This window comes from Ochotona princeps, chromosome 17 (assembly GCF_030435755.1).
Source record: "Ochotona princeps isolate mOchPri1 chromosome 17, mOchPri1.hap1, whole genome shotgun sequence".
NCBI classification, from domain to species: Eukaryota; Metazoa; Chordata; class Mammalia; order Lagomorpha; family Ochotonidae; genus Ochotona; species Ochotona princeps.
This window is the reverse complement of record NC_080848.1, coordinates 54,011,146-54,077,911: the sequence shown is the minus strand read 5'-3', so window position 1 is coordinate 54,077,911 and position 66,766 is coordinate 54,011,146. Positions and strand designations below refer to the sequence as shown.

At 55.2% G+C, this 66,766-nt stretch overlaps 7 protein-coding genes across 14 annotated transcripts in view; 5 read left to right on the top strand and 2 right to left on the bottom strand.

Annotated features, from left to right (window-relative positions):
• The first annotated feature begins 10,478 nt into the window (after positions 1-10,478).
• ALOX12 (arachidonate 12-lipoxygenase, 12S type) lies at positions 10,479-22,392 on the top strand. 2 transcript variants are annotated; one of them, XM_004594832.2, is made up of 14 exons: positions 10,479-10,671; positions 11,173-11,374; positions 12,751-12,832; positions 12,927-13,049; positions 13,147-13,250; positions 13,473-13,633; positions 14,367-14,510; positions 15,577-15,786; positions 18,024-18,110; positions 18,306-18,475; positions 18,813-18,934; positions 21,185-21,285; positions 21,383-21,553; positions 21,663-22,392. In XM_004594832.2, exons 1-14 carry the CDS (start codon positions 10,537-10,539, stop codon positions 21,840-21,842), a joined length of 1,992 nt encoding a protein of 663 aa, XP_004594889.2. In that variant the 5' UTR covers positions 10,479-10,536; the 3' UTR covers positions 21,843-22,392. The 2 variants fall into 2 exon arrangements, with proteins under 2 accessions (XP_004594889.2, XP_058531586.1); XM_058675603.1 differs by having other exon boundaries at positions 10,541-10,671; positions 11,132-11,374.
• Positions 22,393-24,938: 2,546 nt separating this feature from the next.
• Positions 24,939-26,764, top strand: RNASEK (ribonuclease K). Of its 4 annotated transcripts, none has more exons than XM_058675443.1 (4): positions 24,939-25,105; positions 25,768-25,844; positions 25,989-26,121; positions 26,720-26,764. In XM_058675443.1, exons 1-4 carry the CDS (start codon positions 25,028-25,030, stop codon positions 26,747-26,749), a joined length of 318 nt encoding a protein of 105 aa, XP_058531426.1. In that variant the 5' UTR covers positions 24,939-25,027; the 3' UTR covers positions 26,750-26,764. The 4 variants fall into 4 exon arrangements, with proteins under 4 accessions (XP_058531426.1, XP_058531427.1, XP_058531425.1 ...); XM_058675444.1 differs by lacking the exon at positions 26,720-26,764 and adding an exon at positions 26,451-26,495; XM_058675442.1 differs by lacking the exon at positions 26,720-26,764 and adding an exon at positions 26,236-26,280.
• Positions 26,765-26,895: 131 nt separating this feature from the next.
• Positions 26,896-29,096, top strand: C17H17orf49 (chromosome 17 C17orf49 homolog). 3 transcript variants are annotated; one of them, XM_058675440.1, is made up of 6 exons: positions 26,896-27,052; positions 27,225-27,319; positions 27,739-27,840; positions 28,292-28,482; positions 28,686-28,790; positions 29,012-29,096. In XM_058675440.1, the coding sequence occupies exons 1-6, from the start codon at positions 27,032-27,034 to the stop codon at positions 29,014-29,016; spliced, it is 519 nt and encodes a 172-aa protein (XP_058531423.1). In that variant the 5' UTR covers positions 26,896-27,031; the 3' UTR covers positions 29,017-29,096. The 3 variants fall into 3 exon arrangements, with proteins under 3 accessions (XP_058531423.1, XP_058531421.1, XP_058531424.1); XM_058675438.1 differs by having other exon boundaries at positions 29,008-29,096; XM_058675441.1 differs by lacking the exon at positions 27,739-27,840 and having other exon boundaries at positions 29,008-29,096.
• Positions 29,097-34,376: 5,280 nt separating this feature from the next.
• On the top strand, positions 34,377-38,448 carry BCL6B (BCL6B transcription repressor). 2 transcript variants are annotated; one of them, XM_004594831.2, is made up of 9 exons: positions 34,377-34,510; positions 34,955-35,145; positions 35,317-35,538; positions 35,664-36,017; positions 36,276-36,400; positions 37,433-37,597; positions 37,684-37,814; positions 37,898-38,035; positions 38,311-38,448. In XM_004594831.2, the coding sequence occupies exons 2-9, from the start codon at positions 34,967-34,969 to the stop codon at positions 38,425-38,427; spliced, it is 1,431 nt and encodes a 476-aa protein (XP_004594888.2). In that variant the 5' UTR covers positions 34,377-34,510; positions 34,955-34,966; the 3' UTR covers positions 38,428-38,448. The 2 variants fall into 2 exon arrangements, with proteins under 2 accessions (XP_004594888.2, XP_058531548.1); XM_058675565.1 differs by lacking the exon at positions 34,377-34,510 and having other exon boundaries at positions 34,872-35,145.
• Positions 38,449-41,531: 3,083 nt separating this feature from the next.
• SLC16A13 (solute carrier family 16 member 13) lies at positions 41,532-45,504 on the top strand. The gene is made up of 4 exons (XM_004594916.2): positions 41,532-42,716; positions 42,848-42,991; positions 43,785-44,522; positions 45,175-45,504. The coding sequence occupies exons 1-4, from the start codon at positions 42,518-42,520 to the stop codon at positions 45,381-45,383; spliced, it is 1,290 nt and encodes a 429-aa protein (XP_004594973.2). The 5' UTR covers positions 41,532-42,517; the 3' UTR covers positions 45,384-45,504.
• An 820-nt stretch (positions 45,505-46,324) lies between these two features.
• SLC16A11 (solute carrier family 16 member 11) lies at positions 46,325-48,743 on the bottom strand. Its single transcript, XM_004594915.4, is given in 6 exon segments — positions 46,325-46,600; positions 46,689-46,860; positions 46,862-47,457; positions 47,539-47,682; positions 47,935-48,177; positions 48,395-48,743. Coding segments are annotated over 5 exon segments (1,344 nt in total). The 5' UTR covers positions 48,137-48,177; positions 48,395-48,743; the 3' UTR covers positions 46,325-46,370.
• Positions 48,744-60,223: 11,480 nt separating this feature from the next.
• The window catches only part of ASGR2 (asialoglycoprotein receptor 2), a 7,710-nt gene continuing 1,167 nt past the window's right edge, over positions 60,224-66,766 (bottom strand). The window contains exons 2-8 of the mRNA XM_012929707.2: positions 64,559-64,675; positions 64,276-64,371; positions 63,773-63,844; positions 63,019-63,105; positions 62,791-62,936; positions 60,777-60,883; positions 60,224-60,541 (exon numbers count right to left, since the gene is read on the bottom strand). Of these exons, the coding sequence (XP_012785161.2) occupies positions 60,385-60,541; positions 60,777-60,883; positions 62,791-62,936; positions 63,019-63,105; positions 63,773-63,844; positions 64,276-64,371; positions 64,559-64,675 (782 nt within the window). The 3' untranslated portion in view covers positions 60,224-60,384. The remainder of the gene's footprint in view (positions 60,542-60,776; positions 60,884-62,790; positions 62,937-63,018; positions 63,106-63,772; positions 63,845-64,275; positions 64,372-64,558; positions 64,676-66,766) is intronic.

Genomic DNA, 66,766 nt, shown 5'->3' with positions numbered 1-66,766 from the left:
GGCACATTGCACCAGACCCAAAAGATGTTTAAGCTAATAATCATGAGGTAGCAACCAGGCAAATTCAAAATGGCAGACCCTATACATAACAGCTATCCTAAACTCTTTTTTTGTAAGATTTATTTATTTTTATTGGAAAGGTGAATATGTAGAGAGGAGGAGAGACAGAGAGGAAGATCTTCCATCCGATGGTTCATTTACTAAGGGGCTGCAACAGTTGGAGCTGAGCCAATCTGAAGCCAGGAGCCAGGAGCTTATTCCAGGTCTCCCACACAGGTGCAGGGTCCCAAAACTCTGGGCCGTCCTTGACTGCTTTCCCAGAAGCTGGATGGGAAGTGGGGCTGCCGGGATTAGAACTGGCGCCCATATGGGATCCCGGGAAGTTCAAGGTGAGGATTTTAGCCGCTATGCTATTGCGCCGTGCCCTATCCTAAACTCTTTGAAATACGCTGGCCTAAAAAAAAAAGTAGGGTGAGTACAAGAAACTGGCCTAAACTATAGGATTTTATTAACAAGACACAAATTTCAATGTGTGATCACAGATAGGATATGAGTCTAAAAAGAGGATCTTATAAAGGACGCCATGGGACAATTGAAGAGATTTGTATATGGGAATATCTTGGATTATAGTTGTCTATAAAGGCTAAACTTATTTTTTAAAGTTATTTACTCAAAAGGCAGAGAAAGAGAGGCAGGGAGGAGGGGGACTCTTATTCACTGGCTCGTGCCCCAAATGCCTGGAGCGGCTGGGAATGGGCCAGTAGAAGCCAGGAACTGAATCCAGGTTTCCCTTATGGGTGGCAGAAGCCCAGTGAGTTGAGCCATCGCCACTGCCTCCCAGTTCTGCACTGGCAGGAAGGGTAGTCAGGAGCCAAAGGCCGGAATTAAATCCAGCAGCAGGGCCAGCACACAGGCTCAACTAGCTAATCTCCCTGTGCCCTGCCCCTTCTCGTCCAGCTCCCTGCTTGTGGCCTGGGAAAGCAGTCAAGGATGGCCCAAAGCCTTGGTATCTTGCACCAGTATGGCAGACCCAGAAGAAGCTCCTGGTTCCTGGCTTTGGATCAGCTCAGCACTGATCATTGCAGTCACTTGGGGATTGAACCAGCGGACAGAAGATCTTTCTGTCTCTCTTTCTCTTTGTAAATCTGCCTCTCCAATAAAACTGAATAAATCTTAAAACAAATTTAAGCAATTGCAATGTAGGTGGATGTCTTGACTACAAGTCTAAATGCCCACCCTCTTGGCAGAGATCTCTGTTTTTGTTTTTGTTTTTTGTTTGTTTGTTTTTTTGGAAAGTCAGATATACAGAGAGGAGGAGAGACAGAGAGGAAGATCTTCCGTCCAATGATTCACTCTCCAAGTGGCCGCAACAGCTATGATTGAGCCAATCAAAAGCTAGGACCCTGGAACCTCTTCCGGGTCTCCCATGAGGGCGCAGGATCCCAAGGCTTTGGCTCATCCTGGACTGCTTTCCCAGGACACAAGCAGGGAGCTGGTTGGGAAGTGGGGGACTGCCGGGATTAGAACCGGTGACCGTGTGCAATCCCAGCGCATGCAAGGTGAGGACCTCAGCCGCTAGGCTACCGCGCCGGGCCCTAGAGACGTCTTTTGTTTTTCTCTCAATTTCTTCACCACTGATAGTGAGGCGGTACCAGCTTTTGCTAACTAGGAGTGTGGAGGTCTTTCACTTTCGTCCTCCAGGAGCATGTGTAAAGAGACCACATGTGCTGCTGGCGAGATGCTAGGCTGAGGAGCCGCACATGCAGGAGTCATCCAGTTCTGCCAGTGCCTTCCCAACACACACCAGCTTGTGCCTGCCAGTCCTTTCCCAGAACCCACTGCGTGCAGCAAGCCAACACAGAAAGGGCGGTGTTGTCCTGAGGTCAGTGTATTTGGGGGAGATGTGTCACACGGCCACTAGGGGACAGGGCAGCCAGATACAGGGAGGGAGTTCACCCCACTGTAGGCGCCTGTCCTCCCAGGGGGTTAAACTGAACAGGATCTGTGCCTGCAGCAACAAGAGGCAAAACTGAGTAGCCTTTTGTGGCCTTGACACTGGCAGGTACTTTTATTTCCCAAATATTCAGTATAAAAAAAAATCTCTTATTTCTATTTGAACACCCACCCCCAAATCATGTCCCCTTTTATTTGGAAATCATAGCTGATTTTTAAGTTGTTTCTTTTTTTAAAGATGTATTTATTTTTCTTGGAATGGCAGATCATATTTACAGAGAAAAGAGACAGAAAGATCTTCCATCTGCTGGTTTACTTCCCAAAAGGCCACAACAGCTAGAGCTGAACGATCCAAAGCCAGGAGCCAGGGACTTCCTCCAGGTCTCCTACACAGGCACAGGGTCCCAAGGTTTTGGGCCGTCCTCGACTGCTTTCCCAGGCCACAGACAGGAAGCTGGATGGGAAGTGGAGCAGCTGGACATGAAACGGCACCGATATGGAATTCTGACACTTGGAAGTAGAGGATTAGCCAGTTGAACCATTGCACCAGCCCCTTAAGTGGTTTCTTGTGACATGTCATGCAAACACAAGGGTGAATAAAATCATTTGCTCAGTTTAAACATAATATTAAGACAAGCAGTCCTCCACCCAGATATAAAATGAGGCCCAGTCCTTTAAAAATGTTTCTTTCGCTAATCGTAATATCCCTGGGGGTTATTTCCTGGTTGACTGGTTAATTATTGCCAATTTGCCTCTGATTAGCTTTCTCTGGTTTCCTGCATCCCTAAAATGTTCAATATTTAGTCTTAGAAAGCTGCAGGCACCTCCCTAGGGAGCAGGGCTGATGCTCACCCTGCGGGGGGGACTCAGGAGGAGAGGAGAGACTGGGAGCACCGAGGAGGTGCCCGTCCAGCTGCGGCCTCCCTGCGCGTACACAAGAGCCTTTTATTTTTTTTTAAACATTTATTTTGTTTTTATCACAAAGTCAGGTATACAGAGAGGAGGAGAGACAGAGAGGAAGATCTTCCGACCATTGAGTCACTCCCCAAGTGACTGCAACGGCCAAGCTGAGCCGATCTGAAGCCAGGAGCCAGCTGTTTCTCCTAGGTCTTCCATTTGAGCACAGAGTTCCAAGGCTTTAGACCATCCTCGACTGCTTTCCCAGGCCACAAGCAGGGAGCTGGATGGGAAGAGGAGCCAGGGCATGGATCTGTGCCCACATGGCATCCTGGCACTGGCAAGATGAGGATTTAACCACGGAGCCATCGAGCTGCTCCTGCCCCATTTTTTTTAAAGATTGATTTATTATTATTGGAAAGGCAGATCTACAGAGAGAACAGAAAGAAAGGTCTTCTATTCATAGGCCCACTCCCCAGATGGCCACACAGCCAGGGCTGGGCTAGTCCAAAGCCAGGAGCCAGAAACTTCTTTCTGACTCTCCCACATGAGTGCAGGGTCACAAGGCTCTGGGCCATCCTCTGTAATTTTCCACTGCCACAAGCAGGGAGCTGGATGGGCAGTGGAGCAGCAGGGACACAAACCAATGCCCATATAAGATCCCAGCACTTAAAGGGGGAGGATTAGCCAACTGAGCCATTGCACTGGGGCCTGTTTCTAGCTAACCTTCACAACAGGTGAGGTAGCAGGGCATGGGCAGATGGGTAGGAACTTTCTCAACACATGCTTAAGATACAGAGGGGAAATCTACTCCAGGGCTGTGCATCTTGTGGTACTGGGAACAAGGATGGAGACCTGGGATGTCCCTTCCTGGAGTCCTGGAATCCTGCTGATGGAATTTCAGAGTGCTGCCTTCTGCACTGGGTACCCAACTGTCCTCCTTGGGTCCCAAAGGGTTCCCTTCCTGTTACCCTTGTGTGTTCCTGTCCCTCTGTGCCTCATTACTTCGTCTGTGTCAGTTCGCTCTCTCATTCAAGAGGTACAGCCTCCTGCATCATCTTAAACAAGAATGCATGATGGGCCCAGCAGGATGGATCAATGGCTAAATCATCACTTTGCAAGTGCCATGACCCCACACTGGTGCCGGTTCATGTCCCAACTGCCTCACTTCCCATCCAACTCCCTGACTGTGGCCTGAGAAAGCAGCAGAGGATGGACCAAACCAAGAACATGTTCCTGGCTCCTGGTTTCGGATCAGCTCTGCTCTGACCGTTATGGCCATGTGGGGAATGAAACAGCAGATGGAAGATTTCTCCCTGCCTCACCTTTCTCCACAAATCTGATGTGCCTTTCCAATGACAATAAATAAATCTTAAAAAAGAAGAGGGCTTGGGCCCAGCGCCAATGCCTTGCGGCTAAAGTCCTCGCCTTGCACGCGCTGGGATCCCCATGGGCACCAGTTCATGTCCCAGCAGCCCTGCTTCCATCTACAACTTGGGAGAACCATTAAAGAATACTAAATGAAGAAACAGACCATGTTCATGATCCAAGATTCAATAGTATATCAGTTCTCCAGAAATCCACTGGTAAGTTAACAGAATGCCAACCCAATGAAGTGGACGAACAAAGTCTGAGAACTAAATGGGGAAACAAAGGATCTAGAATAACAAAAGCAAACTGAACACTAAGACCAAAACTGAAGGACTCATACCACTTCATTTTCCAGATGTAAACAGAACTAACAATGAGCTAGCTCTTTCTATTATAAAGCGTTAACATATACCAATACATGACAGTTAATAATCTATATTACTAGCACCTAGATCAAAGGAGTAGAGTCAGCCAATCGAATTCCAGCAAAGAATCAAGGTCAGGATTCTCTTGGCAACAAAAAGGGGATAGAATAAGTGTATATCCACACAGAAAAGCACAGCCCCCAAGGCTCAGTCTTGAGAAATAACTAAGTAAGTGATCATCTCAAAATATTAGCTGAGCTTAGGAAACTTTTATACGAAAACAGAAAAATCATGACAACGTTGACTTAGGCAAGGTTTTCTTCGCTAGAACACAAAAATACAAACCACGTGGGGTGAGTGTTTGAGATAGTGGTTAAGACAGTGTTGGGGGCGATCCCCCCTCTTCCTTTGGAGTGCCCAGGTATGGTGACGGCTGCGAGCAGCTTTCTACAGATGCACACACTGGGAGGCAGCGAGTCATGACTCCAGGGCCATTAACACACATAGAATGATCAGGACTGACTTTCTGGTTCCAAACTTTGACCTGGCCCATCTCTGTCTGTTGCAGGTTTCTGGGCAGTGAACCAATAGATAGATCATTCTATATCATTCTGTCCTCTTTGTGTGTCTCTGTCTCTCTTCCCTGAGCCTGGAGTGTCCCTTCTCAGGTAACTTTCTGGGGGCAATAAAAGGCCCTCCGTGCCCCCATTCCACCCTACCCAGCTCCCACAGCCTACCCCAGCACTCCCTAGGGATACAGGGTTGGCACAGCATGCACAGGAGGTTCCTGGCAAAAGGGCCCAAGATTCTTACTTGTGTGGAAGAAGAGGCTGAGGTCTGATTGTTTTCTTTGTGGCTCAGAATGAATGGAATCCTCCTCTTCAAGGGCCTAGGAAGGTCCAGCAGAGGTCCCGAGCAGGAAGCATTGGCCAGGATTGCAAAAGTGAACCCTGAGGGAACAGAGTAGTCTGGTCTAAGGACCATGCTCAGCACCAAGGCCTGAGCCTGGACACGGCCCCATTTCAGTACCCAGCACCCCAGCACAATTACAAACCCTTCCTAAATCCATTAGCAGAGAGTTCAGAGGCCCAAGGCTCTGGCAGTGTTGTGGTTTCTGTGGGCATTCTTGTATCTGCACAATGATGTCTCTGATGATGTGGGACAAGGTTTTCCTGGTTACAACATATGACAATGAGAGAAGCAAGTGACAGCATGCAGAAAGGAAAGTGCTGGATTCCTATAAATAAAGACAGGTAGGTACCCGAATCACTAATTGGAAAATAGATGATACAATGTCTGCCCTCATCTCATATCCTCTGATTATATGGTTTAAACGTGCTTGGTTCACAACACTATGAATGTATGTCCAATGTGCAGGTGCTTCAAGGAACAAATACCAAATTTACACAGCCCTGGCCCACGCATGGGCTCCAAACACAATTCAGGGTGGTGTTGTGGCACCTCTACCTGCTGCCCCAGCATCCAAAATGGGTGGCAGTTTGAGCCCTGGTTGCTCCACTTCTGATCCAGCTCCCTGCTAATGTGCCTGGGAAAGCAACTGAGGATGGCCCAAAGTGCCTGGGCCCCTGTGCTCATGTGGGAGACCTGGAAGAAGCTGCTGGTCCCTAATTTTGAACCAGTCCAACTCCAACCACTACAATTGTCTCTTCTTCTCTTTGTAACTCTACTTTTTGACTAAATAAATGAATTTTTTTAATATTGCACCCAAATAGGCCTACCTTTTAACTCTACTGTACACAAGCTTTTGGAAGTATCCTTGTCCAACAGACAACAGCATCAAAACTGGCTGCAGCCTGAGCCACAGTGCTTCAGAATGGCGGGAAAAGAAAAAAAAAAAGATTCTTGTATCTAGACAAACCCTTTAACAAGGCTCTTTGGCTACGAGATGTCAAGTCCACCCTCCTCATCTACACGCCCAAGGGCATAACCCACTGGGAGAAGCTTTGATCAGAAATTATATGTTCTGCAAGACAGGTAATGGGAATGTGGGAGTTGGCGACCAGCACAGACAGTAGGGAAGGGGAGGAGGGAGTTTAGCTCTGATGTGCGCATGTGCCACTGGGGCTCCTGTACTGCGAAGGGCCCAGACAACATCAGCCTGGCATATCTAAAAACAAAATGGGGTCCGGCGGCATGGCCTAGCGGCTAAAGTCCTCGCCTTGAACGTGCCCAGGATCCCATATGGGCGCCAGTTCTAATCCTGGCAGTTCCACTTCCCATCCAGCTCCCTGCTTGTGGCCTGGGAAAGCAGGTGAGGACGGCCCAAAGCCTTGGGACCCTGCACCCGCGTGGGAGACCGAGAAGAGGTTCCTGGCTCCTGGCTTTGGATTGGCTCAGCACCGGCAGTTGCGGTCACTTGGGGAGTGAATCATCGGACCGAAGATCTTCCTCTCTCTCCTCCTCTCTGTATATCTGACTTTGTAATAAAAGTAAATAAATCTTTTTAAAAAAATAAAAACAAAATGGTGGTGGTAAGGACAAACCAAAATTCAAAGCCAAGAGTCTTAATTCTGTTGAAACGTACGGGGGAAGACTTGTCCCTGCCTTTTTGTAGAGCATTTGCTTTAGAAACCAAGGAAAAAAGGGAACCCTACTCCACTGCTGGTGGGGCTGCAGGCTGGTACAGCCTCTATGGAAATCAGTATGGAGAATATTCAAACAACTTAAAATCAACATACTGTATGATCCAGCAATAGCACTCCTAGGAATATATCCAGAACAATTGTTTTATGAGAAACCAACATGCACTCCTATGCTCATAGCAGCACAATCAGTAATTGCAAAAACATGGAAGCAACCAAAATGCCCATCAACAGAGGATTGGATAAGAAAGCTATGGTTCATCTACTCCATGGAATACTACTCAGCTATTAAAAAAAACAAGATGCAGTTCTTTGTGGCCAAATGGGCCAAACTGGAAACCATAATGCTAATGGAAATGAGCCAATCCCAAAAGGTTAAATACCACATGTTTGCCTTAATTTAAGATGATATGATGTTATGTATAACATGTTATGTTATGAATGTTATATGTTGTGTATAAACTAAAATTGAAATGTAAGTGAGGTGTTCACAGAAGGTGGCTAGGAACTCGCATTTACTTTTAACATATTGGTTACTCATTACTATGTCAATTAATTCCATAATGATGTAAATTTTTGCTGATGGTATGTTGGAGCTTTCAATTGACTGGGATGATACTCTGCTGGGTCTGTCTTCAGACCAGAAAGGGTATACCTAAGAAGCCGTTGAACTTGCCTGGACAATAAGAAGCTGGACTCTATGTTTGGTATACGCTTGCAATGGGGGAATCTCAACTGAACTTGAGCTGTGGTTATGCAACAAGGTGGAGGAATCCACCATGGTGGGAGGGTTTGGGGAGGGGTGGGGAGAACCCAAGTACCTATGAAACTGTGTCACATAATACAATGTAATTAATGAATTAAAAATAATAATAATAAAAAAAGAAACCAAGGAAGCTCCTGCCTTCTCCTTAAAATGTGCACACATCTTTTTCAAAGCTACACACACACACGCACGTCCTGCCAACCTTACTACCCAAGCATGTCTTCCGCAGGGACCTGCGAGCTGGTACTTTAAACGATCCATCTGTAAACCTGATCTCCTTTTATGGAGACTTGTTCTTTGGTTAAGACAACTTCCTAACACAGGTGGTCACCCCAATTACCTGGTCAATTTAGGTATACTACAATCCTTCCCACATCAGTCATTTTTATGTGGAAAACATGACAGTTTTATCTGTTGGTTATCTGTCTTTGCAACTTCTTAGCAATTGCCTGAGATGTACATCATGCCCTGGTCAATAATATGATTTTTCCAGTTTTGTGGAGGGGTTTTCTGGGTTAGGAGAATATATATTTTAAATATATATTTTAAATTATATTCCCCAATGGTCATGTGCTTTAAAAAGGCAAAAGAAAACATGAAGTGAGCAGGCTGGCCAGTCCTAACGGGAGATATGTGGGGTTGAGGGACCTTTTTTGCCAGTGGTCATTCGGATTTTTATAATATAATTGGTGAGCCATAAAAATTATCAGCTTAGAAAAGTGTTTGCTGGTGGCCTGCAGGCTAAACCTCCGCCTGCAGTATTAGCACCCCATATGGGCACAGATTCAGGTCCCAGCTGCTCCACTTCCCATCCAACTCCCTGCTTGTGGCCTGGGAAAGCAGTCGAGGATGGCTCAAAACCTTGGGACCCTGCACCCGCGTGGGAGACCAGAAGTTCCTGGCTCCTGGCTTTGGATCGGTTTGGCCTCATCTTTCGTAGCCATTTGGGGAGTGAATCAGTGGATGGGAGAGCTCTCTTCTCTTTGTAACTGCCTGTCAAATAAAAATGAATACATCTTTTTGAAAGGAAAGAAAAGGGCCTGCAATGGATGTACTGAATTTCAAGTCCCGCCTACAAGTCGTCTTGGCAGGGCCAGACCATGTGATGCTGTGAACTTGTGTGTTCCTCACCCCTGCAAATAATGCAAAGTACTGTGATGAGACATGGTAGGGGGTTTAACAGAAGCTGGCGATAATCAAGCATCAATGATAAAGACTAGCATCTGGTGCCTAGAGGCACTGTCCTAAGCGCTGAACCATGTTCACTCATTTAGCGCAGGCAGCAACTTGGTGACTGTCTCGGGCATTCATTCCCACACAGGGCATGTAACCTCACAGAACACCAGCCTGGGCAGACAGGCAGCCTGCTGTAAGGACTGATTTGGGAAACAAGTATGAAAAACAGAAAGAGAGGGTGGGAAAGGTCAGATGCTGCTGTTACACAGGATGGGAGTGTGTGCATTTTATTTTGCTACTCCAGACGAGGGTGGCTGGGGAGAGCTGGAAGAACCAGGACCCAGCAGGGCAGACAAGGAGGATGAAGGCAGCAGTGGGTCCAGAAGCCAAGAGATCAGACTTTGCACAAGGAGTGCTCTCTGATATTTGGCTCAAGAAAGCACTGACAGTTTATGCCAGGTTCCAGGCACTCTCCACTGACAGCCACACACTCAGAGCGGCACGGATCAAATCTAGACAGCAAGCTGAGTAGGAGGCTCCGCCTGACTGATTCCGGGAATGGGTGGCCAAGCCTGACTAAATGTTACAAAATGAGCCTGGAACTTACAGCAGGAGGACAAGCTCTCTTGCCCGGAGAGGACAAGGGTCCTGGGTGCCTAAGTGATGCCCCATTGTACCCTGCCAGGTACACTGATGCTCATGGGATCCTGACATGCTCTGCATCCATCGTGGAGATTAAGCGAATGAAATGTGCCCTGTCATGCCGCGGGCTTCAGTGTTGCTGGGATCCTAATAATGAGGTGTTGGAAATAGAAGAGGTTGGAAGCCAGCCTTGAGCTGTCACTTTCCTGAGTTTTGGGAGCCTGGAATCCCACCCTGAAGAATCCATCTTTGATGGGCAGACCGGGTTCCACAGCTGGAGAGTTCAGCTGCAGGAGGACTTCCTGCAACAGTCCAGTCCATAGCCACAAAACCTTCCCCCAGTTCCCAGCTCAGAGTCCAAATTTCCACCTCTGGGAGAGGAACTGTCTCAGCTTCTACAAACCAAACCTATAGAGATCTCGACGGGAGGCGGTGTTCTCTTGCGTGCTTGCTCCAAACAAGCAGGGTCTACCCCAGGTTTCTCGGAGGGCGAGAGACGCCCCACCCAGGCCAGGGCCCCTGCACCCCCCGCAACCACACTCAGGAGGCCCAACCCTTCCCACAGCCAGCTTCAAGGCTGGCTCGCAGGTTCGGGCTAGTCCGGGGCGGGGACTTGGGAGCGCCTAAAAGTTGTGATGAGGGCGGGGACGCAGGCCCATCTCATTTAAAGGCCTGGAACCGGCCCTGAGGCGCCGGCAACCCTGGGCGGTCCCAGAAATTGCGCTGAGCTGGGGCTCCCTCTCCCTTCGCTGCTGAGGTCGCCATGGGCCGCTACCATATCCGCGTGGCCACCGGGGACTGGATCTTCTCCGGGTCGTACAACCGCGTGCAGCTGTGGCTGGTCGGGGCTCTGGGGGAGGCGGAGCTGGAGCTGCAGCTGCGGCCGGCGCGGGGCGAGGTCAGTGGGCTGCCGCGGGGACCCCGGGCCGGGCTGGGCTGGGCTGGAGGCGGGCCCGCGGCTGCAAGAGGCAGGAGAGACAGGCGGAGACTTCCAGGGCGTTATGACTCCGGGAAGAAAGTGGGAGGTATGGGAAGGGTCGAGAGCTCGGAGCCCAGGCTGAGGCTCACCCCTCCCCATTTCCACTCACGGTCCTGGCAACACCTATTATCTCCACCTACAAACCACCGACCGTGGATCCCTCAAGTAGGAGTGTGGGGCGCGCTCGGGGAACCGCATCCACGAGCCACGATGCTCAGTCCCCGCCGGTCCTTGACCTCTCCCACACCGCCGCGCCTGGTGCTCACAAGGCAATCCTTGCGCGCAGCGCTCGGGACGTTGTCTCGGCAGCGCGGGTCTGCGGGGCGCACAAACGATTTCCTATCCCGGGATCCTCGGCCCTATCCTCCTCTACTCCCAGCCCACCCTCCAGGGCCTGTCTCCTGAGTAATGGACCTACAGGTGGAAGAGTTCGAGCACGACATCCCCGAGGACCTGGGGCCGCTGCAGTTCGTGAAGTTGCGCAAACATCACTCGCTGGTGGACGACGCGTGGTTCTGCGACTGCATCACCGTGCGGGGACCTGGAGCCTGCAAGACGGCTGCCTTCCCCTGCTACCGCTGGGTGTTCGGCGACGGTGTGCTGAGCCTGCCCGAGGGCAGCGGTGAGCCGGGCGCCGCCGGAAGGGGCGGGCGGAGCGGGGGGCGTCGGGCTACCTAGGGAGTGCGGGTGCAGCGGTTGGACTGGGGCTGAGCACTGCCTCGGAGGAACGGTGGGCGCGCAGAGAAAGGGTCGAAATCCCAGGATGCGGGACTGGCAGGAAGTAGCCAGGAATGGCTCGCGTTTTGCACGGGATTAGTAAAGCTAAAGGAGTAGAACTGCGAATGGAAAACAGAAAAGCAGGGAGGTCTCTGCGTGACTCGGTCAGTGGCCGGAAAGGGTGCGGGGAGGGAGACAAAGAGGCCTCTTTCATTGAGGGGCTTGCTTGGATAACCCTGCAGGCCAAGGACACGCTGGCAGGAGAGCAATGAGAAAGCAGCTCATGTTGAAGGCTTTTGTTGTATAGTAAAAAACAAGATAAATTCTGAGACCTAGAAAGGCAAGGCTGGCAAGGCTGGGAACAGGATCTGTACGAAACTGACTCAAGCACAGACGGGGACAGAAAAAATAAATACATAGGAGGGTGGTGATTCCACGGAAGGTGAAGTCAGGTGAGGAAGCCATGCAGACACTCTCTGGAGGGCAGAGCAGGAGGTGTGAAATTAGCCAGAGCAGGATACAGAAGACAGGTGTCCGCACACAGGTGATGTGCATTTTACTGGAAAGTCAGATCAGATTTACAGAGAGAAGGAGAGAAAGATCTTCTGTCTGCTAATTCACTCCTGCAGCCGCAGCTGAGCCTATCTGAAGCCAGGAGCCAAGAGCTACTTCTGGGTCTCCCACGCGGGTGCGGGGTCCCAAGGCTTTGGGCTGTCCTTGATTGCTTTCCCAGGCCACAAGCAGGGGCTTGGATGGGAGGTGGCATAGCCAGGACGTGAACCAGCAGCTATGTGGGATTCCAGTACTTGCAAGGTGAGGATTTAGCCATTGAGCCATTGCACTAGACCCTAATCAGGGCAACTTTTTTTTTTTCCCAGTCTCAAATATGGGTGAAATGGGCAGAAAAAGGGAAGATGAGTTTGAGTATGAGAAAAGGAGGGCAAGCATGAGACTTCTGTCTGCAGGCCAGGGCTGAGGGCTGGCGTCGGTGAGGACAGGCATAGGAGGTTGGCCCAGGGCTGAGGGCTGGCGTCGGTGAGGACAGGCAGAGGAGGTTGGCCCAGGGCTGAGGGCTGGCGTCGGTGAAGACAGGCAGAGGAGGTTGGCAAAGATGGGATAAAGCCCTGACATTCAGTCGAGGGGCAGAGTCAGAGACAAGTATCAGTGTAAGGCTGAAAATGTGGATACAACTACAGAGAGAGAGAGAAAGAGAGAGAAAGAAGCTAGGGAACACACAGGACCAGACAGAGCTGGTGGCCAATGGCCTTCATGCCTCCCCAGCCCGCCTGCCGGTAAACAATGCCTTGGACGTCTTCCAGAAACATCGAGAGAAGGAACTGGAGGAGAGACAGCGGACCTACCGGTAACCATCCCCAGGCCTCACAGCCATGCCACCCTTACCTTCCCCTGAGCCCTTCTGCCCTCCATGCCCTCCCTGCTCTGTCCTCTATCTCCAGCTGGGCCACCTGGAGGCAAGGACTGCTCCTGACCATAGCTGCCGACACAAAGGAGGATCTGCCCCCCAACATGAGATTCCATGAGGATAAGAGGTTGGACTTCGAGTGGACGCTAAAGGCAGGGTGAGACACAAAGGCTGGGGCTGGGGGCCTGGCCCAGAGTCGGGGTGTAGGGACTCAGGGGTGGGCTTAGGGGTCCACACCCCGGTATCTTTCCTAGGGGGCTGGAGATGATCTTCAAACGTATCTACACCCTTCTGAGCTCCTGGGATCGCCTGGAAGTCTTCGATCAGATCTTCTGGGGTCAAAAGAGTGCCCTGGCTGGTCAGTGGCTCCCCCAGCTTCCCAGAAGATCAATGCACCACACACACCACAGCCCCTGGACTTCCTTGAAAGACAAGGCCTCCTCCTCCCTGGTCATCTCTGAGAAAGCTCAAGCTTAAAAAGGGCAGGGCACAGGCTCCCAGAATGTCGATTCCCTTCAGGGAGGGGCTGGAGGAGAGTGGAGAACAGAACCTAGGAGACACCTCCCTCCTTTACCCACAGAGAAGGTTCACCGGCGCTGGCAGGACGATGAGCTCTTCGGCTACCAGTTCCTCAACGGCTCCAACCCCATGCTGCTGCGGCGCTCCACCTGCCTGCCCTCCAGGCTCGTGCTACCCTCGGCCATGGAGGAGCTCCAAGCCCAGCTGGAGCAGGAGCTCCAGGTACCTCCCTCCACCCTGCACTGCCCTCGCCTTAGTAGTGAGCTAAGGGCTGGGGAAGCAGAGAAAGGACAGCAGGCGGTGGCAATATGCTTCCCCTTGACGCAGAGTCTGGTGGTAGAAAATGCTAGAAATGATGGAGGAAAAAAAAGAAAAAAAGTGTGTGTGTGTGTGTGTGTGTGTGAAATTCCAAGGAGGTTCCGGCATGCCAGGACACAGCTGGGGGCCAGTGACCCCAACGTTCCCTGGCTTATGTCAGTGTTCTGGACCCTGGAGAAAAGTGAGCTGGATTTGGAAGAGATAAAGTATATACGAGAATGAGCCTAAGATGGTGTGTGTGTGTGCGTGTACACACATGCATGCATAGTTAGGGGCAGCTCTGTGGGGCATTTGGCAGAGGAAATGAGTCAGAACAAGGAGCGAAGGAAGGTATGCTAAGCTGATGGGAACCAAGAGCAGGAAACTCATCAATAAGGGGCGAAGTGGGAAGGAATCTGGCAACCCTGACATGGGGCCCGTTGATAACATTTGTGATCTGGACACAGCTGTTAACCTGCACACACCCACGCACATGGCATCTGTCCCCATATGGGCTATTTAAATTGAGGGGAAATGGGGCAGGTGTGCTGGTTCTTTCAGCAGGACTCTGGTGCTGATGGAGGGTGACGGCTGGAGGTCAGGCCGTTGTCTTCCAACATGTGCGTTCTGTGAGCTAACGCAGCCCTGCTTCCCCCAGAACGGTTCCCTGTTCGAGGCCGACTTCATCCTGCTGCATGGAATCCCAGCCAACGTGATCCGAGGAGAACAGCAGTACGTGGCTGCCCCCCTTGTCATGCTCAAGCTGCACCCCGATGGGAAGCTGCTCCCCATGCTCATCCAGGTGAGGCGTCCCTCTCTCAGCTGCTATCAGTTCACCTCGGCCCCCACCTGCCACCTGCCACCTTCACCCGGTGACACCTGTCCTGAGCTGGCTGCCCGGTCTCCCTTGTCTCACTCCAAAATGTCCTCCTGGAGTTCACAGCCCCTACCATGGTCGGACTTCCGTGTCCATCAGAATCTCAGAAGGGCATGATGAAACACTATGTGGCTGATCCCAATGCCAGCCCCCCATCAGCCTGTCAGGGGGTGGCAGCGGGGAAGCTGCATTTCCCACAAGTTCCAAAGTAAGGCGGACGCGCAGTTCCAGCCCTCCCCCGGGAACAACCGCTCAGCCTCCAAGTGGCCTCTGCCTCCTGAATGCCCTGCCTCCCACCCCGGCATCTCTTGAGTATGTTTTCTCACTACTCCCAGTAGGCAGCTGCCAAGGACCAGCCGTGCCCTTACGCAGCCAGAGTCCGCTTCCTACCCACCCCCGAATCACTCATGCCCAGCAAATTTCTCCCAAGCCACTGATAGGACCTCCGACAGGACCCCATGCTTCCAGTCTCCTGCCCGCATCCACGACAGTGGAACAGCTAGCAGGGCAGAGTGTGGGTTCTTGTTCCTCCTCCTATTTTATAATGTCCCGGAAGATGAGGTGAGGCCAGCATCATGGCATTGTGGGTAAAGCCACCACCTCTGATGCCAACACCCCAAATGGATGTTAGTTCAAATCCCAGGTGCTCTACTTCCAATCTAACTCCCTGCTAGTGACCTGGGAGAAGCAACAGAAGATGGCCTAAGTTTGGGGCTCTTGCCACCCATATGGGAGACGTTGATGAAGCTTCTGGCTTCAATCTAGCCCTGCCCAGGCAGTCAGAGCCACCTGGTGAGTGAACTAACAAATGAAAGATCTCTGTTTCTACCTCGCTCTCTAATTCTTTCAAATAAATAAATCTTTAAATTATATATGCATCCAATCCCCTGGGAGGTGACCACGTCAATCACGTCTGTTGCCCCACGAGTGGTGACCCTGTCATCACCACGTGGCCAGGTTCACAAATACACCTCCCTTCTCTTTCCCCCAGATCCAGCCCCCCAGCGCCAGCTCTCCTACCCCAACACTGTTCCTGCCTTCAGATCCTCCACTAGCCTGGCTTTTAGCCAAGTCCTGGGTCCGAAGTGCCGATTTCCAACTGCATGAGCTCCAGTACCACTTGCTACACACTCACCTGGTGGCTGAGGTCATCGCTGTCGCCACCATGAGGTGCCTCGCAGGACTGCACCCTGTCTTCAAGGTACAAGCTCTGTCCTCTCAGCCCACTTCTCTCAGACTCAAGGACAGTTCAGCATGGCTCACCTTGAGTGTGTCGACACTTCTATCCCATGAGCCCCCTTTTCCAGCTCGGCCCCTGCCCTGCTTCTACCTGCCTTGGCCCCAGGGCAAACAGTGGAGTTGTTTGGAGGGCAGGCTTACAGCGCCCTCACAGCCACCTGTACCGGCTGCTCTGGGCCCTGGGCCCTGGCCTCAGTACTCTCAGAGAGCCTTGGTTTTGGGGGGACAGTTGAGTGACAGAGCACACCAGGGTGACACAATGCACTCCTGCAGCTGTTACAAATGGCTCTTTGTCCTCACGCATCTTCTCTCTTTGTGTGGATGTTACGCTTTCTATGACACGGAGCATCTTTTGTGAGCTTTCTGGAAAGTGTCAGGCTGATGTGAGCTGCTGTGGCATCTCAACACCATCAGCATCACCATGTCACCTGAGCTGTTTCTGTATCCAACTCAATAAACCAGAGGAATTACACAGGGCCTGGAAGACTGGTCTAGAACAAAGCAAAGCAGGAATGGCAACCTGAGTGTGGGTGGGGACAGATGGAACACAGCCCCGTGTCACTGCTGCCACAGATAGCTCAGTACAGCGCCCCTCATCCTGACAGAAAGTATGCCCCCCACCTCCTAAAGAAACCCAACAGTGACACAACCTGAAGATGAAAATACAGATTTTGTTTATTTTGAAAGGCAGCGCTACAGAGGGAGATGAAGAGCTCTTCCATCTGCTGATTCTCTCCCCAAATGGCAGTGAGGACCAGGGCTGGGTGAGGCTAAAGCCAGGAGCCTGAAATTCCTCCCAAGCCACCCAGGGGTCCAAGTTCTGAGGCCATCTTCTGCTGCCTTCCCAGGCACCTTGGTTTCTTTCATGCTGTTTAAGATTGGGTGATTGGGGCCCAGCACAATGGCTCAGTGGCTAAATCCTTGCCTTGCATGCGCCAATATCCCATATGGGTGCTGATTTGTGTCCTGGCTACTCCACATCCCAACCAGCTCCCTGCTTGTGACCTGGAAAAGCAGTAAAGGATGGCCCAAAGCCTCAAGCCCTTACACCCATGTGGGAGACCCTGAAAGAAGCTCCTGGCTTTGGATCGGTTCAGCTCTGGCCATTTAGGCTACCTGGAGAATAGGCCAACAGATGGAAGATCTTTGTCCCTCCTCCCTATAAATCTGCCTTTCCAATAAAAAGAAATAAATCTTTTTAAAAATTAGTTGATTAATTTGAAAGCAGAGTGACACAGAAAGAGGGAAACACAGAAAAATTTTCCATCTGTTTGTTTGCTCCCCAAAAGGTTATAGCAGCCAGGCAGGGCTGAGCCAGGCTAAAGCCAAGAGCCTGGAACTCCATCCAGGGGCTCAACTACTTGGGCCAGCTACTTTCTGCTACCAGCAGGAAGGTGGACCAGAAGTGGAGAAACTTGGACTTGAACTGGCACTCCAATATGGGATGCAGGTGTCCCAGGCACAGCCTAACCCACTGCACCCTAACAGACCAAGGAGACATAGCTTGGATAATGAATGAAAGATTAAGTTTTTGTTTTTCTTTTAAGATTCATTTTTTGTTGTTGTTTTGTTTATTATTGGAAAGGCAGATCAGATTTACAGAGAGAAGGAAAAACAGATCTTCCATCCAGTGGTCCACTGCCCAAATGGCTGCAATGGCCAGAGCTGACCTGATCCAAAGCCAGGAGCCTCCTCCAGGTCTCCCACAGAGGTGCAGGGTCCCAAGGCTTTGGCCAATCCTCTACTGTTTTCCCAGGCCACAAGCAGGGAGCTGGAAAGGAAGTGGGACAGCTGGGGCATGATCTGGCACCCGTATGATAACCCAGTGCTTGCAAAGGGAGGATTTAGCTGCTGACCCATGTGCCGAGCCCGGAAAGGATAATTTAATCCGTATTCAAGGACCAATGGCTGACGCCAGCCACTTCCTGAAGAAGGAGCCCTGTTACCGCCCCCTGTTGGCAGAGGAGGAGACTGCTGCTGAGAGGGTAGTTAAGCTGGTCGGGTATCAATTAGATTGAGCTGTGCAGTATAGACCAAAATCCTGGCCACTGTGATGCCAGGGCGCCACTCACAGGAAGCTGGGGAGCATTTGGCTGAATGCTGAGAGAAGCTGGGTGCCCTGCCCAATGAGGAAGTGTCCATGCATCTCCATCCTCTTGTCCCAGTATCCACCACCCACCTCCGTCCTTTTGTCCCCAGCTCCTGATGCCCCACATCCGCTACACCATGGAGATCAACACCCGGGCCCGGGACCAGCTCATCTCCGATGCAGGAATATTTGATCAGGTGAGGGGGAGGTGTGGGGGGAGCCACCCAGGTCTCCTGCTTGCTGCGATCTTCCACCACCTGCGGGGCCCCAAAGCGGCCTGTGCCGATGTCCCGACCCTCATGCTCATGAGCCCTGTCCCTTTTACAGCCTCGAGGTCCTCTCCTGGATGTCCTGCTTCTGTCTTTCAAGTTCTGTCATCTCTCTTGTCCCAGGCAGTGAGCACAGGTGGAGGGGGTCACATCGAGCTGCTGCGGCGGGCGGTGACTCAGCTGACCTACCGCTCCCTCTGCCCTCCTCACGACCTGGCTGAGCGGGGCCTGCTGGGAATCCCAAATGCCCTCTATGCCCACGATGCTTCCCGGCTCTGGGAGATCATTGCCCGGTGGGTGAGAAGGGGTGGAGAATGGGGGCGCCTATACTTCCAGTCAGCGTGAGGCAAAGAGAAAGGAAGGGGTCTAGCCCAGGGGACAAAGACAAGCAGTGATTGAAATATGTCAGAGAGCAAGGATGCGGGGCCTGTGGGTGGAAGAGCGAGGGGTCTGGAAGTGCCAGGGAATTCCAACATTTGATGACCCACCTTTCCTCTGATTATCCCTGGACGCTGCGGGCTTTAAGGGCAGGCCATGGCCCCGACGGGCACATCTGGAGAGGCAGCTGGACAGAGGCCAACAGCTGTGGCCTTCGATGCTCAGGGCTCGGCTCCCCTCTTCTCTGGCCAGGTACGTTCAGGGGATCATGGGCCTCTTCTACCAAAGTGATGAGGTCGTGAAGAGAGACACTGAGCTGCAGGTCTGGTGCCGGGAGATCACAGACGTGGGGCTGTGCCAAGCCCAGGACCGGGGTAGGTGCCAAACCGGAGACGGGCACTCTAGCGGGAGGGATGAAGGTGTGTGTGGGGGTAGGAGAAGAACTCCACCAGGGCCCTGCCCTGCCCCTTGATGGCAGGGACCCCACTCTGTCCTCACACCTCACTACTCACATGAGAGCATCCGCATCCCACATACACCTGCTAAGCCTCATGCCCATGCCCCTGGGAGGCCCCGGTCAGCAAACCCTGCTCCCACAGTGGGAGGCCAGGCCAGGCTAGATTCCCAAACGGTCAGAGTTTCTGCCTGGCCCTGCATAGCTCCTGTTCTCTCTCGTGGTTCTCGACTTCCGTAGATGAAGGTAAAAACAAGGAGACTGTCCCACACTCACATCCCCACCTTTCCCCGCCTTCCCCTCCTGCCTGCTGCTGTCTGGCACACACAGAGGGTTGGGGCCTGGCACACATCTGCCTCAGTACAAGGTCATTTCTGAGTACAACAAACACTCAGGGCTCTGATCTCAGGATCTGAGCAGGAACTTCAGGAGGAGAAGCCTTTCCTGAGTTCTTCCAAGCTTCACATTCTCTCCAACACGCAGCGGCCAACCTGGCCTGCTTCAGCGCCTGCCCTCACACCCTGGACCAACCTCTTGACTCCCAGCCTCTCCTCTGCAGGACAACTGCAACTCCACTCCCACCCCAGGCAGCCACTGCGGCAGGGCCCTGGGGGTGCAGCCAGCACCTGTGCTCTGGAAGGGTCTGTGAGGGCACCATCCCCTCCACCCTTCCAGTGCTTTCTCTCGTACATCCTCAGTCCTGTCCCCTGGATGCCACATGTCCCCAAAGCCCCTTTTCCCTCTCTCTGGCTAAAGCTGCCCCAGTCAGTACATTGTGTCAGTTCGGGTTGCTGTAACAAATGTCACAAGGTAGCCTGGTTACTCATAAACAACACACACATAGATCTTCCTGTTCTCGAGGCTGGATCGGGGTTCATGATCAGGGTACCAGCATGTTCAAGTTCTGGCTGGCCTCTGAAATCATCATGTGGCACAAAAATAGTAAGCCTTGCTCCCTGAACCTCCTCTCAGAATGTCATGCCTGAAGGCCTCACCCTCTGGATTCCATCACCTCCCAGGGCCTCCACTCCCAAACACCTCCACTTGGCACGTTAGATTTCACCACGTGAGTCTGGAAGGGACCCGCATGAGATCCTGAACATAGCAGCATGTGTTTCCTGCAATCACTGACTGCCTCTCCCTCTTCCTTCCCCTTATTCTTCCTCAGTTCTCACCGTGTACCTCTGATTTTCTCAAGACTTTATAAAGTCTGCTAAAATTAAAAGCTATATTGGTTTGGGGCTAGTGCTGTGGCATAGAAGGTTAAAACTCTGCTTGCAGCACCAGTATCCCATATAGGTGTCGATTCATATCCCAGCTGCCCCATTTTTGATCCAGCTCCCCACTTGTGGACTAGAAAAGCAGCAGAGGATGACCCAAGTCCTTGGGTCCCTCCACTCATGTGAAAAACACAGAAGAAGCTCCTGGCTTCAGATCAGGTCAGCTCTGGCAGTTGCAGCCATTTAGGAAATGAATCAGCAGATGGAAGATTGATCTCTCTCTCTCTCTCTCTCTCTCTCTCTCTCTCTCTCCTTCTCTCTGTAACTCTGTCTTTCCAATAAAAATGTTTATAAAATAATAAATCTTAAGAATGACATTGGATTCATCAATAGTCAGGACCAAGGCAAACCTGACAGGCAGTTTAAGTTCTCTAGTATTTATCCTACCTAGTTATCCTTGTTGCATTTAACCAGGGTCTCTAAGGGGGCCCCTGACAAACAAATGGTCTGTGGAAAACCTTGTGGGAAGCCTCCTCTTCACTGGGATGCTGTAAATCCGTGGCTTCTTTTGGGCCCAACCTTATCACTCAGAGACTGCGAATGCCTGATTGGGAGCAGGAGGAGGCACCCCTAAATTCCGCCTGGCCCCTCTATCACAGTAACTGTCTGAGCGTTGATTACTGCACAAGGGATTGTGGTCTGTTTTCTGTATCAGGTACGCATCAGTTGCACTTCCCAGGCGAACGCACTGAGGTTCAGAGAGGCCAGTGGTAACCGAACTAGAGAGGACTGAACCAGGATGGAAAACCCACATCTGTTGAAATAAATGAGCGCAGTATTGAGTGCTGACCAAGTCCCACACACAGCCATCCCGCTGGACACATCAGCCTGTGCGTCTCTCCCCTGATGCTTCAGTCTCTACTTGTGTTTCTCTTCCCCTGTGCCCCCAGGTTTCCCCATCTCCTTCCAGTCCCAGGCTCAACTCTGCCACTTCCTGACCATGTGTGTCTTCACAAGCACTGCCCAGCATGCGGCCATCAACCAGGGCCAGGTATGGGTGAGCAACTTCACTTGGGGGGCCCAAGGGTGGGATGCGGGGGTCCTACCCTAAGTGACCAAGACCCTACAGTTTCATTTCCTTCCTGCAGCTGGACTGGTTTGGCTGGGTCCCCAATGCCCCATGCACCATGCGGATGCCCCCACCTGCCACCAAGGAAGACGTAACAATGGCTACGGTGATGGGGTCACTACCGGATGTCCGGCAGTCCACTCTTCAGATGGCCATCACGTGGCACCTAGGGCGCCAGCAGCCAGATATGGTGAGAGGAGATTCGGACAGCTGGCAAAAAGAAACCCCAGGGTGAGGGGCTGGGCACTGGGGCTTCTGTTTTCAGACTAAATGCTGACTGACTCTTGCTTCTGTCTCAGGTGCCTCTGGGGCATCACAAAGAAGAGTATTTCTCGGAACCCAAGGCCAAAGCAGTGCTAAGCCAATTCCAGAAAGATCTGGAAAACTTTGAAAAAGAGATTATAGCCCGGAATGAGTCACTGGACCTGCCCTATGAATACCTCAAGCCCAGCCGCATAGAGAACAGTGTGGCCATCTGAGGCCCAAAGAGCGCCCAAACGAAACAATTTTCATCTTGAATTCCGTGCTTTGCTAACTCTCAGCTGCTAAGATGCCATTCTCTCCCCAAAGCAAGCCTGCTGCACCAGCGCCTCCCCATTCGTGGGGAAGAGGGGACACTTGACTCATTCTGTTGAAGGATGAAATAAGATTTGGGGCTTGGCAAGACCAAACAGTCTGTACCAACTCCTAGGCTCTCCTCTTGCAGCACAAAGACAATCAGACACTATATAAACCAGTGAGCGTAACTCGGTTCCACTAAAACTCCATCTATGGAATATACTGGTGTATGGACTTCACAGATCACACCTTTACATTTGTTTATTCAACCACTTCAAAAAAGAAAAAGAGCACCCAGCACAATAGCGTAGTAGCTAGGGTCCTCACCTTGAACACGCCAGGATCCCATATGAGCATCAGTTCTAATCCTGGCAGCCCCGCTTCCCATCCAGCTCCCTGCTTGTGGTCTGGGAAAGCAGCAGAGGATGGCCCAAAGCCTTGGGACCCTGCACCCAGGTGGCAGACATGGAAGAGGCTCCTGGCATTGGATTGGCACAGGGCTCCAGCTGTTGTGGCCGCTTAGGGAGGGAATCAACAGATAGACCATCTTCCTTTCTGTCTCTTCTCTGTATATCTGACTTTCCAATTAAAAAATAAATTTAAAAAATTACCCAAGAACCTTGAGCCACTGTCACCCACATGAAAGATCCAAACTGAGTTCCTGGCCTCTGGCCAGGCTGTTGAGTACATCTGGGGGAGTGAATTAGCTGATGGAAGATCAATCAATCCATCTCTTTCTCTCTCACTGTAACTCTGCTTTTCAAAGAAATAACTTTTTAAAATAATAATAAAATGCAGAAAAATGTCAAATGTGCTTTGCTGGAGAGCCATGTGTAAGCCGCAGGTGGATTTGCCCTTGTACCTGTGCTAACCTGGTGCCTACAGCACATCCAAGGTGCCCAAGAACGTGACTGGGGGCAGGGGGAGAGCTAGGGAGGGTCCTTGGGGATAACAGCCCCCTCTGCTATCACCCTTTCCCAGGAACCAGACTCTCACTTGGTGACCAACTCACAAATTCCTCCTACTCACACATGTACTGCAGAAATGCCTTGGTGAAGCATGGTGCTCCCAGGACAAAACAAACACCTCTGACCCCAGCGCTGACGCAGCGGTGTCACACACTAATCCTCCACCTGCAAGAGCCAGCATCCCATATGGGTGCCAATTCGTGTTTCAGCTGCTCCACTTCCCACCCAGCTCCCTGCTAATGGCCTGGAAAAAGCAGTGGAGGACGGCACAAATGCGTGGGCCCCTGCTGCTCGCGCGGGAGACCCAAGAGGAAGCTCCTGGCTTCTGGCTTCAGTCTGGCTCAGCCCTGGCATTGCGGCCACTTGGGGAGTGAATCAGCAGACAGATCTTCCTCTCTGTCTCTCCTCCTTTGTATATCTGACTTTCCAATAAAAATATATATTTTAAATCACAGTATTCTAAACGAAGTTACTCAGGAGGAGCATATCCAGTGCTGACAGCCTACCAAAGCATGCCAGCCAGGACAGCACGCTCGGCCACCTTAACCTTTTCCGTGTGTATAAATATATATACCACCCCTCCGCCCGCGTTAACGTGAAGCGGTGAATAGGCATGGGGACCATCTCTCCAGAGTAAATATTGTCTTTTTTTTTTTTTTTGTAATTCTTTTTTTTTTTTTCTTTGTTCATATTCTATTTTTTTTTATATATAATCCATTTTATTGTATTGTTGTTGACAATCTTTACATAGTTAACTATAGTTGAAGGAAAATCAAGAAAGAGAAGGAAAAAAAAAAAAAAAAGGTTCAGGGGGATAGGGAGGTGGGCAATGCTATTATGTCCATATTGTTTCCATCATGTATCTGAGGTAAAAGGGGGTATTGAGGGAGAAGCCCCACCCGGTTTCCCGCCCACCCCAAGTCCCATATGTGGGGCATGCTCTGAGATATGTGCTCAAGTGGAGTTAATAGTTCTCCAGTTATGAGTCACTGCCAGTTTCGCTCGATGAGGTGGTCCACTGATTGATATGGTCCATCATGAAGTCTCCATTTGTCCCATATTTCGCTGCCAACATGTAGCTGAGATGAATGATTGTCCTATTCTGTCTTCTGTCTTTTCTTGGTTAGAATTCTGAGTCCAGCAGTTCAAGTGGGGAGATCTCCAAAGATACTTTGAGGTATTCCCAGACCAGATTCTTGTATGTTCTAGCAAGCACAGGGCCCGGCACAGTCCATCACCCTGATCAGCTGGTGGTTGCAATTGCTGTGTTGGTTCTGTTTTCAGTCCCGAGTTGCACTGGAACCAATGGGTGTTGCAGTCCAGTCTGGTTCGGCCCTTACATCAACCAGTGGGAGCTGCAGCCTAGTCGGGGCGACCCACAATAACCCCCACCAAGCCTGCCCCCTACCCTGGTTTGCCAATTTGTGTAGCAGAAGACCAGTCTGTCCCCCATCCCATTTGGTTCTGGTACTTGTCAATGGGTATTAAAGCTTAGTTCTATCTAATCGACTCAACCATCCAGCCCTCACAGATGTTGTTGAGTGCCTCTGTCTAGCCATCCCAGCCCCCGTCCTAGTTTTCATGCCCTCCCACGGGAATAGTGACCCAAGAGCCAGAGTAAATATTGTCACACCACTTCCCTTACACGGGATATGACCCTAAACTAAAGCACCTCAGGAGAGAACCAGACGATTCCGAGGCTCTAACCCTAAAAGCCCAGCGCCCACGGGACCAGGAGCTGGGGCGGAACCACCCCTTCCCTAGGCCTGCTTCCTGCGGCTCCCTTGTCACCTGACTGCCCCAGCTGGTCACGCGGCGCGGCGGCGCCTTCCATTCCAGACAAGGGCGTGGGGGAAGCACCAAGACACGAGCCTCTCACTCTGGCGACATGCCGGCGTTAGTAGTCAAGAGGAGCTTCTAGAAGGGATGCCTGCGTTTCAGACACAGCCTTTTGGGGCCTAAGTCCACGAGAACCCCCAAGGGCCCAGCGGCCGCCGGCCGTCCTCCCCACAGGACGATGGTAGAGGCCGCAGGCCACGCCCCCGGCCGCCCCGGAGCTCAGCTGGTCCGCCCGGCGCTTCTCCTCCCCGCTTCCCCGGCTCGGCGCGCTCCCGGGGGTGAGCCCTGCTCCCTCCTCCATGGCGTCGCTCCTGTGCTGTGGGCCGAAGCTGGCCGCCTGCGGGATCGTCCTCAGCGCCTGGGGAGTGATCATGTTGGTGAGAGGACGAGCTGGCGAGAACCCGAGGGGGGAGGACTGCAGGCTGGCAAACTCCGGGCCCTGGACGAGCGGCCAGGCAGGCTGCAGGGGATGGCTGAGAACGGAGCTATGGGGAGCTGAGGCGAAAGGGCTGGAGACTGGAGTGGGGGGATCCTGAGGGTGGCAGGAGTGGGGGACATGGGGGAGCTGGGATGGGGGGTCCCAAGGGAGGCAGGAGAAGTGGGGAACATGGGGGAGCTGAGATTGGGGGTCCCAAGGGAGGCAGGAGTGGGGAACATGGGGAGCTAGGATGGGGTCCTAAGGGAGGCAGGAGTGGGGGACATGGGGAGACCTGGGGTTCCCCCATCCTCAGGACGCCCCATTTGAAGAAGTGTCGGTTCTCCCTCATATCTTCCGCCCTGCCCGTGACAACGACGCTCCCGGGGGTGGGACGGAGGGGGAACCATCAGGGTTCCTGTCGGATGGGTGAGTCCGAATCCAGCAGCAGCCGTCCCTTCCCCGCTCAGCCCAGTTTCTTCTGGCTGATTCCAAGAGCCCAGGTGTTGTGGCAATATTAGCGACCGAGGGAGGAGTTTAGGAATGGAGCGGCAGGTGCCTGGTTGAACACTCGACCCATTCCCTCCATATTTATTTATTCATCCGTTCTTTTTTTTTTTTAAGATAATGCTGGGGATATTTTTCAATGTCCATTCCGCCGTGTTGATTGAGGACGTTCCCTTCACGGAGAAAGATTTTGAGTAAGTGGTCAAGTGGGGCAGGTGCCTGGGGGAGGAGCTGGAGGCTCAGGCCATGCACTTGTGGGGTGCTCTGCTCTCCAACTCTGCAAACTGGGCATTGCAGCAAGGGCGGACTGCAAGCCTGAGCTCCATGTCCACTTGCAGGAATGGCCCCCAGAACATATACAACCTGTACGAGCAAGTCAGCTACAACTGCTTCATCGCTGCCGGCCTCTACCTGCTGCTGGGCGGGTTCTCCTTCTGCCAAGTCCGGCTCAACAAGCGCAAGGAGTACATGGTGCGCTGAGAGCACCCTCCGCACCACCCCCGGCCCTGTATTTATAAAACCCTCCCCGGCTTCCTCCAGCCTTGTCCGGTACCCCAATAAACACAGCTGGCCTCCCCCCTGCAGCCTCGCGTCTGGTGTCCGGTACCCCAATAAACACAGCTGGCCTCCCCCCTGCAGCCTCGCGTCTGGTGTCCAGTACCCCAATAAACACAGCTGGCCTCCCCCCTGCAGCCTCGCGTCTGGTGTGTGGTACCCCAATAAACACAGCTGGCCTCCCCCCTGCAGCCTCAGGTCTGGTGTGTGGTACCCCAATAAACACAGCTGGCCTCCCCCTGCAGCCGCGGGTCTGGTGTCCGGTACCCCAATAAACACAGCTGGCCTCCCCCTGCAGCCGCGGGTCTGGTGTCCGGTACCCCAATAAACACAGCTGGCCTCCCCCCTGCAGCCTCGCGTCTGGTGTGTGGTACCCCAATAAACACAGCTGGCCTCCCCCCTGCAGCCTCGGGTCTGGTGTGTGGTACCCCAATAAACACAGCTGGCCTCCCCCCTGCAGCCTCAGGTCTGGTGTGTGGTACCCCAATAAACACAGCTGGCCTCCCCCCTGCAGCCTCGGGTCTGGTGTCCGGTACCCCAATAAACACAGCTGGCCTCCCCCTGCAGCCGCGGGTCTGGTGTTTGCGCGCGGGGGGTGCGGGGCGCCCCGAGTCCGCCCCGGCGTGGAATGGGGCCCCACCGGAAGTGAAGCGGCGTCCCGCTGCTCGCCTCCTTGACCGCGGCGGGCGCGGCCGCGTGGGAGCCAATCCGCGGCGCGGAGGGCGGGACTTCCTGCGTGGGGTCCCGGCCGGCGCGGCGGCCTGGCGCTCCGTGGTCCCGGCTCGCGTGGCGGCGGCGGCCTCTCCCCGCGGAGCTGCGCGCGGCCATGACGTCAGCGTCCACCAAGGTTCGAGCTCCGTCGCGGACAGCGCTCCCTGGCGGCCGCGGGGCCGGCGCTTCCGCCGCGCCGGGGTGGGGCTGGGGCCGCGGGGCGCGCGCGGGGCTGGCGGCCCGGGGGCGTGGGCGCCGGGGGGCGTGGGCGCCGGGGCCCCCCGTCATGCCGTCCCGCCCGCCCCCAGGTCGGGGAGATCTTCTCGGCGGCGGGCGCCGCCTTCACGAAGCTCGGGGAGCTGACGATGCAGCTGCATCCCGTGGCCGACTCCTCGCCCGCGGGGTACGTGAGCGCGGGATGGGCCGTGGACAAGGGACGCACGTTAGCTTCTCCGTGTTCATCCGTGACCAGTGAGGGAAGGACAGAACGGGCTGGGACCCCTAACCCCGACCATCCGACCCCTCCCCAGGTTGTTTTAGGGTGCGGGGGGGGGGGGGGCGCCCCTTGCAAGGCTACCTATGGGTCGGAAGCAGCAGCTGTTTCATGGGAGAGAGGGAGTGTTCCGAGGTGACCCAGTCCCCTGCAGTTGGCAGGAGAGGGGGTCCTGTGAGCTTTTCTTTTCCTCACAGTGGACCCCTCTCCGGGTCGGCAGAAGGGGACCGGCCCGCCCTCCCCGCAGGCTGGGAGATGGGACGCAGCAGCAGCCTGCTGACTGGCACTTCTCCCCATGCTCTCTCCCCTCCCTTGTCCCCTTCTGACAGAGCCAAGTGGACGGAGACCGAGATAGAGATGCTGAGGGCAGCTGTCAAACGATTTGGGGATGACCTTAATCACATCAGCTGTGTCATCAAGGAACGGACAGTGTGAGGGAGGGAGGCGGCAGAGAAGGGGGGGTGGGCAGTCTTCTCACCCCTCCTCCCACCCTCCTCCGAAGCCCCTTCCTGCGCCGACTGTAAGAATGGCCACGTGGTTAGCAGTTCCTAAAGCACTGTGGTTCCGAGGGACCTCCCACAAGTTTGATTTTAGGATAGCTGGGAGACTCAATTATTGTGTGGGATAGAAAGCCTATTACATGCCGCAGCGTACCTGTGTGTCACCGGCCTTACCCAGTGGCCATGGTGCGACCCCCACACCTCTCCCAGGAAGCACTCAGGATGGGGACCCACATCCCTACCCATCCTTGCCCCACCTAAGGCTTCCAGAAGAGGAGAGGCCTACAAACAGGGTGTGGACCCCAAGCTCCTGCTCCCCAGCCCTGGCCCTTCAGCCCCTGCGCCACTCACTGCTTTCCCACCCTGCCTGTCTGCTCTCCAGGGCTCAGATCAAGGCCACGGTGAAACGCAAGGTCTATGAAGACTCTGGCATTGCCCTCCCAGTAGAATCCCCCAAGAAGGGGCCCAAGAAAGTGGCCTGTGGCATGCTGTCGCCTCCTCCGACTGCCCCTCCACCCAGCAGTGGCAGTGTCCCCGAGGCCGGCGCTCCCCCCATAAAGAAACAGAAGGCTGGTGAGGGCTGTGAATCTGCTGTCCCCCAAAATACACACATTGTCCACCCGGGGAGGGGCAGGTACAAGGACCCCTCTAAGGTTCTGTAAGAGCCGTGGGCCTGGGGATGGGTGGGCCGGGGTGGGGTGGGGCCCAAGGAGGTGAGCACAAAAACTGGGACAGTTAGGGGAACCCAGAACTAAGCATGTGCCGCCTGCCCCCAGATGTGCCCCTCAGTACCCTGAACGACTCGGACGCCAACAGTGATCTGGTGGACATCGAAGGGCCGGGAGAAACACCTCCGGCCAAGAAACTCAACTTCCACCAGGGTAGGTGTCCCTGTTCTCCCACACTAGATGAGGGGCGGGAGGACGTTTCCAGCCTGAGCAGGAGCCCCTCCCCGGCCCGGGTGGCAGTGGGGGGTGGGGTGCTGGCCTGTGCAGGAGCCCCTCCCTGGGCTCATGTGGCAGGGGGTGAGGGGACTGGCATTGCCTCAACAGCAGCACGGCCCGCTGCATCTTGGGTGCATTTGTCTTCCTGTTCCAGACAGCCTGACCCTGGGCTCTGGCCGTGCGCAGACCTATGCCGAAGCTCCCTTACTGTCCTGCTGACCTTCCACCTCTGGCCCCTCACCCTTCACCTGTGGACTGCTGACCAGGACTCGGGGCAAGGCCTGCCCGGGCGGGACGCAGAGGCTGCCGGGAGCTGTCCGCCCGCCCAGCCTCTAGCCCCTCGCCCCCCATCTGATGGACAGTTTATATATATATATATATATACAGAACACAATAAAGATGTGCCTCTCGGCTTGATTGCTGTCAGCCTCGCATTCTGTTCCCTCCCATGTCCTCAGCCCTCCAGGTCGCTCTTGCCACCCCACCTGCAGCAGCACAGCCAATATTGGCAGACTGGCCTCCCGGTGCCAATATTTCTGTGCTGCTAGAGCCAGGGGAGCTGGGCGTGGGCAACAAAGACTCCACTTTGTTGCACGCTTGCTCCCTCCAGGGGCCTCCGGCAGGCAGTTCCTAAACTTCCTGGGCCTGCTCCAAATCCTTTCATCCCAACCCACCCCCCTGCTCCCGACACCCACCACCGCAACCAACACCGGGCCCTCAGAAACCCGTCACAGGTCCCAGATGTTCCTCGGGTCTCTTTTCCACGGTGACCTCCCCCACCCTCGCTCGAACACCACACTGTGGTTTGGACGTGGCCACAGTGCCGTACAAACCACAGTGTGCTGCTGGGGCGTGAGCAGGACTGGGGTGCGCTGAGAGGACGAGATCTCAAGGCAGTGCTGGGAAGACCCCCTACACCCAGCCGCCCTGCCACCGCCGCCACCACAAGCAGGGAGAGATCGAAGGCTTAAAAGACGGACAGGGCCCCCAGAAATGGTGGGAAAAGCCAAGGACGGGGTGAGAAGGTGCCTCGACGAAAGGGAGCTGGCAGCCCGGCTTGCAGGGAAGGAGGAACCATCTTCCCATGGTGGGAACTCAGGGGATCCCTTGGGTGGGGTCAAGGGCGGAGGAAGTGGGCCTGACTAGAGGAAGGGGCGGCCAACCTCACTGCCTCCGGACTCAGGCTGGGCAGGGCCCCTGGGCTTGCTGCGTCCCTCCCTGGGTCAGAACCCAAAAGGAAAGTGAGGGAGAGCCAGAGGTCCAGGACAGCCAGGCTTGAGAGCTGGCAGGCCAGAGGTGGTAGGGCCGGAACACGGTGGGGAGAGGGGGGCCGGAAGTTGCCCTGGGCCCTGGGCCTGCCACAAGATGGAGGCCTGAGCAGGAAATGGAGGCCAGGGGGCGAGGGGGAGCAGCAAGGCCCAGGGAGAGGGCAGAGGAAGCCAGGTACTCAGCCCCTGGGACTGTTGCAACTGCCCATGACCCCCCAGAACCCAAGCTCAGCCTCACACCACCACCCATGAGCCCATGCACCAGGCCCAGGCAGGCGGGCCCACCCCAGAGAGCCACGTTCAAGCTCAGACAAACATGCCTCTCCCCACCCCCCACCCAGGCCTATACTCAGCCTTTTTGTCCTGTCCATGACTCGATTTTGTAAAAGCACCTCCCCCCCACACCCCAAAAGCAAACTCCAAGGATTCAAATCCCTTCTGCAAAACAAAATTACCCCCCCTGTAGAACACAAAAGTTACCATCTTACATCCCATGCCACCTTTTACCGCCCCCCGTCCGACACACCCCCAAAACTCTTAGCAATCAAAAAGATCTAAGATGGTGTAGCTAAGATATCTTTTTTTTAGGCCCCCAAAGATGCCAGATCCCTCCCCGAAGACCCCTATCTGACTGCCATCAAGCCCTGTCAAAGTTTCTTACACTTCACTCCACCCTCCAGAACCCCTAAATCACACAGTTGCCCCCAGCTCCCACCCCCAGCAGAGCCTCGGGGGGGCAAAGAAGAAATCAGACACTATCAGAATAGCTGAGGGATACTGGGGGGCTTTGTGGTCTCTGCCTTCAGTTCCCATTTTGGGGGCTTTGTTTAGGGGTACAAGAGAAACCCTGTTTGGTCATTCCCCCCAATACACAAACGGACAAAGCCAACCCCACCCCAACACGCACCTCCAAACCTCCCCCCAACCGCCACGTCTCTCCTGAAAACAGGGGACACTTTCCTCCCCCACTTACCTCGGCTACTCTCCCCTGAGATCCTGGTTCCCTATTTTGAAAGGAGCAAAAATTGGGGTGCATCCCTTACATTTGGGGTGCAGAAGAAAGGAGTCGCCCCAGTCGCATCGCTGGCCTCCTTCCTCTCGGTTGGCTCGGGGACTGGGGAGTGCCTTGGGGAGGGGGGACCCCCACAAGAGAGCTCTGGGGGGTTCCTCCACTCCCAGTCAGAACTGGGGACACCCCCCCAAAACCCGTCCCAGCCCATCCGTCTCCAACTCGGCGGGAGAGGCAGCTGCAATGCCCCAGTCAGATTCCCCCAACACTACATTCCTCACCCTATCTAGAGGGGTCCCGGGGCCCCCAAAAAATCCCAAAAAAATCTAGGATGTTGGGAGGACAGTCCTGGACTAGCTCCCCAAATTTGGGGTCCTTAGATACCCCCGTTTTCTCAGGAAAATTCTGTCTTTTGCCTGCCTCCCGCCAGCCCTGCTCTGTCCCGATGCCAATTTTGGAAGTCACTCCCTCCTTCCTCCTCCCCGTCTCCCCAGGCCCCCCCGTCCGGGGGCTGGGGTCCAGGACACCTGGCTTCCAGACCGAGGGGCACTCTGCAGAGGGCTGGGGGCCAGGAGGTCAGGCTGTTTGCCCTGTCTTGAGGAAGCAGGAGAGCCCGCTCCTCCCTCCCCTCCCCCCTGGCTGGTCTCGGTGGTTTAGCAAAGCCTGAAGGATTGGAATCTGCCATTGCTGTTGCACAGGCAGGTTTTTTTTTTTTTCCTTGGGTTGGGGGGGTGGGCGGTGGGAGGGAGAGAGGGGAGGAGAGCAGAGAAGAGCAGGGACCCAGACGGGAAGAGCTGGCCTGCCTCACCCTCGAGCCCCTGCTGCCGCTGGGAACCCCTCCCCCACCCCCATCTCCCCACACTCCAGACTTCTATCTGCTTTCTGTTTGGGACTGTGATCCTAGAAAATCAGGGGCCAAGAATCACCTCCTGAGCACCCCGCCCTACCACTCCTTGCCACAGTTCCAACATCATTGCCCTGGTAGAGGTGTCCACTTCACTGAAAGACACCCCCTTTTCCTCCACCTTCCCCTCAAACCAAAGTAAGTGCGTGTCTGTAATAAATGGGTTCACACTCTAATTCTATCTCTTCTGCCTCAAATCAATCCAGGGCACGTAGCAATTAGGGGGAGACACTGTGCCCTTCTCAAATCTCTGCCTTCAAGTCCTGGGCTTATTTGGGGGTTCACTAACATAAGACATTTCTAGAATCTGCAGAAAGCTATAAGCAAAAGATATCCCAAGCCAGAGTCAACTCTGAATTAAGTGAATCGCCAAACCAATCTCACCTTATCCTTCCCTCACCTTCACCAAATGCACCCAAAGAGTGCACCCCAAAAACACTGTCCCCCTCTCAGGGTCCTCACCTTGTTTCTGCCCAAGAAAACTACATGGTTGACCATGCATACACAAGGGTAGCGACCCCCCTGAAAAGGATGTTTCCAGGAGACTCAAATATAGGACTTTGTGCCCCCACTTCCTGTACCCCAATCACAAAAACCCACCGGTGCTCCTAGCGTCCGCCCGTGTTCCACTTCAGATCAAAATCCTCCAGAGTGAAGTTCATGTTCCTGACAACCTCATCTGAGCCTGAAACTTAGGTGACACCCCAAAACACATGGCACCCAAAAATCTGCAGGAGCGCTCTGGCTTTCCTGAGAGTTCCAAGTTGACAGAGAATGGGCACTGTCCCCCACTTGTGGGCTTCAGAACCCCCAGAATTAAAGGGAGCTTTGAAAACAGCCCCACCCTTACTCAAACCTACCAGAAATCCTCAGGGGCTGACTCAGTCCCCAGATCCTGTAAGGAGTCCCACAGGTCGACACCCCATGATATACAAGCACCCCACAAGGAATCAGAGAGCAACCCATGCTGCTACCAAAGGGGGCACCTCAGTGGAACTGCCCCCCCAAACTGGGCAGCAACCACAGTCACCCTCACACGCCAAAGCCATCTCACCACCCCACTCCCTACCCGCCAGTGCCCACCTGTTGTTCTTCCCTACACTCGGATCTGAAAGGGGGGCCCCACCTGGACACGCAGCTCAGCCCACTCCCTGGGGCCACCCAAGACACTTCTGCCCAGTGGACAGGATATCTCCTCAGGACCCACCTCCCCCGACCAGGGGCTGCCCTCTGTCCATCTTCTATTTCCCATTTCTTTCCCTTTCCCCTGCCCAACTGTTTCATTGATGAAACCTACTAAAAACCTGCCCCCAACCAAGAAAACCCCCTGCTCCCGACCCCTGCCCCACCCACACTCCCTCGGGCCGTAGGCACCCAACTTCCCGCCTCCAGTAGAAACCTCAGCCGGAAGGAAAGCGACCCCACCGTGGGGTCCCTCACTCAGCCCCACTCTGTTCCAGCCCAGGACCCTGGCCTCCAGGAGTCAGAGGGGCCCGGCTCTGTGCACTGCCCCTGCCGGCTGGAAACGGCGGGGCGAGGCGAGGCTGGTGCGCGTCCGCCCCCTCGTGGAAGAAGCCGGACACTGCCGAGCTTCGCCCACTTGCCGCGCTGGACCCCGGCGTCCAGCCAAGCCTCGGAGCGCAGGCGACCGGGGGTGCCCGTGGTCCGGGGAGCTGGGACTAGGGAGAGCGAGCGAGCGAGCGGGCTGTGGGCCGGAGCCCGTCCCTCGGGGTCCCCAGAAAGAATCAGAAGCGAGTCGGGAGCAAGAGACAGGGCGCTTAGGTCTCGACCCCCCACTCGGGGCTTTCCCCACCAACTCGAGGGGAAGCAGCTGGTGGAGCCGTCCGGTCGAGGGACAATGGAAGGAAACCAACTAGAAATCATATCCGCCCTCTCCCTCCCCCGCCTGGCCACAGCCCCCCTCTCCGTGGGCCCCGCTGTCACTCACACCACACCCTCCCACAGTCTGGGACCCCACAACGGCCCTCACCCCCAACCTGGTGCGCTCCCTCTTCTCCCTGTACACGGCACATCGGAAGGGGGTGGGCGCATGTTCGGCTACCTTCACTCCCCTCAGCCACCCCTAGTCACAAGCTCCTGGCACCCCCTTCCAAAGCCCTCCCACCAGTTTTTGCTGTCCACGCCCCTCCCACCCACCCCCCGCCACGACGGCTGAGGTCAACCTGGACACCCCTCCCCAGTTCCACGATCTACACCCTCGAGTCCACGTTCAGTGACCCTGAGACCCACTAGGTGACAACCGCCCTGCGTGTGTCGGGTCCCGCCCTGGCGACAGAGACCCCGCCCTGGGCTCGCCATCTGGGGCGCGCGGGAGGAAGGAAGGATACGGACCCAGGCGTTCACCCCACCTCTACCCCCGCCCCCGCCATCCCGGCCAGATAAAGGGCCCGAGGCCCGGAGCGCAGAGAGACCCCGCCCCCTCGAGGAAAGAAGCCGGAGCCCCTGCAGGCCAGGGGTAAGAGACACCGCTGGGTCCCAGGGTCCCAGGGTCCCAGGCCCCGCGGGGTTGAGTGATGGCACTGCCTGGTGCGCGCAATGTGCTAGGGCCGGGTCGAGGACTAGACAAGAGGAGCAGACCTGGGTGGTGTGGGGCGTAGCGGTGGAGAGCTGAGACTGGGTGTGGGGGCCCTTTAGCTCCCACACTTGAAGATCGGGGTTGCAGAGAAGTTAGACACTAGCGACGGGGCGGACAAAGGAGGTTGCCCGACGCATCCCCCACGCGCCATCGACGGCTCAGTGCAGGAACCTCCACAGGAGGAACGCACAGGATGAATCCGCCAAGAGGTGTGGGCCGGGGTGGGAGTAGGGAACAGAGGCCCCGGCTGCACCTGGGGTGGGGATGGGGAGGCAGGAAGGCGTCTCGTGGGTGGCCTGCATCCCGCAGCCCTTTCCCATGCAGGCCAGCGTCACTATGGGATCGCCTGCAGCTCCCGAGGGCGCGCTGGGCTACGTCCGGGAGTTCACTCGCCATCCCTCCGACGTGCTTGGCAACCTGAATGAACTGCGCCTGCGCGGGATCCTCACGGATGTCACGCTGCTGGTTGGCGGGCAACCCCTGCGGGCACACAAGGCCGTTCTGATCGCCTGCAGGTTCGAGGGCAAGGAAGGGGAAGGGTAGGACAGCGGCAGAGCAGCAGGGCCCTAGTGACAGAATAGGATGCCAGCTTCCCAAGAAAAACCCCAGACAGTGTTCCAGAATTGGGGGCACAGGAATAGCAGGGAGCTGAGTCCCTAACCTGACTTCTCTGTCCTCCTGTGTAGTGGCTTCTTCTATTCAATCTTCCGAGGCCGAGCCGGAATTGGGGTGGAGGTGCTCTCCCTGCCTGGAGGCCCAGAAGCGCGAGGCTTCGCACCTCTGCTGGACTTCATGTACACCTCTCGCCTGCGTCTCTCTCCTGCCACTGCACCTGCCGTCCTGGCGGCGGCCACCTACCTGCAGATGGAACATGTGGTCCAAGCATGCCACCGCTTCATCCAGACCAGGTGAGAGACACCCCTGCACCCTGCTCCCCGCTCATACCAGCCAGGTGTTCCCAACTGGTGAGGTGGCACTGAAGGGATGTCTCTGCATCCCAAAGTCCACTCATATTCACCCCGTTTTTCTCCAGCTATGAACCTCTGGGCATCTCTCTGCAGCCCCTCGTGACAGAACCCCCCACGCCACCAACGGCTCCTCCACCAGGCAGCCCCAGGCGCTCAGAAGGGCACCCAGACCCTCCCACTGAATCCCGCAGCTGCAGCCAAGGTCCCCCAAGTCCAGCCAGCCCTGACCCCAAAGCCTGCAACTGGAAGAAGTACAAGTTCATTGTGCTCAACTCCCAGACCTCCCAAGCAGGCAGCCTGGTGGGAGAGAGGAGTTCTGGTCAACCTGGTTCCCAAGCCAGGCTCCCCAGTGGAGACGAGGCCTCCAGCAACAGCAGCAGCAGCAGCGAGGAAGGCTCTGTTCCTGGTTCCCAGAGCAGGTAGATACAGAATCCGGGCCTGTCATAGCTGGGAGGCAAGAGCTTCAAGCCTGGGCAGCTCTCAGAGACCCCAACCCACCCCTAGAAGTTGGTCAGACAGTAGACCAACAGTTCATGGTCAGACAGTAGACCAACAGTTCATGGTCAGCATGGGTTCACTTCCAGAATATGGCCTGGACTCCAAGTTCTCCCAGGGAACAGCCCTGTCCCTCTAATCTCCCCCTAACCCTTCTCCCTGGGCCTTGCCCATCTGCCTAGGCTGTCTCTGTCTGCTGCCGCTGCCCAGTTCAAGTGCGGGGCACCGGTCAATATCCCCCGACTCCTCACTCCTCGGACTCTAGAGACCACTGGATCACCCTCTGAGCGGACTCGCCCACCACCAGGTAAGACACACACACACACACACACACACACACACACACACACACACACACACACACACACACACACACACACACACACACACACACACACACACACACACACACACACACACACACACACACACACACACACACACACACACACACACACACACACACACACACACACACACACACACACACACACACACACACCCTTTTTCCCCCTGTGGCTGCTAAAGGCCGATTTGGGCCAAATGGCCTCTTCCAATGATTCTCAAACTCTACTGCAAATTAGAATCATGTGGGAAGCTTTTAAATCTCCTTTGCTCCCCCCTCCCCCAGATCAGAATACCTGCAAGTGGGGTGCAAGCACCAACATGTGTTGTTTATATATAATTTATTTGGGAGACAAATGACAGAGAGACAGAGATCTTCCATCAGCTTGTTCACTGCTCAAATGGCTGCAAAATGGCCTTGGCTGGGCCAGGCCCAAACCAGAAGCCTTGGAACGCCATCTGGGTCTCCCCTGTGGGTGGCCTTCCTCTGCTGATTTCCCAGGCACATCAACAAGGGAGCTGGATCGGAAGCGGGATCAGCTTGGGGAGTCTAACCAGTGCTCCAGTAAGGGATGCTGGCATCAGGTGGCAGCTGAATCCGCCGCATGCCCCGGCACCAGCGTGCTTTTAAGCTCCCTGGGTGCAAAGATTGGGGCTCTCTGGTCCCTCTCATCTGGGGCTGAGTGGTCAGCCCAGGGGCTTGGCAGGGCCGCTCTGGCATGCTGTCCACCCAGACCAGGGTCAGAGAGGAAACAGAAACAGAAGCCCTCATTCAGCAAGGGGGGCTGAAGGAATTTGGGGAGACACCCTAGAGGCAGACAGATGTGGAATCAGCTCTCGGGCCCAGTGTACCCACCATGTAGTCTTGGGAGGGTCACACAGAGCTTCCAGAAATCTTTACATTAAATTGTGCCCACAGCAAAGCTGCTGCTGGGTAGTGCCAGGAAGCTGTGCACACAATAACAGTGACGCTCCCCACCCATGCCCCTCCCAGGAAGTGATTTTTTCAGCTGCCAGAACTGTGAGGCTGTCCCTGGGTGTTCATCGGGGCTGGACCCCTCAGCTCCTGGGGAGGAAGACAAGCCCTACAAATGTCAACTCTGCCGGTCTGCCTTCCGCTACAAGGGCAACCTGGCCAGCCACCGCACGGTGCACACAGGTGAGGGGAAACGCGTCCTGGGTCACATTCCGCAGCTCGGAGGGGACCAAGTCCTTGAGCGCGGTTCCTTCCTTCCGCGCCTTCAGGGGAGAAGCCCTACCGCTGCTCCATCTGCGGAGCTCGCTTTAACCGGCCGGCCAACCTGAAGACACACAGCCGCATCCACTCCGGAGAGAAGCCCTACAAGTGTGAGACGTGCGGCTCGCGTTTCGTGCAGGTGCGCAGGCCTGCGGGCGCTAGAGGACAGGCATGGATCCCGCCCCGGGAGCAGGCGCGGTCTGAAGTCTCTTCCCCTTCCAGGTAGCGCATCTGCGCGCGCATGTGCTCATCCACACTGGGGAGAAGCCTTACCCGTGCCCCACCTGCGGGACCCGCTTCCGCCACCTGCAGACGCTCAAGAGCCACGTTCGCATCCACACGGGAGAGAAGCCTTACCACGTGGGTACCCTGGGAGGCCTTGGACCTGGATTTGCATGGCTTTCATCTAGGGGTGGGGCTACGAGACAGAACACCTTGCAGATCCTAGCTATCTGGGAGAAAAAGAGGAGGTGTGGGGTAGGTTTGGTACAAGGTACATCTCCTGGGCTGGGCGCTATTTTCTCTGGATAGGAGGGACTCCTGGTAAGGTCTAAAGCCGTGGGAGGAAATGAGGACCAACTAAAAAAAGGTGGTGATATGTTTGAGGTGGGACTGACCCAGATGTCCTTCCACAGTGTGACCCCTGCGGCCTGCATTTCCGGCACAAGAGTCAACTGCGGCTGCACCTGCGCCAGAGACATGGCGCTACCACCAACACCAAAGTGCACTACCACATTCTGGGGGGGCCCTAGTGGAGTGCAGGCCCACACCCCGCCCCCCCCCACACACTAGCTTTCTAAGGGTCTGCAAAGCTACATGCTCAGGCATGGGAGGGTAAGGCAGGGAGTGTGCAGGGCCACTCCAGCATGAGAAACTACTGCCACTTTCCATTTCTTGCTGGGGAGAGCAGGAGGGGTAGACCCTGGTGAGATCTGCCTCTGTTTTGCTGGTCAAAACCTCTTCCCCACAATGCAGATTGTCTAGGCAGGGGCTGGGGTGATGGGAGTGAGAGCCTGGGGGTCTGGTTTCCTGCAGGAAGCTGCCCTCCTGCTGCAGCTCCAGCCCCAGCCCCTACCACATGTAGTGTCTCTGTACATATAATTTATTGAGGCCCCTGGGTGCACTGAGGCCTCCACTGTATGGCATTTCCCAGTCCCCTCTTCCACAAGTGTGACCCAAAGTGACCTCAACGCAGAAGAATCGGTCACAGCTCTGCTGGCAGAGATCAATAGCACTTGGCAATGTGTCCTGTGGCCTGCGTGGCTGTGTTACGGTTGGAACTGTTACCCTGAGACTTGTCCTTGTTCCTGTTGGTTTGTTTTAAACAGAGAAAACGGGTTCTCTGGGTCCTGTCCTTCCTGTGCTGGGTCTGGAACCTTGACTTGTTTGAGGGCAGCCCTGGGGAACATGTGGGATTGTGGAATTGGGTCAGGAACCCTCCTTGTTCTCCTGATGTTGTAGGTTTTCTAGCAGGCTAGAAATGTATGTAGATTCCCCACCCCACCCCCGTTCTTCAAAGGTTTTTAAGAACCTCTCTGGGGGTGTGCAAAACGGAGCTAGGAGATGCCCCGCTTCAGTCGGGACTGAAGTCTGTGGCACCGAGCGGAGGTGGGAGTCTGTCCTGCGGGGTGGCCCCATTCATTCACCTGGCCACGTGGGGTCTTTCTTTATTCCTCTCATGATAGAACTCACCGAAGACTACAGGCGAGTCTAGCATCTTCCCACTGGCACCTGTTCTTAGCCTGAGTTGATTCCTCCTTGGGAGAGATCAAAAACTCCCTAACACGATGTGAATGCTTCCCTGATTCTTCCTGTTCTCTGTGAACGTTCAGCTCTGGGGAGAATCACACAACTCTCGCCTTCATTAGGGGAACCATCTTCTACTGCAAAAGCAACTGAGTCTGTGTTTCTCGGGGTTCTCTGCCTGAAACGAGCCCCTTCATCGTTTATTGGGTTTCTGGACATCTTCTGGCAAGTGTCCAAGTTCCAGAACTTTCTTTGCCTCCTGAAGCCACAGGTGCTTGATCTGTTTCTCACCAGAGATAAGCTGGGTCTGCGACCCATCCCTGCATTCCTGTCTGGGACAAGTGATTGCACCAGTGCCTTCCGTGAGAAGAGGAAAAGGGGCCGAGTTCCATTCGCTGTTGGTTGTGGGATTATTGTAGGGATTAGAAACGGAAAGCATTAGTTGGTGGGTCAAAGGCGCTTTCTAGTTGACAGTTTCCAGGTTAGGAACAAGAAGTGGACTGAGGATTGTCGTTTTTGGGGGGTAGGCCAAGTAGGTAGAAAGTTAGGAGTGGGGTTGTCTCCTGGCTGGGTGGAGTGCCTGGAAAGTTGGATAAGGCTCTGAGACCTTGGATTTACAGCTTTGTCCCGTCGCCCTGGGGCCTTGTTGATGCTAGGACACGGGTGGGAGAGTCAGAAGCACTTTTGAATTTGGGGGGTAGAAATTTCTCCAGGTCGGCTGCTGGAGGACTGTGAGAAAGCTACTTCTCTCTTCCTTCTCTCTTCTCACCAGCCCATGACAGAATGCAAGGAGGGAGGAAGGCAGAGGGGAAATGTGAGGAGGAAGCTGACTGGGTGGGGAGGGAGAGAGCGCCTGAAAGCGGAGATGTGAGATTTTGAAAAAAGAAAAAAAAAAAATCAGATCCTTGGAATAAAGAAGCCTCGCTATGCCACCTGCCGTGTCCCAGGCTCTTGCTTGAGGGGAGATTCGGGGGACCGAGGGTCCTGCTCTCCTGGAGGATGCCTCGGACTCTGTGTCCGTCTCACTGTCCTCCCACCAGACCTCTCACACAGTCCTTGTGCCTCTCTGCCCTGCCCTGGCCTTCCGGCTCATTGTGTAGGAACCCGTGACTTCATGGTGCCGCTCCGGAGGCACCTGCATCCTGCCGCTCTGAAGTCACTTCCTGCCTGATACGTGGAGGTGGCAGGAAGAAACTGGAAAGCCAGAAGTTCTAACAAGACCCTGGGAGGGAAATGTGGGGGGCTTAATGCTTGGGATACCTCTTTCTTGCCACCCAAACCAAGGGGAATGGATAGGAGGTGGGGGTGGGCTAGACCCAACATGTCAACTCCACCCTCTCCCTTTTGCTGCCGCTGTCTTGGGTGTGCAGTTCTGTGCTGCCCAGCAGGGACTGCTAATTCTGACAGCTCCTACCTTTGGGGCCTGAACTTCTTCAATTGTAAAAGAAAGAAAAAGCCAGTTAGCACCGGTCTGTGCACTCCTTCCCGACGTTCTGCGCCTGGCTCTGTCTTTCTTAATCTTCTAAGACCCATGGCCCAAAGTAGATTTCCAAACAAAACAGAAACCTAAACTAAAAACCTTCTATGTCAGCTTATACCCTGTTGAAGAAGATAAAACCAGCTAATATGACATACCTCCTGCTCTATGAGATGACATTAATCTCCTGCTGAAGTAAGCATTTGAATTCACTCATTTTGCCAACTGAACACACATAAACACACCCACGGCAGCCCTAAGGAGCAGGGGCTGTTATCCCTCGTCCTCTGATGGGGAAGCCCAGGGCTGAGATTCGGTGCCTTGACCAGGTTAATAAGTGATGAAGCCAAGGCTGGACGGAGCGAGTAAACACAGCTGGGTGGTCATGGCAATGTCTACAGCTTTCCCCAGCAGCCAAGGTTTTAAATCTATGCGTGAAACAGAGAGAAAGTTGGGTATGGCTATTTCCATTTCCCACATATGAAATTACAGGCTCCAAATGTTCACCCCCATTGTTGCCTCGGCTCCCTTGCCCCCACCGGTCTGGCTACGGACAGCGGCCCTGGGAGCTTGACTTCTAAGGCAGCAATGGGAAGTTAAGCCCATGGGCACCACCACCGAGTTAGGGAGGCCAGCGTCATGGCTTTCCCCTTTTTCCCATCAGCAGATCAAAAACTGTAGCTGGGAAGTGGTGGCGACTAGCGGGCAAGGCTCCAGGCCCAGGCAGGAAGGGGTAGGTCGCAGCAGCACGGGTGGGAGCCCACGTGAGCTCACAGCCGCCCTTCCTTTCGCGGTTATTTTTGGTTTCCATGGCCAGCAGGATTCCTATCAGCGGGAACAAAAGGGGCTTGAACAGGTTCCGATGGCAGAAACGGACGCCGGGGGCGAGAGGAGCAGGCCCATGCCCCTCGGCTTCAGGGATCTGAGCGTCTAGATGCGGGGTATGGGGTGGGTGGCTTCTGTGTTGGTGGCCTCGGACACCCCCACCCCGCCTGGCCCTGCGTTAGTAGCGTCGCCTCCATCCAGCCAGCCTGGCAACTCCTGAACCCCCTGCATGAGCAAGTGAGGACTTGCTTCTGCGCCCTCCAGTGAATCCTCAGATCACGTGGACCCCCCTACCTAGCCTGCTTCCTGACGCCCCTTCTTACGCATGCGCCCCACTTCGGGTCTGGCTCCAGCACAAAGCGGCGAGTCCCGCCCTGCAGCTCCGACTCCGCCCCCGGCTCGCGTGTCCCGCGTGCGCATTGGCCAGCCGTGGACCTGGATGTTGGCCGGCTTGGCCAGGTGCTGGTATGCTGGTATCTTCGAGGATCAAACCGATAATGCACAAGGAGACGGGCACGCCCCCGGCATCCCAACCCCGCGCCGGCAGCCAGCTGAACGCGGAGGTCCGCCCGGATCGCTCCAGCCTGGGCCCCGGCGCACAGCGGCAGGCCGGCGGGGCCACGCCTCCGGGCGCTGCGGGCCCCAGGTTGCCCTCCTAGACCGCCCCTCTAGGGGAAAAGCGCAGGCGCCCAGGTGGCCCAGCCTCGTCCGCCGGGCAGGGTCAGGGCGACCTGAGCGCGGCTGCTGGCAGAGGCTTTGCAACAACATCTGACAGCCCCGGACTGGCCAGCCCGATGGCGCGCAGGGCCGAGCCCCCCGATGGGGGCTGGGGCTGGATGGTGGTGCTGTCGGCGTTCTTCCAGTCGGCGCTGGTGTTCGGGGTGCTCCGCTCCTTCGGGGTCTTCTTCGTGGAGTTTGTGGCGGCGTTTGAGGAGCAGGCGGCGCGCGTCTCCTGGATCGCCTCCATTGGCATCGCCGTGCAGCAGTTTGGCAGTGAGTGCCCTTTGCCCCTAGGCCCTGCGACTCTCGGGGGAGGTTGTGGAATGGGGACTCCCCGACGAGGCAAGGGCAAGGGGGACGGAGAGGACGCCCAAGACTTCGCCAAACTCCTTCCCCTTCCCCAGGTCCAGTAGGCAGTGCCCTGAGCACCAAGTTCGGGCCTCGGCCGGTGGTGATGACTGGGGGTGTCCTGGCCACTTTTGGGATGCTGCTGGCTTCCTTTGCTACCTCTTTAACCCATCTGTACCTGAGCATCGGGCTGCTCTCAGGTGAGACCCGGGGCCCAGGTTGGGAGTGTCTTTGAGGCAGAGGGAGCCCGGGCTTGCACCTGCGCCCTGAAGGGAATTCCTCAGACATTCGTGGTAGGGAAATGGGGTGGGGAGAGTCCCTCCAGCTGCTTAGCATTGCACTTGGGAAGGGGCAGCTGATGGTTCAGCTCTGGGTTCCTATCAGCCACGTGGGAGACCCAACATTGAGCTCCCAGGCTGTGGTGGACATGTGTGTCTCAACTGCTGAACCCTTGCGAAATATTGAATTAAAAGACAAATGTATTTTAGCACCAAAAAGCAGAAACTTGTGCATCAATTTAAATATTTTTTTCTGTGAAATTAAATATTTTAAATATTTTTTTCTGTGTTTCTGTGAACTGCCTGAAGCACCCCCATGCAAACCCAAGACTAGTGTGAGTGGCTTGCGAAAGGAAGAAGTGACAATTAAACCATGCTGGGCGGTGTGGCTGTGAAACAGATATCCCTGTGCTACTCAGAGAAAGAAAGGCCCTCAAAGCTTATGCAACTCCAAACTTGAGGGTCACACAGCCGGCAGTGGGACAGCCCAGGTTCAACTCCAAAGTTCTGTCTTGGTTACCTGGCAGTCATTCCCTCTAAGCCTCTGCAAGCCCACGGAATGTATTAACCCCTGTCTGCGGAGAGGGAGGCAGAGGCACACCGTCAGTAAGGGTCAAAACCAGTCTCAGCAATCCGTGGCCAAGGCTCCTTTCTGCACTGGGCAGCGTTGGCTGACCCCCAAGTCCCTATCCCCTATCTTTTCTTTTCTTTTCAGGCTCTGGCTGGGCCTTGAGCTTCACTCCAACCCTGGCCTGCCTGTCCCGTTACTTCTCTCGCCGACGATCCCTGGCCACAGGGCTGGCCCTGACCGGTGTGGGCCTCTCCTCGTTTGCTTTTGCTCCGCTTTTCCAGTGGCTGATCAGCTACTACGCCTGGCGGGGAGCGCTACTGCTGGTGTCCGCCCTGTCCTTTCACCTGGTGGCCTGTGGAGCTCTCCTGCGACCCCTGTCCCTGGCTGAGGACCCTGCCGTGGGCGGCCCTGGGGCCCAGCTCACCTCGCTTCTCCACGAAGGCCCCTTCCTGCGGTACACGGTGGCCCTCACCCTGATCAACACCGGCTACTTCATCCCCTATGTCCATCTGGTGGCTCACCTCCAGGACCTAGGCTGGGACCCACTGCCTGCTGCCTTCTTGCTCTCAGTGGCTGCCATCGCTGACCTTGTGGGGCGTGTGGCCTCAGGGTGGCTGGGAGATGCAGTCCCGGGACCCGTGGCACGACTTCTCATGCTTTGGAGTACCCTCACTGGGGTGTCCCTGGCCCTGTTCCCTGTGGCCCGGGCCTCCACGGCCCTCGTCATCCTGGCTGTGGCCTATGGCTTCACCTCAGGGGCCCTGACCCCCGTGGCCTTCTCCGTGCTGCCTGAACTGGTGGGGACTGCAAGGATTTACTGTGGCCTGGGACTGGTGCAGATGGTGGAGAGCATCGGGGGGCTGCTGGGGGCTCCTCTGTCAGGTAAGGGGTTTGTGGGTGACCAGGGCTGCCAGGTCACACACCTGGGGCTGGGTGGGATGGGGAAGGAGCTCTTCTCATTCTGGTTGGTGGGCATTGGGGTGGGGGAAGGATTAGCATGGCTTCCTGATGTCAGTAGAGCCTGCTCCCAGCATGACCGAGCACTGCCACCCCGAAGTGGGTCCGTGACCCTGAGAACTCCAGAGAGGTGTGAGTGGAATGACCAAGAGAGATGAGGAACCCTGGCTGGGATGCCTCCAGCTTGGGCTTTCAGAGAACCCTGCTACACCTAGTCAGGCACACATTCCAGTGTCTTCCATTTCTTTTGGCCCGCTGAGTATCTTTACCATTTGGTCAAAGTTCTCTGGGATCTTAACACAGGGACCTTCAGACCTGAAACCCTGACCTCTTAACTATTAACTGAAGGTGTAGAAAAGCCCAGGGTAGCCTGCAAGGAACCCGCAGGAATGCCTGACTTCGTGTGAACTCTCATGGGCTGGTCCCGAGGTCCTTGTCTAAGATGGGACAGTGGCTGAGACCAGGGTCCCTGAGATGAGCCAGGCGCACCTGGAGTCTTCCCTCTGCCCCACAATGCACCCAAGCCATCAGTCCCCCGCCAACAGCTCACCCTCCTGTCGTCTTCTCTTGAACCCAGGCTACCTCCGAGATGTGACTGGCAACTACACGGCTTCTTTTGTGGTGGCTGGGGCCTTCCTGCTGGCAGGGAGCTCGGTTCTCCTCACCCTGCCTCACTTCTTCCCCTGCTCCCCAGCACCCACCTCCGGGTCCCCCCAAGCCCCAGTCACAGAGGCCCTGGACAGCAAAGGCCCCCTTCCTGAGGAAGAGGGCCCGGGAGATGCCTGAGCTCGGCAAAGAGGCTGACAGGTCCAGAAAGCCTGCCCCGGGTGACCGGCCAACTCCTGCTCAGTCTGCACAGCCACACAGCCATAGTGCCTTCATCTGCCAGAGCCGCCCCCACCCAGGCAGCCCCTGACTCCTGCCAAGTGTGTGAGACCCTCCGGCAGGGGATGTTCCTCAGGCTTTTGGCCCTCTGCTTAGCTCCTCCAAACCTCCCCGAAGGATCCAGGAGTTCTAGGAAGACATTCTAGAAAGTGGGAATTTCTACTCATCATCTCCAAGGCTAAGAGACTTAAGGTCGCTCACGTGTGACCTCTGGCGGGACCCCTTCATGTTTCTCCTCAGAAGACGCACGTCTGGGAATCAAGGATGTCCCCTGGAGAGGACACGGCACAAGAGAACTGGACAAGCACCAGTAACTCACCGAGGGCCGGGTGGATTGGAGGGAGTCAAGGCGGGCCAGGGCAGGGGCGGGGACTGGGAGCTCTGGTGGCCCCTCCCCATCAGCCCCCTACTCCCCCACCCCAGCACTTGAACCTGAACTCGACTGTCTGAGCCACAGCTCCTTTCTCCTGCCCACTTCTCTCTGTGACTTAGACAACACTAGAAGCTAAGAGGCAAGGTGGAGTGTGGGCCCAGGATTCTGGGAGTCCCCACTGGGCCACAGAGGATGATTGAAATGCAGGCAGGAGTCAGTCCAGGGGAGCCAGTGCCCGAGGGCGCTGGGCACGGGGCACATGGCACTCAAGGACACCTCTCCTTGCCCACCAAAGCCTACAACTGACTGGCAGGTGACTTCATGAGTCCCAGTTATGGCACAGACTTGGACACAGAGACGGATGGACAGGCCAGGTCACCCCCTTCCTCACACCTCCTCCCTCCCTGGGCCTGTCAGGGTCCTACTCTTTGGGTCCTTGGCTGGCTACCAGTTGGTGCTGTCAGGAAAATCAGATAAAAAGCCTTTATTGGGGGATGGGCTCCAAGAAGAAGTGGTCAACAAGCGGTGTCCAGAGTGGCCGGCGGGCCTCCTGGGGGATGCAGGGCTACCTGAGGGGTGGGAAGCAGTTCCCCTCTTTCTGGGGGAGGCGTGGCTGGAGGTGAGGCTGGCCTGCAGGAAGGCAGTGCCCCCGGCAGTGCCATGTAGATGAAGCTGCCCAGGAGGATGAATGAGCTGCATACTAGGAAAGACGCGGTGAAGTTTCCCGTTTGGTCCCTTAGGAAGCCTGAGGGAGGAGGTGAGGACCTGAAGGGCCTGGCAGCCCAGCGCCGACAGGTGCAACGAGGAGAGATTCTGCCGGCTCAGGCCCTTACCTGACAGCGGGGGGCCCAGGAGGCCCCCCAGGCTCATCAGCATCATCACCAGCCCGGTGGCCTGCACCACTCCTCCGAGGCCCACCAGTCCCGGGAGCACACCGAACACCAGCGGGGCGTAGCTCCCGGCGGTCAGTCCATAGGCGCCAGCGGCGGCCAGCAGGGGTCCCCCCCCAGCCCTCCTCACTCCTAACCCCGGGGACCAGACCCACCGCCAGCACCGCCAGTCCGGTCAGAGTCCCGAACAGGATCAGCAGTCGCGGGAGAGGCACCCAGCCCTGGTCCGCCAGCCACCCGCAGGCCAGCCGGGCGCCCGCATCCGCCACCGCGGCCACTGCCACCACCAGCGCCGCCCCGTACCCGCTCAGACCCCGATCTAAGGCGTGGGGGGCCAAGTGCACATAGGGCACGAAGTACCCTGCCCCGATGACGGCCGTGCCCAAAGCGAAGACTGAGAAGGCCCGGCGTGTGAAGAGACCCAGGCCCAGGGCTGCCACGGGGCCCCGGGGAGGGCTCGCCGAGTCGCCAGGGAGGGCCAGGGGTCGCAGCAGGGCGCCACAGGGAGTGAGGTGGAGGGTGACAGCGCCCAGGAGGAGAAGGGCACCCCGCCAGCCAAAAGTGTCCAGCAGGAGCTGCAGGGCGGGCGCCAGCAGCAGCGACGAGGCCCCGTTGCCCGTGAGCGCCAGTCCCACCGCCAACACTCGACGGCTCGAGAAGTAGCGCGAGAGGGTGCCCAGCGCGGGCGCGAAGGCCAGCGCCCAGCCGCAGCCTGCGAGCGAAAGGGGCGGCATGAAGACGGGGGTCCCTCCGCGCATCCCCAGCCCCCCATCCCGCCTGACACTGCCCTCACCCGCGAGGAGGCCCAGGCCGAGGTACAGGTGCAGCAGACTTCCGGCGAAAGCCGAGAAGACGAAGCCCAGCGAGGTGAGGACGCCCCCGACCATCACCACCGGGCGCGACCCCCAGCGCGTGCTCAGGGCGCTGCCCACTGGGCCTGGAAAGGGGCGGGATCAACAGAAGACACGCCCCCGGGGCACCCCCAAGCTCTGCCAAGCTCCTCTTTGGCTGCCAGGCTGACTTGAAATTCGTCTCCCAGCCCAACAGCTCCTCCCCTGTGACCTCGCGACCCACGCTTTGCTGCGGGTCGCCGTTTTCCGGGCGCTCTGCCTATGCAGGGGGTCTCCCGCCTTCGCGCTCCAGGCCCCTCCACCCCGCGCCCCTCCCACCCCGGGACCCCCTCCCTCACTGGCAGCCTGCTGCACGGCCAGGGCCAGGGCGCTGACCCACGCCGTGTCCTGGGCGCTTCGGTCAAAGTGCTCGGCGAGGTCAGGGAGGGCAAGGCCCAGCGAACGCAGGATCCCGTAGGAGAGCCCGTTTACCAGGAAGGCCGCGGCTGCCACCACCCAGCCCCAGCCCCCATCCGGGGGTCCGGCCGGCTTGGCGGTCATCGCCGTCTGCAGGAGTGGACGGGCGGGAGGTGGAGAAACACCTGTTGGTGACGGCTCCAAGTTATCCTCTGGGGGTCCAGCCTCTGGCCGGCTGGCCAGGGGTGAATGGGCGAGTTAGACCCCGCCCGGGGCACGCGAGGACCCGGACAGGGTCCAGTGCGCGGTCGAGGGGAAGAACTTCTGGGTTCACGCGAGGTTCCCGGGTTAGGACGCCCTGGGGCTCCCCTCCCCCAAACGCCCTTTTCCCCCTTACCCAACCTCTCCGGGCGGTGGGGGGAAGGGCAGGGAAGGGCCGGGTTTTCTCCGCGTTTCCCGGGCGGGCGGGGAGCGAGAGCCGAGGAGGAGCCCGACCCGGACCGGGCTTGCTCCGTAAACAGATTCCCCGCAGGACATCCGAGGCACCTGGGACGCTGGGGGCACGGAGGGCGGGGGCCAGGCGGGACCGGCAGCCAATCGGCCGGGCCGCGGGGTGAGGCCTGCCGCCGAGTCCCACGGGGATGGAATTATCCGCCCGCAGTCCCAGGAGAGGGAGCGGCTGGCAGGGAAGGCCGCCCGCTCCGCCTCCTCTCACCCCCACCCTGCGCTGCGCCCGGCCTGCACCCACGCACCTGCCGACAGCTGCGCGCACAGTCCAGGCGCCCTTACCAAGCCCAAGTTGGCCCCAGGCCTGCGGCCAACGCCTGGAAACGAGAGCGACGCCCAAGGCCTGCCTGAGAATATCAATAGTTGTGTTGGGGGGGGGGGTGCACTTTGCTGAGGACCAGGTAAATCTCAGGTGTCAAATCGCAGCCTTCCCCCCCCCCCGGGGGCGGGGTAGGGCAGCTCCGGGGGAAGGACCCGATGTGCAAGGCCCTCTTTGCGCAGGGGAGGGTTTCCGTCTTACAGTAGTCCCGAGCAAGAAAAGATGTCACTCCATTCCACAGGTGCCCCAAATCACTCAGCTCCAAAATGGTCTGTCCAATTGCGGGACTACCGGAAAGAAGAGACCCAGGAGGGAGGTGGCCTGGAGGGCGCTGGGTCCACCGAGCCCCCCTGCCAGGCAGGAGCGCCTGTGTCAGAGGGGAGGCCGTGCAGAAGAGACCCCTGCGCTCATCATCCCTACAGCCTTGGCCTAGCACTTGAAAAAGCCAAGTCAGAAAGTTCACACTCGGGTATGGACTTATTCAGAAAACTTCCGCAAAAGCGCCCCTTTAAAAAGAACTCAAATTGTCTTCAGCTGTGGGCCCGCTTTCATTGTTTACTGGGTCTCAGGAAATTCACACCCGTCCGGCCGGGCGCTTTATCCACCCACGGCCACGGGAGGGCGGTGTTTCCCAATTATTGAGAAAACAGCTTGGCTTTGACAGAGGAGTCAGGGCATCGAAGGTCTCTGAGTTTCAGGCTCTTTGCAAGAATTCAAGTCAACTGGGTCACCTCTGCCTTGCACCCCATCCCCAGTTAGCGTCGCAGCTGCTGGGGATGGGGAGGTGCACGTTGGCTCACTTCCGGACTTTTGCTGCCTGCTCTGAGAGTCCCAGATGGAGTGCAGAAGGTTTGCGGGGCTGCCACTTAGGCCTTAGCAAAGAAGCCCCACAGGTTTCCCCAGCCTAAAGTCCCCTCAGGAAGGGCACTCGGGGAGGAGGGGCCAGCCGGCCCTCAGCCAGCTTCCTGGGTTTGGTTGCTGCCCTCTGGGCGGTAAGCCTGGCTGTGCCAGCAGGGAGGCATCCCTCCTCTCCGTTGGTTGAGCTGAAAAACAGCCAGTGTGGTGCCCAGGCCTCAGGGTCTGGGGGTTGTTCCAGGTGGCACTGAGCACCCAGGCAGGGTCCCGGAGAACCGAGAACAACACCCAGGATTCTGGCAGTGGAGTGCTTGGCTGCAAAAGGGTGCGGTCCCTTCTACCTCATGTTCCTATGCTCTTAGCCAAAACTGCCTCCTCCTCCTACTTCTTCTTAAGATTTTATTTATTTTGAAAGGCAGACCCACAGAGAGAGATCTTTCATCTGCTTGTCCAGTCCCCAGATGGCCACAAGGACCAGGGCTAGGCCAGGCTGAGACCACGAATCTGGAACTCCACGTGAGTTTCCCACTTGGTGGCAGGAGCCCAAACACTTGGGCCATCTTCTGCTGCCTCCCAGATGCATTATGCGGGAACTGTATGGAAAGTGCAGCAGCTGGGTTTGAACCTGTGCCCATACGGGATGCCGGAATGGCAGGCATCAGGGATTTAATCCACTGTGCCGTAACACCAATCCCCAAAATAGGCATCTTTTGCTCCTAAGTATGGACTGGGAGGATGTCTGGAGAGCCTGCTTTCCTGGATGTGGATTCCAGCCGTACATCTGATTAGCTGTAGGTTCACATGAATGTTACTCTGCCTCAATGTCCTCATCTCTACAATGGGTGTAAAAATCGGAGCTACTGTGGGATTGTGACGAGGATTAGAGGATTGGGTGTAAGTGTGTCACAATAGACTTGGAATAACGCCCGAATACAATGTGTCAGCCACTTGGCTACTGTTACACAAAGGAACCTGGCCACTCCTATAGCACTATGGCCCTTTCAAAAAATTTAATTTATGTATTTTTTATTGGAAAAGCAGATTCACAGAGAGGAATGATAAAAAGAAAGATCTTGTGTTTGCTTGGTTTACTCTCCAAATGGCTGCAATGGCCAAAGCTGAGCCAATCCAAAGCCAGGAGCCAGGAGCTTCTTCCAGGTCCCCAACATGTGTGCAAGGTCCCAAGGCTTTGGGCCGTCCTCAACTGCTTCCCCAGACCACATACAGGGAGCTGGATGGGAAGTGGAGCAGCTAGGACACAAACCGGCATCCCTATGGGATGTTGGCACTTACAAACAAAGATGAGCCCATGGAGCCATCACGCCACCCCAACACCACTGCCCCTTTTCCCCAGCTCAGCACATCTAATGATGGAGTTCTTAGTAGAGCCACATAAGTTATAAACTTTGCCTAATTATAAGCAATTCAGTGGAAAAATCTTGGGTTTAATTGTGAGCAAGGACTTCCTTACTGTTTTTCCAAGGTCTGTGGGAAAATGCTGGGCCTCCTATCTTTTTATTTAATTTGAGACAGAGAAAGAGAGAGAGAAAAAAAAAGAAAGAGATAAGAGAAAAATCTCCCATCTTCTGGAGATCTCTATGTGAAATACCCTCACCAACTACGGCTGGGTCAGGGCAAAGACAGGAATCGGAGAACTCAGTGCAGAGCTGCCTTGTGAGTGGCAGCGTCTCACGGACTGGGGCCGTCACCTGTTGCCTCCCAGGGTGCATGGTGGCAGGGAGCTGGACTCACACCCAGGCACCATGGTGTGGGATGCAGGCCTTGGAAGCAGTGTGTTAACCATTGCCCTAAACATCTGTCTCATGTCTCCCTACCTTGGTGAGAGAGAGAAGGTAGTTGTGTCAGAACCAGTTGTACGCATTTGAGCCTTCATGTTAGAGTATTTACAGACACCTGCCCTGCAGGTCAGCTGCCCCTTGGCCTCCCGTCTCCATCATACCAGAATATCCATCCAAGTGCTGCTTGTGCTCTGGCTCCCTGCTCATGCACCTGGGAAGGCAGCAGAATATCCCCAAGGACTTGAGCCCCTGCCACCCACGTGGGAGGCCCTGACGGAGTTCCAGGCTCCTGGCTTCAGCCTGGTCCAGCTTTGGCCATTGTGGAAGTAAACCAGCAGATGGAAAATTCTCTCTTGTTCTCACTCTCCCATGCACACACACTCGCTGTGTCCGTCTCTCCCACTAGGTCTGTCACTTTGCCTTTCTAATATCCTAATTAACTTTTTTTTTCAACAAGAAAGAAATGTGATATTCACCGTGGAGTGGGGTTCATGCAAGAAACTGACTCAGGTTGCCTGGGCTTGCTGGGTGCCTTCACAAAAGAGGGGCCCTCTTGAGCTGGGCCTTGAAGGCTGAGTAGGAGTTTGCCAGATGGACGCGGAGGCAGGGGCATTCCAGGCAAAGGGAGCTGCCTGTGGAAAATCACAAGGCAGAAGCCGGCTTGGCATGCTGCTCCTCTTTCGGAGAGCTGGAAATAGCTGCGATGGAGAGAACAGAGAGTGTGTAGGAGAAGGCTGGGGGATAAGGCTGCCGGGGCAGAGGGGCCCAACTGCAAGGGCTCGTAGGGGCCTGGAGAGAAATGTGGATGTTAGTCCAGAAACTGGCACTTGGCGAAGATTTCACTGAAGTAGTATTCACTCACGCTGACAGCCGAGTCCCAAGAAGACAAGATGACGCATGCTAAGAGATAAGGAATATCTTGGCGCTGGAGGATGGACAGGAAACTTCCCTGCATATCTTGTTTCAGGTTGAAAATTCATGTAGACGTCTGCATTCTACTTTATTAGGTATTTTTATTTCACTTGTCAGGTGGAGACTCTGGGACTGAGAGAGAAAGAGAGATCTTCTATCTACTGGCTCACTCCCTGTTGGGGAGTTGGACCATCTGGGGTTGGGTTGGGCTGAAGCCAGGAGCCAGGAACTCCATGCCAAGTGAGTCGCAGGCACCCAAGCACTTGCGCCATTGCCTGCCGCCTCCCAGGGCCTGCATTGGCAGCAAGCTGCAGCTGGAAGCGCAACTAGGTCCCAAACCCAAGCTCCCTAAATATGATTCTAAAATCGGTTGATTCTAAAATCATTTATTGTATGTATTTGAATTGGGCGGGAGAGAAGATGGGAGAGTAATCTCCCATTCACTGGGTCACACCCCTAACGCAAGGTCACAGTCAAAGTCGAGAGCTGGGACCTCAATCCAGGTCTCTCACATGGGTGGCAAGGACCCAGCTGCTGAAGCTATCTGCTGCCTCCGTCAGGGCATGCCTTAGCAGGAAGGTGGATTTTGATTGTGGAGCTGGGAATTGGACCCAGCAGTCTAGTATGGCATGGACCCGTTCCCTAGCAATATTTTGGCTACTGGGACAAGTGCTCGCCTCAGGGGAATTTCTGAAACCAAGGAAGCAATTCAGAAGCAATAGGGCCTGGTGAGTATGAAGCAAAGTCAAGGTCTCCAGGCTCCCTGAGGTCACTCTTGAAGGCAGTAAAGCCTCCTGAGGACCGAGCACCTTTTACAGACCCTCTGCAAATGCCATTCCCCGTCTATTTCTTTCTTTCTTTAAGATTTATTTTTGGGCACGGTGGAACAGCTTAGTGACTAAATCTTCACCTTGTATCCTTTGGGATCCCATACAGATGCTAATTCATGTCCCATCTGCTCCGCTTCCCATCCAGCTCCCAGCCTGTGGCCTGGGAAAGCAGTCAAAGACGGCCCAAAGATTTGGGACCCTGCACCCACGTGGGAGGCCCAGAGGAAGCTCCTGGCTCCTGGCTTCGGATTGGCTCAGATCCAGCCATTGTGGCCACTTGGGGAGTGAACCAACAGATGGAAGATCTTTCTTTCTATATCTCCTCTCTGTAAATTGGCCTTTCCAATAAAAATAAATGAGTCTAAAAGAAAATATTTATTTGGATGGCCGAGTTAGACAGAGGATAAGACAAATCCACATCAGGCGTAAGTCAGGTCAGATGCAAGGGCCAGGAGCTACTTCTGGACCTCCCTTGTGTGGACAGGGTCCCAAAACTTTGGGCCATCCTCCACTGCTTTCCCAGGCCACAAGCAGGGAGCTGGACGGGAAGCAGAGCATCCAGGACATGAACCGGCGCCCATATGGGATGCTGGTGCTGAAGGCGGCTTCACCCGCGGCACCACCCTCATTTCTTCCCATGTTCTACTCCTTATCTCTACCTCAGTCAAGTCCCAGGTTCTGCCCACTGTGGACTTCCGAATTTTCAGCTGAGAAAGTGAATCTGGCCGGTAGGACCCACGGGGTGCTGTCTGTCTGCTCTCTTCTCCCCACTTTTCTACACCCTCTGGGTTTTCTGCTCCCATTGGTTTGCTTTCCCAGTCGCAGCCTGAGACAAGGCTGAGCAGTGGTAGACAGATCTGTTCTTGCGATGGCAGTGGTCTTGCCCGGTCATAGCCCCTGCCCCCACGGGCTGGACCAGGGCCACAAGCCCAGGTGGGAGGAGGCAGAGTCCAACGGCAGGCCCTCTGGCAGCCACGGAATGTAAATAAGACAGCCTGCAGACTCTGAGCACCGTCCGAGTCAGCCAAAGGTGCCTATTTTCTTTCCCCAGGCCAGCATTGGGGGTTGGGGGAGGGACTGGGCCCTGAGCAAGCCTTGGGAAAGTCCCAGGCCACAGGAGGTGCGGCCATGACCGATGGTTGCCGCTGCACACAAACTTCCTTTTACCAATGTTGGGTGGTGATTGAACAGAGCGGGGGCTTTGGGCCCTGCACAGACTACCCTTGTCGGCTGTGAACCACTTCTTTAACAAAAAAAGTTTATTATTGATTTATTTGACAGAGACAGAGACCTACCATTCACTGGTTCCCTCCCCAAATAGCCCTCAGGACTGGGAAAGCCTGAAATTCCATCTGGGTCCCCTACGTGGGTGGCAGGGGCTCAAGTGCTCAGCCATCCTCTGCTGCCTTCCCAGGTGACCCAACAGGAAGCTGGATGGAAATGGAGCAGCTAGGGCTTGAGCCAGCACTCCAGTATGGAATGCTAGAGTCCCAAGCGGCTGCCCACAGTGCCCATCTCACCCCATTCCCCCGCAGGGTCTCTGCCTGTGGGTTCTCCTTCTGTCCCACTCAGACCAACAGCTTTGCCCAGCTTTCTCCGCCTTCAGCTCTAGCCCCCCGCCCCCCGGCTCGTTCTCTTCCATTCACATCCTTGGCTGGATGCCTAGGCAAGGCACCAGAGCAATGGATGAGAAATCAACTCCTTCCTCCTTGATCGCAGGGGTCTGGGGACTACAAGCAGTGCCGAAAGCTCAAGAAGAGGCAGTGGGGACTGGGAGGCCTGGAAGCAGGTCTCCCCTGTAGGTGCAGGGGCCCGAGCCCTGGGACCATCCTCTGTTGCTTTCCCCAGCCAGAAACAGGCAGCTGGGTGGGAAGTGGAGCTACTGGGATTTAAATCAGTGCCGGTGTGAGATGCTAGTGTCACAGATGGGGTCAGGCCAAGGTCAGAGCCGGCGTCCCAGTCCTCAATGGCTGATTTTCAATCTCAAGGCTGAAGTTCTCCTAGGGCTTAATAAATGCCAGTGCTAGGACACACTTGATGGATTTCAAAATATAAAAAGGAAACAGAAAATCTCATGACCATCTAAATGTCTAGGTGAATGTCCACAAAACCTAATTTTCATTCAGTTTAGTTCATTTCCTTATGAAATCTCATATTCCTAAATTCTCATTACATTGGAAAATAATTGTTTTTTCTCACTTGCAAGGGTTTCTGAAATCTCACGATTGCCAAGAGATCGGTCAGCCACAGGTTCAATGAGTTCCTTGCAGTCATAAGACCCTTTCAAAAATCTTAATAGCAAAAATATTGTATTTAGTGTGGAATGTGAGTTTGAAGAGAGAATGGTGGTCGGGCTACGAGCCAGGGAATCAAACTGCTTGAGGGTTCAGCTTCCATCTTTGCCCTTCACATGACCTTGAGGACATATATATATTACATATACATATATGTACACACATATATTCAATTTTTTCTTTATTTTTGACAATCTTTAATATATATATATTTTAAGATTTATGTTTTATTTGAAAGGCAGAGCTGTAGGAGAGAAAGAGAGAGAGACCGAGAGAGAGATCTTCCATGCACTGGTGCGTGCCCCGAACGACCACAATACTAAAAGCTGGGCGCAGAGCTCTCACTGGTCTGCCACATGTGTGCAGGGTACGAGAGCTTGAGCCATCTTCCACTGCTTTCCCAGCCCTTCATCAGGGAATGAATCGGAAGTGAGACAGCTGAGAGTTAAAACTATGTGGGATGCTGGCACCCCAAGCACGTTCTTAGCCTGCTACATGGCAGTGCAGGAGGAAATCATTTAACCTCTGGGCACACAAGTGCTGTCGTTTGAATTGGAGTGCTAAGAGATGAAATGGAACCTTTAGCCACACGTAGGTCTGGAGGGCGGACACTTCACAATAGACGCCAGAGGGCGCTTGTCTGCCCAGCTAGGCTGCAGACAGCCAGAAGGCATCCCTGCACAACAAATTTGTCTACAACATTTTTTTCCCTTTTCTTTTCCTTTCTTTCCGTCTTTGTTTTTTTCTTTCTTTCCTTTCACAGATTGATTTATTTGAATGAAGAGAGGGCGAAGCAAAGAGGTCTTCCATTAGCTGATTCACTCCCCAGATGGCAGCCGTGGCCAGGGCGGCGCCAGACTGAAGCCAGCATCACAGAAGGCCAGCTTAACCAGCCTCGACAGATTTTCTGTTCCTTTAATCCTCCCCTGAAGGTGTTGGCTGACAGCATCTGGTTCAAATGGACTGGGACAATGAGCACAGCGCCCTGCTACTGTTTGTTCAACTTCTCAGGGTTCTCGTGAGGCTTGACCAAGTTCACATGTGTTTCAGGAACAATTGCTAGCGAGAGGTCAGGACTTACTTAAGGATGTGTTTGTTTAAATTAAAAAATAAACACTGAAGAATTTTTGTGCCCTGAACATTTGTAAGACTTCCTTCCAGTTCACCTGGCTGAGCCCCGCGGGGCGATGCCAACTCAAGCCACAACCCCGCAGGGAGCCAGGTGCACGGAGGCTTCGAGAAGGGAGATCCGGCATCACAGAGATGCCCCCCAGTTGTTCTGGCTCTCCTACCTGAACTAGCTCATGGAGTATCCCGGGTCTAGTTTTACACTGGAAGCTGTCTTCTTCTTAATTTATTGATTTTAAAATGTGTGTTTATTTGAAAGATAGAGTGACAGAAAGACAGGTAGAAACAGATATTCCATCTGCTGCTTCACTGCCTGTGTGGCCGCAAAGGCTGGTCAGAGGCCTGGCCAGGCTGGAGCCAGCACCTGGAACTACTGCTGGGTCTCCCACACATGGCGGAAGTGGAGCGGACAGCATTCGCAATGTCACCTGCAGTATGGGTTGCCTGGCATTGCAGGTAGCAGCCAGCATGTTGACCCCGGAAGCTGTCTGCTTAACTCCTCCCAATTCTAATTTCCACAATGGCCTTCTGGATCTTTCCATAGCCTGATTCTGCCCACCACTCCCACCCTACACACTTCACCATGGCCAATGTTAATCAACTGGAAAGTTCGCGCATTCACTTCTAACTTGTCTGAGTGTAGGTGGCAGTGGTTATGTCTGGGGGTACAAAGGGCCTAGGACTCTTGCCCCCTCGTTCTCAGAGAGTACAGCTAGCGGATGGAGCTAGGAGGGGTGCCCTCTGATTTCTTAAATGCTTCTCTGATTGCAAAACCCTTCAACCAAATGGCAATAGACGGTTCCTGTCCACCCCCGGGGAAGTAACCGTGCCCCACGTGGATGAGACACAATGGGTTGGCTTTTTTCACTTAGGAAACACGACCAGGAATGACTCACGCTGACATTTCAAAGCCTGAGATTGCTGCGGGCCCTACGAGAGGCACTACTTCCTTTCCAGCGGGTGAGTCACGGTTCTTAGATCAGATTCCGTTAACCCTTGTCATTCTTCTCCCCCAAGCCCGCCAGGCACTGTACTGTCGGGGAATCGTATGGTGGCACTCCACGTGAGGAAGGAGGAAGTCATTTGACGTCTCGCATCAAACCCATTCCTGGATCTGCTAAGCAGACCACTCTGCACCCAGCTCTCTGCCTCCCCAGCCAAGGGTCAGGGCAGGCTCACAGCCCTCCAGCAGCCAAATGGACTCCTTCCTCTTGGCTTGCCCTGCATGGTCATGAGACAGCTGGCACCCTCCCAAACAGCCTGATGAGGAAACACCCACAATGAGAAGGTAACAGGGTCCCTCCCTTCTAGTCTTTCTTTATTCACCAGTGGGGAAGAGAGCAGGTGCTTCTAGCTGCCTTTCAAGGTTCTCAAGTGTTGGTGCCTGGCACAGTAGCCTAGTGGCTAAAGTCCTCGCCTTGAACATGCCAGGATCCCATATGGGCGCCTGGTAGCTCTGCTTCCCATCCAGCTCCCTGCTTGTGGCCTGGAAAAGCAGTTGAGGACGGCCCAAAGCCTTGGGACCCTGCAAGCGCGTGGGAGACCCGGAAGAGCTCCTGGCTCTTGGTTTCAGATCAGCTCATCTCCAACCGTGGCAATCACTTGGGGGAGTAAATCCATTGGATGGAAGATCTTCCTCTGTCTCTCCTTTTCTCTATATATATCTGACTTTGCAATAAAAATAAATAAATCTTTAAAAAAAAAAAGCTCTCAAGTGTCATTGGCCCAAACTGAGTCACCGAGTGGACCTCCGAGCCAATCATGAGCCAAGAGAGTGGGTGTGGCCCTAGTCGGCTTCCTCCCATCATAGTTCAGCCATTGATAGTGGAATGGGGCAGCACTGCCATGCCGGAGATCCGCTTATCTGAACCAGACAAGATGGAAGCCAAGACACTTAGTGGGCAACGGAACAGGGCAATGAGGCCGAGGGCAGACAGGCAGGGGATGCTGTGAGTGGTCCTCTTTCCCATCATCTGGGCTATAGGCACTTCACTGCCCTAGTGTAGGTATTCTTTTCCTGGGGCTGCCAGAGCCAAATCCCATGACCTTAGTGCCCAGTGTGCTGTCACACAGCTCTCCAAATCCCGAAGCAAAGTGGTGGTAGGGCCACACTCCATCCAAGATGGGTAAGAAAAAATTCTGGGCTTCCAGTTTCAGCACTTTCATCTCTGCCTTGGTCTTCCCCTGACCATGCGTGTGTGTGTGTGTGTGTGTGTGTGTGTGTGTGTGTGTGTGTTGTCCTCCTCCAACAAGGACACCAGTCAGGTTGGACTGAAGGCACACCCTACTCCAACACCATCTCGTTGAAACTCATGACAACTGCCACAGCCCGCATGTTAGGTCATGGTTCCAGATGCACCCACCACTCAGGCGACAGCCACAGCACAGAACTAGGGGAACGTATGAACATACTTGAAGACCAAAAAAAGAAAAGTTAACTGAGTTTCCAAATGCATTTTCCAAACTCCTGACAGGCAGCATTCTGAAGGCCAAGGTAAGTCTAGTTTGTAAGTCCTGGGACAGAGAAGCAGTAGTGATGGCCTAAGTGCTTGGATCTTGCTGCCCACGAGGGTGACCCGGATGGAGTTCTGGTCTCCTTTGCTTGGGCTTGGCCCTGCCAGGGATGTTCGTGGCATTTGAGGAGTGAACTGATTGATGGAATTCTCACTCTATCTGTCTCTGTCTTTGTCTTTCAAATAAAATTAAAATAAATGATTTTGTTTAAAAAATTATTAAGACCTTGGGCATATAAGCCTCCACCTATAGTGCAAGCATCCCCTGTAGGTGCTGGTTCAAGTCCCAGCTGCTCTGTTTCTGGTCCAGCTTCTTGTTTGTGGCATGGGAAGGCATCAAAAGATGGCCGAAGGCCTTAGGGCAGACCCAGAGGAGGTTTCAGGCTGCTGTCTTCAGATTCGCTCAGCTCTAGCCATTAAGGCCATTTGGAGAGTAAACCAGCAGATAGAAAATCAAGAAAGTTATTACCTAAAGTTTCCTGTATCCTCAGTGGATGCTGGATGCAAGTCCCAGCTATTCCAGTTCCTAGCCAGCTCCCTGCTAATGTGTCATGGGAGTGGCTTGTGCCTAGGCCCTTACCACCTATGTGGGGGACATGCGAAGAGCCCCTGGCATCATCTTGATCCAACCCAGGCTGCTGATGTGGGCATGTCGGGAGTGAACCAGTGAGTGGAAGATACCTCTTTCTTCCCCTCTCAAACAAATTCAATAAATAAATAGAGAGCATTTCAAGAATGGAAAAGAGGAGGCCACGCTGAAAGCAGTGGGCAGGCCTCGCTCCAATCCCCCTCATCTACATAAATGTTTTCCCTGGGAGCTGAGCGCAGAGTCAGGTGTTCCCTGGACCCTGCTCTGGGAAGAACCCCTAAATGCACAGAGCACAACTTTCTTCAAGAAACACCCGGCCTGGTCCAACCCCCCCCCCGCCCCCGCCCCACCCTGCCTAGCTCCCAAGTGCCAGCCACTGAGTGTTGCTGCTCTCAGCTTCCCTCCGTCCCATGGCCCATCTCCCTCTCGGCACCCTACATTCCCGGCTGCAAACAACCAGGCCACGCAGAGTGAGGAGTTCTTCTTCCTATTCCATCAAAGGAGTGGAAACTTAGATACAAATTGTCAAAAGAGGGAGAGCTCAGCCTCTCCCAGGGTTGTCTGGGATGGACACCACACTTTTCTTTAAGTTGTTGTCCTCTCTCCTAGGCTGTGGGGCGCCAGGGTGGGGCGCCTGGGGCGGCTCCTAGGCTGTAATATTGCGGCGCATCTCACACGCCCAGCGGTGCACTTGCTGGCAGAAATCATCGTTCCATTGGCCGTCCCAGCGGATCTCCACGCAGTCTTCGCCCACGCCCAGCTCGTGGCCTTGCCAGTTGTCCGGCTGAGTGGGAGCCCAGTTCCTAAAGAAGGCAGGCAAAGCTCAAACCCTGAGCCCCTCTCTGTGGGTGAGGTGCAGCTTGAGGAGGGGCTCAGGACTGGAATGCTGCAGCCCCAGGGACAGGGCGCATGGGGAAGGGAGGGGAATGTCAAGCCCAGGGCCAGCCCCAGGGACGGGCGCTTGGGGGAGGGAGGGGAATGTCAAGCCCAGGGCCAGCCCCAGGGCGAAGCTGGCGGCAGGTGGAGAAGTTCACACACTTGTAGCTGGACCTGTAGTCGGTGCCGTCTACCCATTTCCAGGAGCCTTCGCTGTCGGTGAGACCTATCCAGATATGAAAGGGGCGCACGTGTTGTACAATGAATTTCTGAAAGAAAAAGGCAGAAAGGAAGTTGCAAACTGTGCAGCGCCGCCCTGTGCCATGGAGGCCTTGTGAGACCCTCTGCGCCAGCTGGCAACCCACAGCTTCCTTGCAACCGCAGTCGCTGTGAAGACACCTTTTGGGCTGGACTTTGCGCCAGGGGCTTCCCAGGAAGGACAGGACTCTTCAGAAGTCCTGCAGGTTGGCACCATCATGATTCACCCTCCGTATCTACAGGTGGCGTCCACAGAGCCGACCCACTATTAGGTCGATGACCCAGTGCTGGCCCTGTGACACAGCAGGCAGAGATGCCATCCACAACACCAACATCCCATATGGGTACCAAGCTGTTCCTGTTCCCATCCAACTCCCTGGTAAAGTCCTGGGAAAGCAACGGAGAATGACCCAAGTGCTTGGGCCCCTGCACCCACATGGGAGAACTGGATGAAGCTCCTGGCTCCTGGCTGCTGGCTTCAGTCTGGCCCAACCCTAGTCATTGTAGACATTTGGGGATTTAACTCACAAATGAAAGATCTATGTGTGTCTCTCCCCTGCCTTTTCAAATAAATGTAAATATACAAATCTCATAAAACCTAGCATCCATGGGAGACATCTTGTAAGCTGAACTTCGCATCAGCTTTCTTGAGGGAACACCCGGGCTGATCTCAACCTGAATCACATCAGAACTTGCGAGGTGAGACTCAGAGGAGGTTGTTTTAATAATTCAAGAGATCACTCTGCCAAGGCTAAGATGCAAACACCTTGAGCAGAGAGAATCTGAAATCAAAGAGGTTGGAAATGAGAGGCTGGACAGAGAGGCTCCCAAGCAAGGCCAAGTGGAAAGACATCAAGGACCATGCGGGTGTCGGCATCCGACAGAGGACTTCAAGGCTAGAAACATCAGGGGGGCACCGAGATCGGTTCGGAAAGAGGGGAGCAACAGTCACACCCCTCACGTGGGCCAAACCACAGGGCACAGGAACCTTAGGTGCTACAGCACGAAACTGACATTGTCGTAAGTTACATTGGTTAAATATTGGCAATATCACCGTCATCAGCCAAGCATAAATATGTTTGCAATCCCTGTAACTCACTCCCAGAGCCTGGTTTGTGAGGTTAATGCACATCTGTTATTTATATGGTAATGCAGACCCAACAAGCCCACGTTCTGTTCCAGCCTGGGTACCACCTGGTGTGTGATGACCTTGGCTCTGTAAGACATCCAAGATCATGCAGATCAAAGCTGCGACAACCCAGGGTACCAAGGCAGAGGCTATAGTCGTGATGGAAAGGGGTCGAGTAGAATTGAATCCTGGCTCCCCCAGCGGTCGCTGGCCATGCAGCAAGTTAATAGAGACTTGCTCCTTAACTTGAGAGCCTTCACCTCTCTCCTGCCCTCAACGTAGGGAGAGTGGATGGGAGTCTGTAGGGTTGGGCTGAGTACGTGACTGTGTGAGTGTCTGGCACACATTAGAGTTCTATGTTGCCACGGTGGCCCTGCTCCTCCCACCTGCTGTGCTGGACGGTCTTTCCCGTAAGTTCATGTTGAGGGGTTTGTCTGGTGGTAGCCGTTAGAAGGGGAGGCACAAAAGAGGGACTCCCCGCTCCCATTGCAAGGGAGCCACTGCCTCCTCTTCCCTCTGCACGGAAACAGAGGACCGGGCTTTGGCTTGTGCTTGACCACATCCTGGACCCCTCGGCCACCCTGCTTGGAATTCTGTCATTTGGGCACCTGGCCCCCAGCTCCTGGCTCCAATCTCCTACCCCTTAGCATCCAGGGCTGCTCCACTGTGAACCTGTCACAATTCTATAATGCTCTACTTCTGGACTTTTCCTTTGGTTACAAAGAAATGGCGTGAGCCTTTCCCAGCTTCCCAGGGTCTGCCTCCCCGGAGTAGGGGTGAGGGGCGCACCTGCTCGTCCCAGGAGTTGATGACCAGCAGGTGGGCGTTCTCCAGCCGGCAGTACTCATCTGCCTCAGCCCAGGTCTTCCCGACGCTGGAGAACCAGTAGCAGCCGCCCTCGTGGTCCACCCAATTCACGGGGCAGCACTCGGTGCCTGTGGGGCGGCAGGATGCAGGGAGCTGACAGGCTGCCAGGCCACAGGCCCGGGGACTCGGCCACCCTACCCTGGTCCCTACCGTTGCTGTGTAGGAAGGCCATCTGACAAGACAGCCTGCGCAGGTCCACCGGGAAGTGCTTCAGATGAAGGAGCAGGGTGGCGTGATCTAGGGACAGCAGACGGACAGACGGGGGACAGGGTGAGACAGATAGGAGGGGTTCCCCGACCTGCACCAGATACAGGATGCCAGTCGTTGTCAGGGAATCAGACACCACCCAACAACATTTCTACACACAATACCCCGACATACACAGATACTCACAACATAGCATACACTACACACAATGTACCCCATACACACACCACATATACACACACACTATAGACAACACACCCAAATAGACATTGCAGATACACACAACACACACTACACATACATACACACACAGCATACACAGCACACCCACATACACTATGCACACACCCACATACACTACACACACAGCATACTCTCAGTCCACACACATACTACACACACAATACACAACTGTCACAGACAACACACCCACATACACACTATACACCCCATACACATACAGTACACCCCACAAATGTACTACACACACACAGCACACACACAGCACACACCCTCACAGACAACACACTCCACATAAATGCTACACACAACACTCCGCTACCACAGTCATATGCCACATACATACAACACGCATAATATGACCACAAGCGATTCGTTCTAGAAGTGACACACACTACATGTGCCATCCACACCACATGGGCCACATATGTACACACACACACTCAGGCTGTCGGACCTGCTTTCAGCTCCCGCTGTTGTTTTTGCATCCTGGCCCCCAGCGCCGTCAGGTTGTCACTGATGCTGCCTTCTGAGAAAGAGAGCTGGCATGCCCCTGCGTCCGGCCTCCTGCACGCCCTCCGGCCCGTCCTGACCACTCTCCGCTCCTCCTGCACCTGCCACCGCCTGCCTGCTCTGACTCTCCCTGGGGCGGGAGATGGGGGCTCCAGCTCTGCTGCAAAGCCCCCAGGCCGGCCCCTGCCCTGCTTGCTTCACAGGCCCCGTTCCCGCCCCCAATGCCTCCCTGAGTCCTCTTCCTGCCCTCTGCTGACCAACCAACCATCACAGCCCAACTGTCCTCAGATACACGGCCCGCCTTTCACCTCCTGCTTCACGGCTCTGGTCTCTGTGGCACGGACCCCTCCCTGCGCATGCCACCTGCCACTCCTGCTCAGGACCCAATTCAGGTCCAGCTGCCCCAGAGGCCCCCGCCCAGGTTGGCCCAGAGCCCAGCACACTCACTGTGGGCGCCCAGGGCCTCGACCACCTCCAGGGTGCTTGAGGAGAAATTGCTGAAGTTTGCGCTCAGTGTCCGCAGTTCCGCCCGCAGCCGTGCACCTGTTCAGGAGATGGTGGAAACAGGACCAGGGGAGCAGCTGTGTCTTCCTGAGCAGCCCCGTCATGGTCTCCACGGCTGTCACCACCAGCCCCACGGCTTCCCCGTGGACCATGCCCCACGTGCTTTCATCTCATGCTCCCCACCCCCACCCCACCTCCTCCCACTGCCCCGTCCTGTGACCCTCACTTTGCGATCCAGTCACACAGATGACCACCAGCAGCAGCAGGTTGAAGCCCAGGACCAGCAGACCAAGGCAGGACCGGGACCAGAGGCGCTGCAGAAAGGACTGGGCAGGAGGCAGTCCTGGGGGAGGAGGGACCATGAGCCGACGACAGCAGGCCCGAGGGGCCGAAAGGCTGACCAGGAAGGCACAGTCCGGGAGTGGCAGCCAGGCTGTGGGGGAAAGCCTGTGGCAGGGGGCCTTGACCTCTGTTCACAGAAGTGCTCATGCGTATACACACACACACACACACACACACACACACACACACACATTCTCTCTCTCTCCTACCCATATGGGCATGCAGCAAGTTCTCCTGTGCCCTGTCCAGACGCACACCCTGGAACAGCTGGCTCATTACTCCCTCACGTAGTACACATGAGCTCATACATGGATGGGCATCCATGTGCAACCCCACATGGATGCACACATAAACACACATACCCCTTCATAGGGCTGAGCTGGCCTCCCTCCTCTAGCCATCTCCGCAGGCCCCAGGGGGAGTGGCCATCGCTGCCCTGTCCACCTGCGACCAACGTGGTCTCTCCTCTGCTGAAGACCTAGACTACAGACTTTTTTTTTTTTTGGAAAGACGGATAAACAGAGAGGAGGAGAGACAGAGAGGAAGATCTTCCGTCCAATGGTTCACTCCCCAAATGACCACAATGGCTGGATCTGAGCCAATCTGAAGCCAGGAGCCAGAGCTCTTCCAGGTCTCCCACGCGGGTGCAGGGTCCCAAGGCTTTGGGCCATCCTCAACTGCTTCCCAGGCCACAAGCAGGGAACTGGATGGGTAGCAGGGCCGCTGGGATTAGAACCAGAGACCGTATAGGATCCCAGGCGTGCAAGGCGAGGACTTTAACCACTATGCTATCACGCCAGGCCCAACTGTGGACTTTCATTCTCAGTGTTCTGGAAGGCTCAGTCAGGGACCTGGAACCTTCCTCACCAGGACACCTCCTGGTCATCACCACCCCAAGCCGGACACTACTCCCTGTGAGAAACCACCCAGAACCTGTCACACTGGTGACTGTCAGCTTCCCCCACGGCGGCCACCCTGGAGACCCCGTCTTAACCCAGACAGGCCACACCTTTGATGCCTCCACCGGCCACTCCCACTAGCTTCCTGATAATGTGAACTCGGACAGCAGTAAGCAACGCTGCAACTAACTGGGTCCCTGCCACCCACAGCGGAGACGTGGACTGAGTCCCTGGCTCCTGGCTTCAGCCTGGCCCAGCTCTGGCTGTTGTGGACACCAGGGACTTGAACAAAGGAATGAGACCTCGTGTTCTCTTTCCCATTAATATACATATTATATATATAATATGTTATATATTATATAATATATATAAAGATTTATTTATTTTTATTGGAAAGTCAATATACAAAGAGGATCTTCCATCTGGTAATTCAATCCCCAAGTGACGACAACAGCCAGAGCTGCGCTGATCCGAAGCCAGGAGCCAGGAGCTCCTCCGGGTCTCCCACGTGGGTGCAGGGTCCCAAGGCTTTGGGCCGTCCTCAACTGCTTTCCCAGGCCACAGGCAGGGAGCTGGATGGAAAGCTGAGCTGCCAGGATTAGAACCGGAGCTCATAAGGGAGCAAGGCAAGGACTTTGACCACTAGGCTACCGCACTGGGCCCAAAAATATAAATAACGACATATCAGTAATTGTTTAAATGAAACCAGGAGAGAGAAAACAATCCAAATGGAAAACTAGGACCAGGGTCCTGCAGGATGACACAGTAGCTGAATTTTCACCTTACACGCACACCCAGGATCCCATACGGGCACTAGTTCATGTCTCGGCTGCTCCGTTTCTCTTTTAGATCTCTGCTTGTGGCCAGAGAAGGCAGTCGAGGACGGCCACAAAGCCTTTAGACCCTGCACCCATGTGGGAGACCCGGAGGAAGCTCCTGGCTCCTGGCTTTGAATTTACTCAGCTCTGACTGTGGCAGCCATTTGGGGAGGGAACCAGCAGATGGAAGATCTTTCTCTGCAGATCTGCCTTTCCACTAAAAGTAAAAACTATACACTGAGAGCATGACTGAGCTGTGGGACCCCTGGTCCATATGTGACTGGGGTTACTGAAGGGAAAGGAGAGGGGAGGAAGCAGAAGAAGATATTTGAGGAAAGAACAGCCAGAAACCTCTACCCAGTGCCGGGAGCTGGA

Bases quoted from the DNA above. Each gene is read 5' to 3' on its own strand.
- BCL6B (XM_058675565.1), top strand. From the start codon at position 34,895: ATGGGGAGGCAGGAAGGCGTCTCGTGGGTGGCCTGCATCCCGCAGCCC. The intron at 35,539-35,663 runs GTGAGAGACACC...GTTTTTCTCCAG, and splicing joins CACCGCTTCATCCAGACCAG to CTATGAACCTCTGGGCATCT. The intron at 38,036-38,310 runs GTGGGTACCCTG...GTCCTTCCACAG, and splicing joins CGGGAGAGAAGCCTTACCAC to TGTGACCCCTGCGGCCTGCA.
- C17H17orf49 (XM_058675438.1), top strand. From the start codon at position 27,032: ATGACGTCAGCGTCCACCAAG. The intron at 27,320-27,738 runs GTACGTGAGCGC...CCCTTCTGACAG, and splicing joins GCCGACTCCTCGCCCGCGGG to AGCCAAGTGGACGGAGACCG. The intron at 27,841-28,291 runs GTGAGGGAGGGA...TCTGCTCTCCAG, and splicing joins GTCATCAAGGAACGGACAGT to GGCTCAGATCAAGGCCACGG.
- ALOX12 (XM_004594832.2), top strand. From the start codon at position 10,537: ATGGGCCGCTACCATATCCGCGTGGCCACCGGGGACTGGATCTTCTCC. The intron at 10,672-11,172 runs GTCAGTGGGCTG...ATGGACCTACAG, and splicing joins TGCGGCCGGCGCGGGGCGAG to GTGGAAGAGTTCGAGCACGA. The intron at 13,251-13,472 runs GTCAGTGGCTCC...CTTTACCCACAG, and splicing joins TCAAAAGAGTGCCCTGGCTG to AGAAGGTTCACCGGCGCTGG.
- RNASEK (XM_058675443.1), top strand. From the start codon at position 25,028: ATGGCGTCGCTCCTGTGCTGTGGGCCGAAGCTGGCCGCCTGCGGGATC. The intron at 25,845-25,988 runs GTAAGTGGTCAA...GTCCACTTGCAG, and splicing joins TTCACGGAGAAAGATTTTGA to GAATGGCCCCCAGAACATAT. The intron at 26,122-26,719 runs GTGCGCTGAGAG...TCCCCCCTGCAG, and splicing joins ACAAGCGCAAGGAGTACATG to CCTCGGGTCTGGTGTCCGGT.
- SLC16A13 (XM_004594916.2), top strand. From the start codon at position 42,518: ATGGCGCGCAGGGCCGAGCCCCCCGATGGGGGCTGGGGCTGGATGGTG. The intron at 42,992-43,784 runs GTGAGACCCGGG...TTTTCTTTTCAG, and splicing joins GAGCATCGGGCTGCTCTCAG to GCTCTGGCTGGGCCTTGAGC. The intron at 44,523-45,174 runs GTAAGGGGTTTG...TCTTGAACCCAG, and splicing joins GCTGGGGGCTCCTCTGTCAG to GCTACCTCCGAGATGTGACT.